This window comes from Sarcophilus harrisii, chromosome 1 (assembly GCF_902635505.1).
Source record: "Sarcophilus harrisii chromosome 1, mSarHar1.11, whole genome shotgun sequence".
NCBI classification, from domain to species: Eukaryota; Metazoa; Chordata; class Mammalia; order Dasyuromorphia; family Dasyuridae; genus Sarcophilus; species Sarcophilus harrisii.
The window spans coordinates 160,343,791-160,404,738 of record NC_045426.1 but is presented as its reverse complement, the minus strand read 5'-3'; the positions used below and the strand labels follow the sequence as shown (position 1 = coordinate 160,404,738).

Genomic DNA, 60,948 nt, shown 5'->3' with positions numbered 1-60,948 from the left:
GCCTGAAACGAAGAAAAGAGCTGCTGCTGAGATGATTTTATCTATCTTTATCTCTATGAGAGCAAATTGTTTTATGTGGATATGGATTGTTAGATTATAGAGAAATAAGCAGAACCTAATCTATTAGGCAGAGACATAGTATCAAACACAATAAAAGTGTCTATCTATGGTGTAAAACTTAAATAAAAATAGATCCCTGTAGGCTACAAGTTGACTTAGAAAACCACAAATTAACATCTATGTCATCTTATACTTTTATTTTGTGAAGCATTTCCCAATTACAATCTAATCTGAACAACACTCAAGAATTGTGCAGGCAAGTTTGGTACCTCGGGTTTATCTTTCATATCATGGCTGCCAAAGGCAACAAGATGCATTTATATCTTTGTGAAGTTTGTTAAGGGTGCAGCAGGGAAAAGGAGGAGACAGTCTGAGCAGGATCATGGAGGTAGGGGCAGGAATGTCATGATAATTTGGGTTTAAACAGGATTACGACAAGGATTATTATCAAATTACTCTGGAAAGATTGGATTGTAGGGGTCATGAAGGACTTTAAGATGACTCCTGAAATCTAAACCTAATAAATCTCGAATGCCATTTTCTTAACCAGGTCACCCTCTTTAGAAAAAACTGTAAGTCACTGGTCAAAGAAAGCATTGATCATCACTACCCACCCCTCCCCTCCAAATCTGACACCATCCCTACCCGACATTGTCATGCTGACAGAGACAGACACAGACACAAACTCCAATATCTACTGGTTAATGATCTATAGAATTCATATCCAGCTCTTTATATGCAATCATTGTCATTCAGGATGAAAGTCAAAATCAACAACAATCTGGGATCCATTTTTTTTCTCTTGACTGCTTAGGAGTATGAATCAGTACTGTAAAGGAAGGGAGGAGAAACAAACAATCAGTAAGTGAACCAACTGCAGGGTTAGGGCACCACTACTTTAAAATCTGAATTGGCATATCAAGACATAATCAGTTACAGAATAATTCATTTAAGGAACCAGATTTTTTTACAAAATTTTTTTATTTCACCAAGAGTTTTACATATCTTACATGTGTAAAATATTTACAAAGTCACTTTTTTATAGCATTCATTTAATGTTTTGTATTTTCCCATTATTGCTTTTTTTTTTTTTTTTTTTTTCCTATTTTCATCAGCACAATGCTGTCCAGTACTCACAGTAATTAAAAAATCAGCTTTTTCGGCAATCCTCCTAGGAAGAAATGGTAACAATTTTACTGGTTAATAAGTTCCAATTATCTCTCCCATATTAAGATTTTCTAAGATCACTTACTCAGCACTAATTATACTAAAAGAAATTTATCACAACCTCCACTAAAAAAAATATTAAGACCAGCCATTTTTTTTTGCCAGTTTACTGCATGAAATGCAGGCTGCTATCTTCTGAGTAAATGATGTGCACTTTTCAATAGAAGCATATAAAACTATAATAAATTCTGCTCAACTTGTATAATTTAAGTTTGTAAAAAAGTTAAATTGGAAGTGAAGAGTCATTGAGAGTGGAGGAGGGTATATATTTGGAAATGACTGATATAAAAACAAAAGGCATCAATAAACTATTAACTGAAAAAGTTAAATTGCATCTTTCAACTTTATTTCTGTCATATTTCATGTATGTGCTTTAATTAGCATAATAATAAACATCAGCAGAAAATCCAAATGTCTTTATAAACATCTGAGGCAGGGGGTGTAGTGGATAGAATGCTGGGCCTGAAGTCAAGAGGACTCATATATCTGGTCTCTGGCACTTACTGGCTAGGTAAAGATAGGCAAGTTATTGAGCCTGTCTATTTCAATTTCCCCAACTATAAAATGGGATTAATAAGAGTACTGATTTTATGGGGTTGTTGTGAGGATCAAATAAATATTTGAAACATGTCTAGAACATTAGATGGTGCTAAATAAATGCTTACTAACACATTTTCATATTTATAGTAAGAGATAAACATTAAGGGGGAAATTCAAATTAATGATAAATTTTTATTAAAGGTAAAACCTAAATAAAATATTCAACTAAAAATCCTACAGATTAACTCTATCTACTGATGATCTAAATCTTGTGTAAGATGCAGATCATGAAATTTTAGGATATTTGTGTTTCTTAAACCAAGTAATTAACATTAGTTAGCAGTCAGGTGATATAGTCAAAACACTGAATCAGAATCAGTGAGTGACAAATTTGGCCTCAGACACTTACTAACTGCATGACCCTAAGTAAGTCATTTCACCTCTGCTTGCCTCAGTTTCCTCATCTATTAAAAGGGGGTAATAAGAGCACCTACCTCCCAGGATGCTTGTAAGGATCAAAACAGATATTAGGTGCAAAGTTTTTAAACCTCAAAACACCCTACAAATGCTAGCCATTACTATTATTAAAAATATTTGTATATATAGTCTATAGAGTTCTGAATATTAAAAACCCAGTGTTTCTACCTTGTTCCAAGGCATCTGTCCGTTTCCGTTTAGCTGCCACAGCTAGAGTTGGTTGCTCCTTCAATGCTTCTGCAGGACAGTTTGGTCTCGGCAGATGGCATCCAGGAGTAGGCCCTGGTCGGTTACTAAAATACTTAGTTTTCAATGCCTTAAAAAAACAAACAAACAAAAAAAAAACTCAAGTAGTTTTAAATAAGCAACCAAATTTCTCATTACATTTCCTCTTTTCTCTAGCCTGAACAAATTAAATGTTTAAGTAACATCACAAGAAACCTCATGTTTGTTTTTTCACTGAGGGAGGCCCAAGCGTATCTAATTGGGGTATAAACATTTCTTGGGTTATCAGTATCACTAAAAATGAAAATTGCATTAGAAAAATAAAAATTAAAAGCTTAGCTCAAATTTATCTAATGCTGGACTGGGAATGTCTTTTCTTTTTTTTTTTTTTAATTTAATAGCCTTTTATTTACAGGATATATACATGGGTAACTTTACAGCATTAACAATTGCCAAACCTCTTGTTCCAATTTTTCACCTCTTACCCCCCCACCCCCTCCCCTAAATGGCAGGATGACCAGTAGATGTTAAATATATTAAAATATAACTTAGATACATAATAAGTATACATGACCAAAACATTATTTTGCTGTACAAAAAGAATCAGACTCTGAATTATTGTACAATTAGCTTGTGAAGGAAATCAAAACTGCAGGTGTGCATAAATATAGGGATTGGGAATTCAATGTAATGGTTTTTAGTCATCCCCCAGAGTTCTTTTTCTGGGTATAGCTGGTTCAGTTCATTACTGCTCCATTAGAAATGATTTGGTTGATATCTTGTTGCTGAGGATGGCCTGATCCATCAGAACTGGTCATCATCTAGTATTGTTGTTGAAGTATATAATGATCTCCTGGTCCTGCTCATTTCACTCAGCATCAGTTCGTGTAAGTCTCTCCAGGCCTTTCTGAAATCATCCTGTTGGTCATTTCTTACAGAACAGTAATATTCCATAATTTTCATATACCACAATTTATTCAGCCATTCTCCAACTGATGGACATCCATTCAGTTTCCAGTTTCTAGCCACTACAAAAAGGGCTGCCACAAACATTCGTGCACATACAGGTCCCTTTCCCTTCTTTATAATCTCTTTGGGATATAATCCCAGTAGTAACACTGCTGGATCAAAGGGTATGCACAGTTTGATAACTTTTTGAGCATAGTTCCAAACTACTCTCCAAAATGGTTGGATTCGTTCACAACTCCACCAACAATGAATCAATGTGGGAATGTCTTTTCATATCTCTTTTTTCAAATTATGTCTGTTCTATATAATTTTGCAATAGTCACTTTTGATTTTGTATATGTTGTTTTCCTGACTCTATTTACTTTGCTTTGTATTTGGTATTGGCTTTTAAAGGATTATTTATGCACCAAAATGGCCTCGCCATCACGATGCCTTTATTTCTATTTTTAATGAGTCTTAAATATTTCCAAAAAATAAATTTGCAAAATAGGTTTTCAAACATATTAAAAACTGGACAGATATATATTACCACGCAGAAAACTGCAAATAATGGTCACTTTAATGAGAATAGGACCACAAGATTCAAAGAAGCCTTTAAGGTTAAATAATCTAAGTTCATTTCACAAGAGGATTTCTCTAAGAATCTCTTAGCTAAATTTTGACAGGGCTCAGAGTAGAAACCAGATCTACTGCTTTTTATCTTCTTCTCCACAGAATTTGTACTTTTCATACAAATACACAAACTTGAAAGAATAACTTCCAACTTAACTTAATTTTCCCATTATAAATTCAACAAACTCTTGGCAACTGTGGTCTAAAAATTCTAGTATCCAACAGAGAGGTTCTGGATTTCAATAAAAACAACTGAGTCTGTAAAATAGATTGTTTTCCAAGCCATGGCTATACTATAGAAAAATGAAACTTCTTCTATACTATGTAGCAATCTCAGTGAAGAAAGCAAGTTCCTCCCTGCCTCCATCATAAAAATACACTGTTGAAAACTGTTTCAAGTTTCTTTCCTAATTCAGGTCACAAAAGATATAAATGAAATCCAGTTTCTTATTTTTCTACAGTTCCAAAATAGAAACTTAAAAATATTAATGGGGATACTGCAAATGGCAACTTTATTTTCAAGGTGTGATAGCAATTATCATTACATTAAAGAAAATGTTTCCCCAACATTTTTATAAGATTATCTTAACACATTTTTTAAAGGACATGTTAAAATACCTGAGTAGCTGTGAGTCGTGTACAAGGATTAAACGTGAATAAACCTTGTATGAGGTCTAGTAAGTCATCTCCTGCAGCACTGAAGATATGTTGTAAAGGAATTCCAGGGAAACTTTTAAATGTCACATAATCTGGAAGACTACACATTCCCTATAGAGATTGTAAAAATTATCAGACTTAAGGATAGGAAAAACAATGTATTAAAAAAAACCACCAATATGACACAAAAGATACTTCCTAATACATATACAATCAATCTACCTACAAAGTACATTCCCCCTAGAAACAGTGTGTAAGTTATCAAAACAAAGCAATATGCTCTTCCCCTTTAATGGCGCAGGGTCAACATTGATTTGGTGTGTTACCAGAGCTTTCTGCTGCTGCTTCTCATGCTGACTTTTTTCTACATTGGCAGAAACAGATATGACTGTGTTAACCTGCTCTTTCTTTGTCCTGAAATATCTCACTATGTTTCTATGTTTCCCTAAATTTTCTATACTCCTCATTCCTTATGTTGCAATGATATTCCATTACATAATATAAGCCATTTCCCAATCCCTGGGTAAATAATTTGCTCACAGTGGTTTTTTTTTAAACTATGCGCTCTAAATAATTATTAAAGACACGGAGAGGCAGTCTGGTTCAATATGGAGGAACCTGTCCCTGAAGTTAAGAAAATTTGTATTCAAAACCTATCTCTGACACATAGTGTCTTTGTAAATCTGGAGAAGTCAACATTATCTCTCCGTGTTCCAGGCAAGATTCTAAGGTGCCAAGTTGTAAAGTAGCTACTGATTCTAGATCGTAGAAGCAGCTGCATAAATATAGAATCCTCTACACTAATAAAATCACAGATGTGGACCAAAAATAAAGAAACTAGAGGTATACAAGAAAGGAATGGGAAAAGAACAAAGAACCAAAAATACTTAAGAACTTATCTATTTGCAGCAATGTTAAATATTTAAATCAAACATATAGTTTCTGTACTTCAAACCTTCTAATTTTCAACAAAAAGAAATGACATTTATTAAGTGAGGGAACACTTGATTATAGGCAAAATTTACATTTTATAACCCCCAAAAATCCCTATTTTGATATGGAGAAAAGGGAAGCTAAATATTTAAGCAGGGTGAGATTTAGAAGAAGCCCCTACCTTACTCCTATTGTCAGGTAAAGCTTTAAAAAATGAATGCAATGTATTAAATCATAAAATATTTAATAGCACTTAACCTCCCCTAGGACCTGGCACTCAACATATATGTTGTTCAACACACATATATGTGTGTTGAATTTCTTATTCAATTATTTTGTTATTATAACACTGATAAATTTAAGGTGAAGAACATAATCTACATCATCATGTTGTTGATGACTATTTAGAGCAAAAGCATACTCTCAACTCAATTACATTTTTAGTGAGTTTCCTTTAATAGTAAGGATCATAGTGGGGACTAGGAAATAAACATTTATTCTGAAGACATAGACCTTTCCCTCTACTATACATTTCCTGAAATATTCAGTCAATGTAAACATTCCTTGCAAGGAAAGAAAATGAAGGAGATTGGCTTACTTACAGAATGGCCCAGTACACTGAGAGGTAAAATAATTTGCCCAGGATCACAAGGCATTATAGGGAAGAAGCAGGGCTTGAATGAACCCAGGTCTTCTGAATCCACCTGGTTCTCTAATATCCCACAATGATTTTTAAGAGAATGAAGTATGCTACTAAAAGGCACTCTGAAGACTGTGACATTCAGTGAGTTATTGAGGCAACAAGAAGAAAAATACAAAAACAGAACCAAAATAGGAGCAGAAATCTAGAGAAAAGAGATTTCTACAGGGCCTCGATATTCTGGGAATGCAACAATTTTAACTTGTTAATGATGGTTTAAAAAGGACAAAAATTATTTTTATTTTTATTTTTTTACTTTTTTTTTTATTTTTTTTTATTTTTATTTAATAGCCTAAAAAGGACAAAAATTAAAGGAATTATCCTTTAATCTTGGATCCGAGTAAAGTCTATTTGAACCACTACAGAAGGATTATTTCTTAAATATGATACACTTTAAATCCCTTGAGTTATATAGCTTCATAAGAAAAATGCACAGGTAATCCAATAGGGCATGTTTATTATTTTTTTTCCAGATGCTTATTAATGATTTTATTGTACTTTATTAAGATATCTAAATGATTCCACTTAAAAAATCCTTATATAATTTGCAATAGTCTTGTCATTCCCACAACTACAAGGAATATGATCTATTAAAATGTTTTAACATTGCCATACTTATTTGTTCTACTAAAAAAACTAGATACCTGCAGTGAAATTCATCTGATGCCAGCATTTAAGCACATGACAACATCAACAAAGAGAGCAAAGTCAAAGAGAATGTAGGAAGGCTTACAGGCCACTGCTCTTCTGTTGGTGTTCCTAAAGTTTCAAATATTCGTGTTAGTTGATCAAGGTCAGAATCTCCTGGCAAAAAAGGAACCTGGAAGAAATTTAAAAAAAAAAAAAAAAGAAAGAAAAACAATAACTTCCTATAAAAAGAATTCATAAAATACCCTACCCCTAAAAGTATCTAACTCCATTAAGATTCTAAAATATTTGAAACTTTTCCCTGAAAATGATTACCTAGGGCTAAACTGTTACTTTGATAAGCATCAATAATGGGTTATTCCAGTCTAATCAAGTGTAGTCTGGTAAACAAGTCCTGAATTTACGATCAAATGTCCTGTGTTAAAAATCCAGCTCATTGTACTTATTAGCAGCCACTGGCTAAGCAAGTGGTTCCTGTAAGCCTCAGTTTCCTCCTTTATAAAACAAGGAAGGGGAGGAATAGGAGACCGGATGATCCCTTGTCCTAAATGTTATTACACAGATGAATCCTAGTATTGTCCTGAGAACATTTCATGTGTAAAGTTCATCAAAACCTCAAAGTTTTGTATTAGATGATAAGACGACTCAATGTACATCACAGAATGTCCTTTACATGGAAATGAAAGTAATGTAATAGCTTCTAGAGGGCAAAAAAGGTCAACTAAATGTGAAGCTGAAATAATGGCAAATGTGGCAATGTGATTGTTATTGACAGAGAAAAACCTAAGCAATTATTATAAATTAAGAATAGTGGGAGAGGCAATACAAGTATTATGTGTATATGTATACATACATACACACACACAAATAAATGAATATTCTATTCATATTTTGAACTTGAACTCCTACCTCTGACACTAATGCTAAGAATAACTTATAAACAGATTAAAATCACAAATTTTGATGTATCACAAATATAATTAAGAATGATACAGTGATCAAATACTGTGGGGGTTTAGGTTTAGGACAGGATATGAATCAGTATAGATTTGATAAGCTAAGGAAAATTCTATGGAAGTTATGGGACTTGAGCTTCCAAGGAGGAACAGTTTTGTGTGTGTTTGTGTCTAAAATATACACATTTAGTCAACACTGATTCAGATATACAACATATATTATGTTCGAGTATTCTGCAGAATAGCTGCATACAATAATAAAAATTAAATAATCTTAGGTGTTAAACTCAACACTACAAACTAAAAGCACTATCTAGCTTATCAATCCTTTCAGTTAGACATTTCATTTTTTTTTTAAGCGGAAAAATGTCTGCATTTCTAATCACAATTTTTAAAAACTGCTCATCAGGTTAACAGAAGGAAAGGCATACACAATACAAAAGCGTCTATATGTAAATTCAAGGCTTACCCTCAGAAGCAATTCTGCTAATATACAGCCAACAGCCCACATGTCGACCCCTACACCGTACATTCTGGCTCCAAAGAGGAGCTCAGGGGCTCGATACCATCTGAAGAAAGAATTAAAAATATTGCCTTCTTACAATAAAAGCACCAAAAAATTCAGCTAATTTTCCTGGTTACATCACAACAGCACAGGTCACATTTGCTTTACAGAATGGATTAATTTTTGAAAAGTAAGTCATAAAGGAAATTTCTGTACAATATATATAATTTTGTCCCTTATGGCTATTGCAAGATCAGCAATGGATTCCCAAAGATTATGAAAGCCTGCAGAGTGGGGATAAGAAAAAGTAAGGGACAACCTTGTAGCATGCTGGGCATTTTTGTCCAATAGGAGAGTGATGAAAACTAAAGTATTTCCCTGACTCTGGAGTCCTATTCTTATAAAACAAAACAAAACAAAAAAAACACCCCTTCCTGGAACCCTAGTAATGCTTCCCTTATTGGGGAAATGCCCTAACTCCATGCTTAGAGCTAATCATAATCTTAAGATTAAGGGTTTTAAGGTTTACAAAGTGCTTTACCAACATATTCTATTTAATAACACTGGGAAATAGGTACTATCGTTATTTTCATTTTAAAGATGAGGAAATTGAGACAAAGGTTAAGTTACTTACTTAAATTATATATCTAGGGTCTGAGAAGTCTGAACTCAGGTCTTGCTGATACCTTGCCCAATGCTCTTTGCTGGACCAGCTAGAATTTAGAACCCACTGGCAGAGCAAGAAGGCACTTTATCTTAATCCAATTTACACCCCCATGAATTGTCCAAGGTTCAGCAACTAACCAGTGACGGGATTAAAGCTAGAATCCAGAATTTGAGACATCTGGGTAAGCTCTCTTTCCACCTTACCATTTTGCTTCTCTCTTCCTTTTTGGAAGAGTATGATAATGTCCACGAGAACTGGAGTCACCCTGATCATCTAACGAACTGATTTTCTATTTCTTTTGACTGTGCAAATCAGAAATTTTACATATTGATTAAACTTAAGATAAGGAAGATATACTAACTGTAAATTGCAAGGACATAAAGACAAAGAAGTTAACAAGAAAATCAGTAATCAATACTATCAAAAAGATATATATATATATCCTCATTAGCTTTCTTTGAAAAGAGATTGTCTAATAGGTCATCTTAACAATATTCTTAGCTCTTCAAGAAATGAAATCACAATCCTCCTTTCTTAATTCCATTTTTTTTAAATAGGTGAAGCTTACTCAGGTACTGAGATCAACAACTCAATATCCTCAGACAAATTTAGAAGAAAAAGACTTGAGAATGCAAATGAACACTAAATTAGAATCTTGCCAACAGACACTATGAAAAATAATAATCAGCATTCAGTAGATTAAGAATAATTTACCAACAATTAGGCATTTATCTAAAAGAAAACAAGAATAGAAAAGAGATGGTTCTATGTACACAGAAATATTTATGGCAGTATTTTTTGTAGTAGCAAAAAACTGGAAACAAAGTAGATGGCTATTGAGTAGAGAATAGCTAAACAAAGTGTGATTTGTGCATGTAATGGAACTTAACTGTGCTAAAAAAAATGACTGATTAAAACAGAAAAGTATGGAAAGACATGTGAACTTATACTTCATGAAACAAATACAATCAGAAATACAATATACACAATAACCACAACTTTGTAAATGGAGAGTACAACAAAATGATAGAAATGGAATGCTAAAAAATTCTAATGACCAACCTAAGTCCCAAAGAAGAGATATGAGAAGGCATTTCAGCCTGCTTTTTTGCAGAAGCTATGGGTGTGATATAATAATAAGTTAATATTTATTTATTTACCACATGCCAGGCAGGCAGCGTGTTAAGCACTTTACAATTACTATCTCATTTGATCTTCACAACAACTCTGGAAGATAGCGCTATTATTATCCTCATTTTACAGCAGAGGAAACTGAGGTAAACAGGGGTGAACTGACTTGCCCAGGGTCAAATGGCTAATAAGCGTAAGTGGCCAAATTTAAACTCAGGTCTGCCTGACTGCAGGCTCAGAACTATTTACTGTGCCATCTAGTATGCTACATGTTCTTTAATATGATGGTTAGTTTTGCTGAACTTGCATTTGCTTTTTTTTTTTTTTTCTTTTTAATTCTTTGTTAAAAAAGGAAGGCTCTCTAGGAGGGATGTCTTGGGAAATGTAGGTGACATAATGGAATCAATGAAAAAATAAAAAAAAAATAGAAATACAAAAATGTTTTGCTCATCTATTTTGTCATTTGGGATTTTGACATTAAAAAAGAGAAACAAAAAGTAATAGAAAAGATTTATTCATTCAATTTTTGTTTTTTCCTCTCACAATTGCTATCAAAAACCTCATTTTCCATTGCTTACATGTCTAGGTATATTCAAGACTACCTTTACATTAGACAACTAGGTGGCACAGTGAATAGATCACTGGAGAGAAACTCATCTTTCTGAGCTCAAATTTGCCCTTAGATACTTACAAGCTGGATGACCCTAGGCAAGTCACTTCACCTTGTTGGCTTCAGTGTTCTCATCTGTAAAATGGGATGAGAGAAGGAAATAGCAAACCATTCCAGCATCTTTGCCAAGAAAACCCCAAATGGGATCTTGGAGAGTCGGACATGACTGAAAAGGACAGAATAACAACAAAAACCTTTCAGCTCCTCTTACATGATTATATGATGAATACATCACCAGCTCTGGAAAAATTATTAATGGAGGACATTTAATTTCAAAGTAATAGTTAGATTATATGGGAGACTGAGTAGATCTGCAAAGGAGTATAAATAGACTTAAGATAGGAAAATTAAGAGAAAGAATTTTAAAAGTTACATAAGATATTGGACAGGCAGAGAAATTATCATTACAAACTAAATGGTCTTCAATACTCTTAACAGCAAGGTTCATTTACATGAAAGATTTACAATAAGGTTTTGAACTATGTCTATAAAGCAAGGCAGATACACAGCAAGGACAATCAAACATCATTTTAAAGAAAAAGCTGAAGCACTAGCCCAATCCTCTATATCAAGGTCAAATATGTCACCTGAAAGCCACATACAAATCCCTAACACTTCAGCACACAGTCCAAATCAGATTAAAATGTAACTTGGAAGTCATTAACAAGATAAATAAAAATACAATAAAAGATAGATGGTATTACAGTTTAAGTTTAGAGTCTTTGTGTCTCAATCAGTGACTCCTGTTCCATGAACTTGCCATCATTCTCTTAAAAGAGTGTTTTTAAGCTCAGGATATATCACCAGGCTGTGGGCAGACATTCTGAAGGTGACTTGTGTTTTTTGACAATACCCATTAACAGCAATGCCCGAGACAACCCCCCCAAGATACTTGAGAGAAAACGAACAGCTAAGTGCCGTTCACATAGTGGTCGTTCCAAATGGTAAGAGCTGGGTTAGTCTTCATTCTAGTCCAGTTATGGGTTTTCTCCTTCTGTGCTACAGACAGCCATCAGTGTGTGTAGACTGATTCTTTAAAACATTTTGTATATTTGTCTCACAAGACCTGGTTCAGTCATTTGTCAGATACAATTTTTATCCAAAACTAAGTTGCCAGTGGCCACATAGAAGTTTTCTACCTACCCCATACCATGTGCAAGCATCATTATATACAGCCTGTCCCTATGCCTCTTCTGTCCCCCCTCTAAGATCCATATCATAAGTAAGGGGACAATCCCCCTTACCACAGCCTTAGACTAAGCTTGAATGTTACTATTACCATATATTGGGTGGTTAACACCCATTTCTGATATTCCAGACTTCCTTTTATCTCTTAGCAGCAGCTCTAAGTATCAGTATCACTTTTTTTCCTTTTCTCTTCTCTGGTGTACCTCATTTCCAGATAACCAGAAAAGAATGATTACTCTTTAAGATTCTTCCAAGTCCAACATTAACAAGAGGTGGGTAAGGAATAGAAAAATAATTCTCATAACTGTCCTTAAATCACCAGGAATATTATCAGTCACTGTATCCTCCACAATGAACCAGGAATCAATTTTGAATCCCACAGCCACTTACTTTAGCTTACCTAGTTACAACTTGATGTGTATATGCTCTATTGGGACTTCCAAATGACTTAGCTAGACCAAAATCAGCCAATTTTAAAACTCCATTTTCATCCAACAGCAAGTTGTTTGGTTTTAGATCCTATAAAGAAAAGAAGAGAAAATTAAATTTTATAACAATAAATTTAGCTGGCTTAATTTGATTTTTAAAAGAGCCAAAACATTATAATGATATACTGCCATGTTAAGTACATTTATCACTAAAAGTAAGATTTATATAGAGTGTGCAAATTTCAATATTTGAAGAGATACTTTGGAAAAGAAGCATGCTAACACTCTGGGAACCATGCTAAAATTACTAAGTAAATCAGCACTGTTAAAACATGGCAAGGAATAGTTTTAAGATGTATAATACCAAAAATTGCTGCTTACAAGTACTTGAGGAGCAGTTTTACACACCATTAGTTGGCTAGTTGAAAATCTTTATTAATATTCATTCAAAACAAAAACCCAAAGGACTTCTACTAGAGTGATAATACCGTTTGTCTAAGTCTGATGTCCCTGAAAATAATAGAATGATTTCTTCAAAAATATTTTTGAATTTGCACGAATCTGGCCTGGTCTTTCCACTTGCAGTGAGATTTGTCTGTCATTTTCTTTAGTTGAAATCTGAAAAGTCATAGTATTCCTTAATTATAATCCCATGATGTTTGTTGTGGTGGTACAGCTATTTCAGTCATGTCTAATTCTTTGTGACCCCATTTGCAGTTTTCTTGACGAAAGAGAATGGAGCGGTTTATCATCTTCTATTCCAACTCATTTTACAGACAAGGAAACTAAAGCAAGCAGAATTAAGTGACTTGCCCAGGGTCAAATAACTAGTAAATATCTAATGTCATATTTGAATTCAGATCTTCCCAACTCTCAGACAATGCTCTATTGTATCACCTAGCTGCCCCATGTTGTTGAGCTAACCAACATACCAGTGTTTTGTGATTACCATGAGAACTCTGACATAATGAAGTATATCACCAAATGCTTTCAACAAAAACTTACACTGACTTAAGAATACCTGAAATAGGAGGCAATTCAGTATAACAAAATTTGGCAAAGTCCAGAAGACTTGGGTTCTGTTACTTACTAGCTATAAGAACTAAGGCGAACAACCATTTCCTATATCTATAAAATGGAATATATTTGTACTCCTTAACTTAGAGGGTAGTTGTGAGGATCAAACAAGGTAAAACATATAAAGTGCTTTGTGAACTTTAAAATACCACGTAAATGTCAGCTTTGATCATAATTGATCAGCATTAAGTCTAATGTAAGACTCTCTAGTATATTACTATTTTAAAGAATATAGAGTATAAAACACAAATCTTCTGGAGAAAAAAAATTGTAACTGGATGAAATTCCTCACAATAGAGTTAAGCTTTAGGATACCCATCTGAGATAATGGTAAAGTGAGAATGAATTATTGTTTTATAACTAAAGCATTTATATTAAATTATGTATCTGTGCCACCTGAATTCCCATAGTATATTCTAATGAGACTAAGCCCCATAAAGACAGGGGCCATCTTAATCTAAGCTTTTATCTCTCCCAGCACCTGGTACAGTGCTCTTATCTTCCAGACTCATTCCCACTAACTTTTGTCTACCAAGCCATGGCAAGTAATCTCTTCATCCTGGATGCTCACTCCACCCCTGGATTACTTTTTCCACCTCAAGTACCCTCCACTCCTGGGCCTCCCAAAAACTCCAATTTGGAGGCAGTTCAAGTCAACCCTGTCTTCATTCCTTTCCAGGCTGCATTACTTTCTACTAGACTTTCTCTACCACGCCGCCTCTTCAAAGATAAACTTCACCTCTGCTCTTCCCCTCAAATTTTTTAGCTCCCTTTTATTGGTTGTCTTCCCCATTAGAATATAAGCTCCTTCAGGGCACATCCAATCTTTTTCCAGTGCTTAGCAAAGTGTTCACACACAGAAAACACTTAATAAATGATTGTTGACTAAGCAGATGATTATTTACACACATATTATTAAGGTAGCATAGAATGGTGAGTGAAAAGCAGCCTCAAAGTCAGGAAGGCCACCCATGATGTAAATTGTATGACTAGGAAAATAACAGCTTCTCAAGGTTCTAGGCAATTTTTTAAGACTCTATGTTGTACTGATGCTGAGCAGGACCAGGAGATCATTATATACTTCAACAACAATACTATATGATGACCAGTTCTGATGGACCTGGCCATCCTCAGCAACGAGATCAACCAAATCATTTCCAATGGAGCAGTAATGAACTGAACCAGCTATGCCCAGAAAAAGAACTCTGGGAGATGACTAAAAACCATTACATTGAATTCCCAATCCCTATATTTATGCACACCTGCATTTTTGATTTCCTTCACAAGCTAATTGTACAATATTTCAGAGTCTGATTCTTTTTGTACAGCAAAATAACGTTTTGGTCATGTATACTTATTGTGTATCTAATTTATATTTTAATATATTTAACATCTACTGGTCATCCTGCCATCTAGGGGAGGGGGTGGGGGGGGTAAAAGGTAAAAAATTGGAACAAGAGGTTTGGCAATTGTTAATGCTGTAAAGTTACCCAAGCATATATCCTGTAAATAAAAGGCTATTAAAAAAAAATAATAAAGTTATTCTTCTGATGATAAAAAAAAAAAGACTCTATGTTGTAAAGAAGGTGCTAACTTACACTGTTAGTGGGAGTGTCCTAAGAACACTGCTAAAGAGTTAAGAGACTTTTGTAATTTGTAACCTCTTTGAAATTCAAATATGAACTAACAGAAAGCACCTAGTAATAAGGATGACTAGGAATGTCTGGGCCTTGAAAATTTATCTAATACAGCAACACAGGGATAGTATTCAAATGACAAAGTTGGTCCCTAATTATTGATCCCCTAAATTTGTCATGACCATCACATATAGAAGCAATCATACTGACCATGATAGCTAATATCTTACCCGATGTAGAATCCAGTGTTGATGCAAATATTCTAATCCTTGAAGAGTCATCAGCATGTAGGCTTTGATATGTGAAGGTGTCAGCACAAGACTATTATCCTTTATTATTACCTGTGAAACAATTTCATAGTATATACTTAAACTTCAGGAACAGAAATTATTTTTCTTCCAATAAAACACTATATAAATGTCATGAGGTTTCTGATACTATTTCTTACATGGATTATTTAAGGAAAAGATGTTTTTGTGTTTTTAATGAAAGGTCAGATTTGTACCCCACGTAAAATTAATTAATTAATTAAACTATATCAACAGGGCAAAATGAAAATTTTCTGTGTAATTTGTGTGGCTTACATAAAGATGGCATTGATAAATCAAGTAAGGGGTAAAATGTGGAGAACTTGGGTTTATTACAGATTTAGAGCATGTAAAGCTATGATTACAAAAACTGACATTCCTCTGACTAGCAGTGTATTCATAAACACAAAGGCAATTTTTATATCCTTTTGATATCAGACAAATAAGTTTCCTCCAGAAGTCTTGAACTACTCTTACCTCTAAATCAGTTTCCATAAAGTCAAAGACAAGACTAATATTGGACTTGTGCCCAAAAGCATCAAGGAGCTGTTTGAAAACAACAAAAAAATTTTTTACTCCTCTATGTTCTTATGGATTTGTCACACACATTAACACTGAGACCTATTTTTAAAATAAAACACTGAACAGATTATGAGCCATTTCATGTATGTTTTGTTAATCACTAAGTACTCAAAACTCATTATATAAGTTCTTGTTATTGAATTATCTACTTATGTGGTCTCAAATGTTGTAATTTAATTAGCTTTTCTATAAACAAACTCTAGTTCTTATGCTTTCTATTTCCCTCCCACATATGGAAGTTATGAACTGACTTTTTCCTAGATTCCCAATTTAAAGAATACTTTAGAACAAAGTGTAAAATTACTATGAAGGTAGTTACTGGCATTAAAATGAATATTGTCCACCCTACTCTTCTCTTTGTCCTTTCCTCCAAAGCAAAAAAAAAAGTCATAAGAATTAACAGTTAGTCACTGGCCCAGGGCCAATGAAATGTTATTTCATTAACCATAAAGTTAAAGAAATGAAATCTATAGCAAGGTGGACAACATTTTATGGGTTACTAAACTTTTAATGTTTTTTATTAAGGCAGCAACTTATCATCCAAAAAAAGTCTATTAATCTTCTCATATTCAATAAAAGATCAGATACCCAAATTCCAAATTTCGATGAGGTTATACTCACACCAATAATATTTGGATGGCTTAATTCCTGAAGTAATTTTATTTCCCTCAAAGCTGTTCTGTTGATACCTGCAAAAGAGTAAAGTGAGAATCAACAGTTCTGAGATATACTTTCCTCTAAGTGAAGAAACACAAGCATCTTTTCTGACATCTAAGAAAGACATTCTAAAAAAGTTCCTGCATCTAATAATACACACAACATTCTGCCTTAGTAGTTTTTTTTGCTTCTGTGAGACAAGAGAAGTTAAGCATACATTTATTTGAAATACACCATTTGTATGGAATAGGATTTTAGATTCTAAAGTCCTTGAGGGCACACATTCTAATATACCAGTGTAAATTTTTTTATAGTACTCATTATAATATAGTACTCAGTATAGATATATGTTCTACTCATGATATCTCTGGAAATATTAAGTTAAAAAAAGAATAAAAAAGAAAACTTAAAGAAAAAAAAAGAAATCAAGAAAAGAATAAGTTTCTTATCCTTTGCTACACTACGGGGTTAACATCTAGCAAATGCATTCCTAGTAGAGACTCTGCAAACAAAGAGCCCACAGAACCATGCTATGGTATATGAGGGATGAGCATGCTCCAGGATTGGCCTCAAGTCATAATCTTTTCTCCATGAGTCAACATTCACCCCTAGAAAGTCAAGTCAAGTGGAATCACAATACAGGGAGAAAGCAAATACAAGGCTCTAAGAGCCCCTTCAAAGGTTCTTCCTGGGGGTGACCTGTTTCTGGTGTCCATTTCACCTCCTTTCCTCCCACCTCAAGGGTATATTCAGTTTTAAAGTAGTCCTTAAAGTTGACCATTCCCTTTATTTCAATCGTTGGCTAAATTAAGTTTGCTCACCACTCAAACTGCTCCATGTTAAAAAATCAATCTGGTAAAAGTATACTGACTCTTTCTCGCTAAAACAAAGCTTCATTAAATAAACTCAAATGAATTATTAGTTATTCTTTTGTTTCTTACTTAAAAGAAACAAAAAATCACATCCCACGTTCAATGGAAACATGCTCTTGGAAAGGGCAAGTAAATAAAAGGGTTCAGATTGTAGGAGGGATGATTTTGGAAAGCTCAAAGGTTCCATATGGTAAGGAGCTTTGTGGGCTTTTTCTCTGTCACATTGGGGATGCAAGGACTCATTACATCATGTCTATACTTCACTGACCCCTTCAAGCCTTCCCTTTATGCAAGAACAGAGGCTTTTCCCATCATGTCAAAGGGCTTCATTTATTTATTCAGTAAATATTTTTATATGTTGATTACCATCTTTGGCTTCTGATCTATGTCCAAGTTTGATCTAGAGGGGAAAAAAAAATACATTAAAATTTAGTACCATGATTAATTATCCTGTAAACATGTACCACTTCTAGAGATCACCAGAACTAGACCTGAGTTCAGAGTCTTAGAGATGGAAACTTTAAAAATTAACTGTCCAATCTCTACACTTAAGATATTCATATTTAGATAAATTGTATCCCCGAGTACTTATAAAAATTATCACAAAATCATCATTAGTAATCTAAGAAATCATGGGAAGCAGGCAAAGGGCCAGAAGACTGAAGAATGGCAAGTACTGCTCCACTCTCAAAAAGGGAAAAAATGTAGATTCTGCAAAGTTCGAGACAGAGACCTAAATGTCTATATTTGGAGCAAAGATTGCTAAACTTTTAATCAATCACTACCTCTATGGATGAGAAAGAGAATCCAAGACTAAACAAGGAATAGAGAGGATCAAAGAAGAAAAAATGGACAATTCTGATTATATAAAATAAAAAGCTTCTGCACTAATTCAATGAAGTTAAGATTAGAAGGGAGTTAATTGAGGAAAAATCTATACAGCAAGTTTCTCTTATTTCTAAAATGTTTTTGGAATTAATTCCCTGAAAGATAAATGGCCAAAAGATAGGGACACACAGTTTTCAAAGAAATCCAAGCTATCAAAAGCCACATGAAATCAAATCTCTAAATCATGAATTACATAAATTAAAATTAAGCCAACTCTCATGTTCCATTGCATACCTATTAGATTGGAAAATATAATTAAAAATGAAAATTGCTGTAGCAGCTGAGGAAAAAAGGGACTATTAATGCATTGTTAGCGGATATGTAAATTGGCCCAGCCATTTTGGCAAGTATTTGGAACTTGGCCTCAAAATTACTTAATTGCATTTTTGAGCCAATGATATCACTTAAAGGGCCTCTATTCCAAAGAGATCAAAGAAAGAAGGAAAGAGCCCTTGTGTTCAAAAAAATTTACAGAGCTCTTTTTATAAAGATAAAGAACTTGAAACTAAAGTAGTGTCCATAAAATGGAAAATGGTTAAACAATGTCATATGAATGTAATGGAACACTATTGTGCTATAATAAAAATAGTAAAAAGATAATATTAACTGATGTAGAGTGAAATAAGCCAAACCAAGAGAACAATTTATAGTATAACAACATTGCAAAAATAACTTTGGAAGACATAAAAATTCTGAACAATGGATGCCCATCATTTGGAGAATGGCTGAATATATTGTGATATATGAATGTTATGGAATATCATTGTTCTGTAAAAAATGACCAACAGGATGATTTCAGAAAGGCCTGGAGAGACTTACATGAACTGATGCTGAGTGAAATGAGCAGGACCAGGAGATCATTATATACTTCAACAATAATACTATATGATGATCAATTCTGATGGATGTGGCTCTCTTCAACAATGAGATGAACCAAATCAGTTCCAATAGAGCAGTAATGAATTGAACCAGCTACACCCAGTGAAAGATCTCTAGGAAATGAGTATGTACCACTACACAGAATTCCCAATCCTTCTATTTTTGTCCGCCTGCATTTTTTATTTCCTTCACAGGCTAATTGTATACTATTTCAAAGTCCAATTCTTTTTGTACAGCAAAATAACTGTATGGACATGTATACATATATTGTATTTAATATATACTTTAATATATAAAACATGTATTGGTCAACTTGCCATTTGGGGGAGGGGGTGGAGGGAAGGAGGGGAAAATTGTAATAAAAGGTTTTCCAATTGTCAGTGCTGAAAAATTACCCATGCATATATCTTGTAAATAAAAAGCTGTATTAAAAAAAAAAAAAAAAAAAAAAAAAAAAAAAAAACCTCTGAACAATGTAATGATCCATCATCATTCCAGAAAACAAATCTGGGCATGCTACCCACATCTTGACAGAAAAGTGATAGACTAAATATAGAGTAAGACACTTTTTTTTGGACATGATCAGTATGTGAATTTGTTTTGACTATATTTATACTTGTTCCAAGTGTCTTGATTTGTCTTTTCAAAGGGAGTGGCAGATAGGAAAAATAAATTCTTGTTAAGTGAAAATATTTTAAAAAGTTAAATAACATTAAATATCTTTTCTCCTCAAAAAAATCCCATAGGTCATACTCAATTAGTTTCACTAGTTGTTCTGATAGGGTTACTAAATTGGTAAATCAGATGAGTGCCACAGATATTGTATACTTTGATTTCATTAAGTCAAATATATCATAGTCGCTCATTATATTTTGCACATTAATTTGCACTTTAATGGGCAGATACAGGACAGGTGATTATACAAATAATGAAATCTAAGATTTCTAAATGACCATACCCAAATTTTAGTGATTATTAATATATAAATTTCAATACTGACAAAAAGATCTGATGACATACTATATGATTCTACTTGGTTCTTTTACTCAAACATTAATGTGCTAGGCATTGTGACAGATAAGTAAAGACATTCTCTTCCTTTAAGGATATTACATTCTAAAATGTAGACAAATAATTAAATTACAAGCTACAGGTAGAATATGAGTGTGATATCACATGACATTAATTCTAAAGGAAGTAATAGGAGAACTTGTAAGTAGAGATAAAATTTAAAAAAAAACAAACCTTCATGGAAAAAAGGACTTGAAGGACGGTTATAGGGGAAATAACAGTAAATCCTCGATTTAAAACTGAAAGGGACCTTAAGAAATCATCTAATCCAGGGATTCTTAAACTGCTCTGTGTTATGGAGCCCTTTGAATGTGGTAAAGTGTATGAACTTCTTAGAATAATGTGTTTAACTGCACTGAACACACAGGACTATTAAAAAAAAAAAGAATTATATTGAAAGTTATCAAAATTGAAAAAAAAGGCTAAGATCCCAATTTACTTCAATACCTCATTTAACAGATGAAGAAACTGAGGTCCAGACAGACTATACAAAACTTGCTCAAGTACCTAAAGCTATTAAATGACTAAGCACATTTAACCCAGCATTCTATGGACTAGGCCAATTTACCTCCACCTCCCTTTTACAAAAGGGGGCAATAAAGATCACTCAGAAAGGATATATGACTTTTATGACACAGCTGATATGAGTCTGGATTTGAACCTACATGTTTTGACTCCACATCTAGTGCTTTTTTCACTATACCACACTGCAAAGTCAAATGAAATCTGCAATAAATCTTTCCATTACTAAGCATCAGAGGTTAGAAAGTAGAACTTGTATTTAGAGAACCAGAAATCTAGTTTAGCTGACACATCTGTGAACCTGCAGAAGACATGCTTATGGAATCTGCAGGTGATACAAAGTTGAGGTAGAGAATTATTGCGATAAACAATGAAGCTGAGCTTCACCAAAAAAAAAAAAACCCTGCTAGGCTGAATAAAGTGAAAATAACAAGATGAAATTTTGGGAAGGGGCTGGTTGGTATCTGGCTGGGATCTGCGAATAACTGGTGAACTGTTTTCAACAACTCTTCAATCAAGTGTCTTGTCTGAGGGCTAGAAAGCTTACATGACTTAAACCAGCAAGTCAAAGGCAAGACTCTTAAAAAACTCCAAAATCTCAAGTTATACATGGACTAATTTGACATAAATTAATAGTTTGTTCTTTGTCCTTTGTTTTTAAATAGAACCAAGACATCAGGAAGGTGACACCATGACATGCAAGTGAATTGAGAGGGAGAGCTGTGCAAAGTAACCTTATTTTCCTCAGAAATCAACTGGCTACATAATAAATGCAGAATTTTTAGAAGCACTATTTAGCTCAGAGCTGAAACTAGTTATTCTGGGTCCAGGATAACCACTACAAACAGTAATTCAAACAATGGGATGTGCCTTTAGTTGGGTTAGGGAAGACAGGGTAATTTCTCCTTCAAGATAAGAGGAGGAAGCCTGGAGTTAATCTTGACTTCTAACTTTTTTTCTATTAGGTGAGTTTCTTGTTTACCTAATTATTCTGCCTAAAGAGTTACTAGATTCAGTTGCTTATCCTATTTAAGTACTGAAAGTTTACTTTGTAAATTTAAATTGTCTTCTCTGGGACAAAGCCTAGGTTGTTTTAATCCTAGAAAAGACTGATGTAAATAAAGTTTCATCATAATCTGTGTTGGTCAGATATTTCATGGAATAAAATATGCAATTTTACATGTATCATATTTTAAGGACATAAAGTGCAATCAGGATGGTAAAACATCTGGAAATAATACTTTAAGAGATCACAGATTTGGAACTGGAAGGAACCTCGAGGCAATAATGAATTCAACATCCTCATAAAGAAGATGAGGAAACTGAGACTAAGAGAAGTGAATTAGGTGCCCAGGATGGTGCTACTAATAAATGAAGGAACAGGACTCAAAGATCTTTAAGATTTGTACTATCCACTGGACCAGGATTCCTTTGTAGGTAAACAAGGAAATAGAAATGATTTGACAAAAATCCTGTTGTCAAATAAGCTTTCTTTTACTAGAAGCATTCAAGTAGATTAGGAAAATGCCTAAGATTTTGTAGAAAAGAGATTTCTGCATTGGGTAGAAAAATGTCAGATGATGGCCTAAACAAAGTTCATTTCAACTTTAGGTCCTATGTTAGGGATGTGTTGATAAATGTTTAACAACTTGATTTCTGGGAAAACACACACACACACACAACCAACCAGCTTGTATGCATGACACATTTTAATTTTAATCTGCATTATTAACATTTAATTGGACACTTTTTATGTACAATCTACAAAATAAAGTACCAAGCCCCTTGTAGCACTTACTGACTTTTTGAATTGTAAATGCTAACAATGACAATTTAACACTGTGTTCTATGGCTCCAGCACACCCTCTCATGAGATGAACTCCTGATTTTTTATATATGCAGAGAAGTAGAAGTAGACAGTTACAATTGCAAATCATCTAAACTCCAAAGTTAAATTAAATCATTCAGCTTGATGACCTATATTGGTGGCACCAATATAGGTACAAAACAAACACTCCCTACTCTCAAGGAACTTAACACTCTTCTGATTTATATAGAGTAAATAAATTTTTTTAAAAATCTGAGAAGGAAGAGCTCTTTGTGGGCAATTCAACCTACAAGGAAGTTAGGAATTCTAAGAGGAAAAGCGTTTAGAATGGAAAACAATCCAGTTATACAGGCCAGTCAGAAGCACTGAGATAGGACATAAAATATTAAGTTTGGGGAACTACAAACCTGTTGGGCTTAAAAAAAAAAAAAAAAAAAAAGACAAGAGACATGGCTGGCAGACTTTAAATGTCAAATTAAGAAATCTAAATTTTGTCCTAGAGATAAAAAAAAAAGAAGGACCAAAGTTCTTAAATAGAGTCAGGCTTCTATTTTAAGCTTGTTTGGGGAGGGAGTAGACCGAAGCAAAACACTTTTGAGGAGGGATAGGATGAAAAGAGAGAATAGAATAAACAAAAGGGAAATATAGTTACCAAGAGTAGTTGTGAAAAAAATTTGAAGGTTTTTTTTTTTGATGAAAGTCTCAATATACAAGCCTTCAAATGGAATTGAGTCAAATTTATAAAAAGACCCATTCCCCAATTAATAAATGTTCAAAAGACAGGAAGAGTTTTCAAATGAAGTAATTGTAGCAGTCTGTGGTCATATGAAGAAGTACTTTAACTCACTCTTGACTGGAGAGGTGCAAATTGAAACAATTCTGGGATGTTTTGGCACACCTATTAGGCTAATAGACAAAAGGGGAAAATGATAGATGTTGGAGGGGACAGAAAAGTTGAGACATTGATGCACTTTTGGTGGAGCTATGAAATGATTCAACCACTTTGTGGAGAAATTTAGAATTATGCCCAAAGGGCTAGAAAGCCATATATGCTCTTTGACTTAACAATACATTAGTCTATATCCAAGAGACAAATAAAAAGACACACACACACACACACACACACACACACATATGGCAATTCTTCTGAGGGCAAAGACATGGAAATTGAAGGAATACTCATCAATGGAGAATGGCTGAATAAAATATAGTCCATAATTATGATGGGATACTATCATGCTATAAGAAATGATGAACAGAATAATAATACTCTCAGAAAAACTTAGGCACTTCCATGAGCTGATGCAAAGTGAAATGTACTGTGTAAAAAGTAACATCAACATTGTAAGATCATTAACTATGAATAACAACATAACTATTCTCAGCAATACAATGGTGCAAGACTATTCTGAAGGACTGCTATCCAGAGAAAGAACATTAATGGTGTCTGAATGCAGATTGAAGCAAATTTTTAAATCTATATTTTCTTTTACAATATAACTATTATAAAAATATTTTCTTTCACAATGTGACTTATCATGGAAATATTCTGCACAACTTCACATATATAACCTATACTGAATTGCTTGCATTATGGGGGGAAAGGATAGTAAAGAATCTGGAACTCAAAGTTTTAAAAATGAATGTTTTAAGTTTTTTTATATAACTGAGGAAAAATACTAAATACATTTTTTATTTAAAAAATTGCTTTGAGAGCTATGAGGAAGATGATATGGAAAGAAAAACATCTGAAATGAGGAACCCCTCCAACCAGGAAGGCCTTTTGCCATTTTTATTAACAACTCAGGAAAAAGTTGATGAAGCAAGTCTAGAATTAGGGAATTGAAAAGAAGGCAAGAAATGCGAAAGACATTGTAGAGGCAAAGCTCCAGGCAACTGACTGGATTTGGGGGGATAGGGGAAAGAAATTGGGTTTGAAAAAAAGTGTGAACAGTCAATTATGATTCAAAGACTGCAAGCCTGAGTGACTAGACTTTGTGATAAGAGTTTTAGAAACCAGAATACACCTCAGCAATCACTCCACTCATCTTGGAGCTAAAAAATTCCATAAAGAAACTTTTCCAAGGTTTCCAGCTAGTTTAGGGAAGACTAAATTAGGTTTTCTGACTTCTAGTGTTTGGTGCTATTCTGCTTTTTTCCACATGAGACTTTTACAAAGGAGATAACAGCTTAAACTAGAATCTGAGGAATTTAGATTGGTGAAGAAGACAAAGTTTCAAACTACAAAGCAAATAATTCTAAGGAATATGTTATTGCTACTAACACAGGGTAGTTGATTTTAGATGTGGTCCTACCTCAAGACAAAAGGTAACTATGAGAACCTTGCAAGGTGCTTCCAAGCCTCAAATGGCCAGCCATTTCCCTTCAGTCCCAGAGTTAGCAGGGAATAAGTGCAAATGAGCAAAAAAGGTCACCAAGACAAAAGCAGCTGGAAAAATGAAGATTGAAAGGGGGCCCTAAAGATCATCAAAAGTCTAATTCCTTATCTTCACAGATAAAGAAACAGGAGCCTGAAAAAGTTAAATAATTTCCCATGGTCAAACAGGTACCCAGTAGCAGAACTATTATTCAAAGTTAGGTCTTCTGTGCCCTTTCCACTGTACCTGGAAAAAAAAAAAAAGCAAGGGACTAAAATAATTCAAATTATTTCTCTTCTGTTATGTTACAAAAACATCATTGCTCTAGGCCTACAAACTATTAAAAAGCTAAGGGATTCACCAGGGTGTTGTTTTAGTTAATGACCTAATTTCAAATGAATTTATAATTTTGTTACTGTTGGGAGCTCCTTTTGCAACTGTTCTGGAATTTATAGTTTTAGAGCTCTGCTCAGGCTAATGACACTAAATGATTTGATCCAGTCACAGGGGCAAATCAGAGATGATACCTGAAAATCAGTCTATCCTAATTCTGTTGACAATAATGATTCATATAGAAGAAAATAAAGAACCTAAAAGTACTCTCTCAATCAATAAGCATGAAAATAAAGATCTACTTTTGTGCCAGGCACTGCTGAATTAAAGATACAAAGAAAAGGAAACAACATTTTAAAAAAATGTATGTGTACACATATAGAACACATGTAACATGTGTCAATATATATGATAGGTGTAAGTGAAGATAGCTTTTGCTAAGTGTAGCTCCTCCCTAAGAGCTACCTTTATCAACACAGATTAGCACAAGTTACATGATCAAGAGTTACTTGAGACCCAGAGGAATTAAATAACTCATCCAGGGTCCCATGAGCAGCTTGTGTCCGAGGGAGAACTTGATTCCAGCACTTCTAGATTCCCAGGACAGCTCTCCAGCCGTTACACCAGGCTGCCTCTCAATAGGACCTGTGATTTCATCAGGATGAGGAAGCCTTCCCTATAAACACCTTCCCTGCAAATTAACCCCAATCCACATTCATCTTGTATTTACTGGAGCATATTTTGTACAGTGGAGCAGATAACTCTTTAACTATATACAAAAGAGATACAAATTAAATACTTTGTTTTGGAAAAGAAAGGAAAAAGCAAAGGCTGGGAAGGGATCAGACCAAAGCAGGCTGCGTGCATCGGAAAAAGATACTTGGGCTGATCAACGCCTTGAAGGAAGTTAGAAACTTGAAGAGGAGGCGGTAAGGATGGAAGACTGGGGGTATCTGAGGAGGAGCAATAAGATCACTTGGCTGGTACAAATAGCGCTTTTATAAAAAGTTAGCTGCCCAGTAAAGGCGAGCTGGGGCTCGCTTGAGAAGGGCTTTAAATGAACATCCGCGGATTCTATAGATGATGCCCGAGGCCCTGGGGAGCCACGGCAGCTTGAGCAGCGAGGGAGTGTTGCGTAACACCCGCGCTCGTCCCTCTCCCTTAAACTCCTCGTGGTGGTTTGTTTCGAGGCCCTAAGACAAGAGAGCAAAACTCACCTTTTTAATAGCGACAATCTGGCCGGTGTTCTTGTCCCTGGCTTTGTATACTGTGGCGAACTAGAAGGGAAGAGCACACAAAGTTATTTTCTCCACGCGTGGCTGATGGGAATCGGGAGGGGGAAGGGAGGGCAGAGCGAATGGCCGGGCCGGAGGCCCCGACCCCGGGGCCTAGCCCTCGGCCCGACTGGGGCAGCGTCCGACGTCCGCGGTCCACCTGCTCCGGGCCCGGGACTCCCGCGCTGCTCCCCCCGCCCCCGACCCCAGGCACCCAGAGCGCGGGTACCTGTCCCTCCCCGAGGAAGTCTAGCTTCTCGTAGCGCTTCGCTCGCGACTTCACGTCTAACGCCATTGACGCCCGCGCAGAGCCCGGGAAGGGGAAGGGGGAAGGGAATTTAAAGCGACCTCAGCCGGCCCAACAGTCACTTCCGTCCTCCAGTTCCCCACAGATTCTTAAAGCATTCGGCCCCAGACTTCCGCGATAGGCGGGACGATTATGGATACCGTCATTTCATTGGGCGTCAGCAACTCCCGCCCCCGCCAGGAAGTGACAAAGAGACTACTTCCGGGTGTATATCTAGCGAATCCCCGCCTCCCCCGGCCCTAGCAACCGCTGTGGCTTCTCTAGTGACTCAGCTTTGCCGCCCCGCCCATCACCGAAAATGAACATAGAAGAAGAGCTTGCCTAAGGCAGTCTGTATGGCGGGCTCCTGTCATTTTATTCTGGGCTCGAGAGAATTGGACATTTTCTGCAGAAAACGGGTAGGAGTAGCGGAAGGCTCCAGGGTCCCATAGTGAGTTTCAAATCTTCCTTGGCCTTGAAACCCTTGCTCCCCTCGGGCCTGGCACGGAGGAGTCGTTTTCATAAAGTCTCGGGGTATTCATTCCTATTGTCATGGTAACAAGGGACGCCACGGTTTGATCCGAGGCTGTTTGGACCGAGCGTCTTTCCAGGTCTCATTCCCCGAAATTGTAAAGGGAGACGTTGGTTGAGCCGAAAACTGTCCTTATCAATAACTCGGGTTTAAAAAAAAAAGTTTTAAGGTTTACGGAGTAGTTTCCTCACAAGAGATAAGCAGGGCGAGTATCATTATTCCTAGTTTACATGCGGCGAAAATGAGACTCCGGAGTTGCCTAGGGCCAGATATCAAATTCAGAATCCACACCCTTGACGTCTCGAGTCCCGAAAAAACAAACAGAAAACAAACAAAAACAAAACAAAACAAAAAACTAGGCATGTGAGGGAAGAGAAAAAAAGGAATAGAGTCCTGAATTTGAAGAGACATGTCTGAATGCTGCCCAGTGGGATTTTGAGGAAGTGATTTGACTGAACCTCAGTTCTTTATGAGTAAAGAGGGGGTTTAAGGGTTTTGCTAGTTGACTGATCTTTACAGTTCCTTATCCTAAATCTAGAATCCTATTACTTAAGGTGATAGAAATATATATATATATATATATATATATATATATATATATATATATATAGCGAACTTTTAAAACAAAGCTTGTTTCATTAGGTTTCACCCTGGGAATGGTGAACTTAGAACTGTGGGGGGTGCATGTAGTAGAACCGTTAAAAAGTAGTGGAGGGGTGGAGGGAAGAAAGTTGAATTAATGAGGAAGCACAAAGTGGGGTGGGGGGCAACAACCATTAGAATAGGCGATTTAGTAAGGGCAGAAACTAGGAAGAATGGCATGGAGGGAATAAGGAGCAAAAATGGGCTTGAGTGGCTAGGACAAGGAGAATAGGATGAGGTGAAAATTGAAGATTGTTTCCCTAAATAGAAAATGAGGAAGGTAGTAAAGCAAATTATTGAGAATGAGGATATTGGAGAAATTCACAAAGTGATGTACTAAAGCAACGTTACATCCATTTCATAGATGGAATAGCTCAGAAAGGTAGTGATTTGCTCAGGGCCATACAACAATAGTATTAAGATAAGATTTGAATTCAAGTCTTAGTGATTTTAAGTCCAGCATCAAGGGGGCAGAGCCAAGATGGTGGAGTAGACAGGACTTTGCTTGAGCTCTTCCTAGCTTCCCTCAGAAACCAAATCAAGCCTCTGAGTCAATTTTGGAGTGAAGAACCCACAAATATTGGGAGTATAACAAATTTCCAGCAGATACCTTGGAAGGACTTCAGGAAAGGTTTGTCTCAATTGGGCAGGTGGGGAAGGAGAGGATATAACCCAGGGCAGAGAAGTCACCCTTTGGCCAAAATACTGCAACACTGATTTCTGTCCTGGTTCAGAAGCCAGTGGATCAGCAGACTAGCTGTGAGACCTCCACTGCAACTACAAAAGGCATATAGTGAGCCCCTTAACCCCAGCATAACAGGATGATCTTGGCCAGGCCACCTATTCTGGGTAGGTGAAGCAACACCAGCCCCAGGGCAATATAAAGCAACTGTCATCTTCTAAAAGAAGCTCTGGAAAACCTCCCCTGTGCCTTAGGAACAGACCTCAACCTTTAAAAGAGAGCAAAAAAGCAAAGAGCTCTGACCATAGCTATTATAGAGACAGGAAAGGATAGACCTCAGAACCCAAGGACACCAAAGGCAAACTGTCTCCTCAAAGGGGGATATGAATTGATCTCCCAGCTCTCCAAAAGACTCTCTTGAAGGAATTCAAAAAGGATCTTGAGAAGAAAATGGGAAAGGAAATGAGTTTCACTGGATAGTTTGAAAAAGGAAACAAAAATTGTCTGAAGAAAACAAATCCTTAAAAAATACATTTGATGAAATGGAAAAAAATTCCAGTGAACAAAAAACTCAAGTTTAATTGGCCATATTCAAAAGAATGAAAAAAAGCTAATCAAGTCCAGCATTCCATCTACTAAGCCCACTCTTGGTAAAGGCATTGCATCCTCCTCCATTCTTATTAGAGAAAGGCAAGGAGTGGAGAGGAATTAATGTTGATAAGACCTAGGCGTGGTTTTGGTAGAGAATACTCTATATACATAACCAATAGATACACTGGCATAACTTGTATTTGAATTTATTATGTGTACCAATCATTTCTAAAAATGAAACATAGTTTGGAAACTGCAGGATAGCTACTGTGTGTTTTCACCATGTTCTAAGCAGGGTTAAAGTAACAGCTGGTGGGAGGCAGCTTAGTGTCCTTACTTGGGATTTCAAGAAAGTTTGTTTTTAAACAAGACTTAGAAGTCTTGTAAGACTGCATGATGTAGTGGGGAAGAGTGATATATTGGAAATCAAGACTGGAGTTCAAATTCTGTCTCTAACCTAGCTATACAATAAGCCAGTATTGCACTTACCTCCTCCAGTCCTGTTTCCTCCATAAAATAGAATTAGGGAATGGATGAATAAGTTGTGGTATGTGATTGATGGAATATGGGAAATGATATGCAGGATGCTCTCAGAAAAACCTCTATGAACAAGTAAAGTGAAATGTACTGTGTACAAAGTAATGACAATATTCTGGGATGATTGGTTGTAAATGACTGCTATTCTCAGTAGTACAGTGATATATGAATACTCTGAAGGACTTAGGAACAATCTTGTCTATCCCCAGAGAAGGAACTGATTTTGGCTGAATACAGATTGAAGCATACTTCAATCTGTGGGCCATCTGTTTTCTTTGACAACATGACTTTTATGGAAATGTTTTGCATAACTTCACATATGGTCTAGGAACTCAAAATATCTTAAAAACAAGAAGTGAAGGAAAGACAGCCATTATATGTACAGGTGATTTCCGCCCCCTTTTTTTCCTTCCTGGGCTGGAAGCCATTTACCAACAAATATTAAATACTTAAGAGGGGAAGGGTCATAAGAAAAATGTGTCTATTTGAAAAGTGTACCACAGCCCTACGCCAATGGTGCTATATACTGTGATAAATCTAGAAACAAACTGGAAAACTTGACTGCCTTTGGGAAAATGTGCAGTGACTTTAATAAATTCAGTATTCTTCCTGAAGCAAAAGACTCATGTTTTAGAAACCAATGTTCTTCCAGTGATCTTATATGGCTCAACTCATAAAACATTACAATCATTGAACAACTGAGGAAGCTGGGGATTAGGAAGGGGAAAATGAAGATAACAGGGTGGGCTTAAAGAGCACATTATACTATTTAATACATATTAATGCAGCATATTGTGAAGAATGCCACAACAGCATAAAAGAGAGCATCAGAGAAATATATGCCCATTTGAAAAAATAAATGGGCTAGTCACAAAGTCGGTGGAAAGCAAAGATAACTAATGGACAACTGAGTATTCCCTTCAGTGTCCTTGCAATATCAATAAATCTACAGGAAGGTCCCCAAAATGTGTGTCCCCAGATTTATGGGGGATATGGACAGGAGTTGCATAAACAGCCATTCATGAATTACAATGGCATTAATAGGAAAAAAATAACCAAGTTAATGGCATCAGATCTATCTACAGGAGTACTGGACAGTAGTCATAAAACCAATTTACATTTATATAGTTTCTTATAGTTTATAAATATATTTACAAACAGCTCAATATTTACAACAATATTCTAACACATTGATCCAATGCTTTTAAGATTTACAGAACTTTCCCCACAGCTTTGTGAGGTAAGAAATACAGATATAGAAATTTGAAGGAACTGATTGATTTGCCCCATGGTTATAGAAGCTATTAAGTGTTGGAGCAGGAACTTGTGCTTTATTATCTTAACTCTGGATCCAAGGTGGTAGTCGTGGTAATTGTTACACCATCATGTTACATCATCACTCTCATTAAGTAGACCCAACCGATACCATTCTATTTTACAAATAGAGATATGCAGAGTCTGTGATTTGCCCAAATAGAGAGCACCCCAAATGTTGACTTCACCAGTCCATAAGACTAACAGGCATTTTAAAAAGAGCATGAAGCAATATGAAATGAGGTAATTTACTTCCCTTAGAAAAGTTCCAAATAGACAATGCTTGAAATGGCAACTTGGCATCCTGCTTTTTGTACTTCTCTAATGAGGCACTCACCTCACTCATACTGTGGCTCTAAGGCTTTCACTGTAACACAAACCCAAGCCTGTCCTATGCCCCCAAAGCACTTCATGCTCCAAATCATCCACCTCTTTTAAAAAGACCCATTTTGTTAGTATTACATGTTAAAAAGCAAGCATGCTGGCTGATTCACATTATATGAGTGACTTAAACATCAAAGAAACCCCTATTTTGAAAAGAGGATGCCTATTAACCAAAAGGAATTTCAAGACAACTTTCACCTAACAGGCAGATAAGTCCTCTTCAGACCTGTCCCTATGTTCAGTTTGTATTCCTGCTTTTCACAACTTCATTATCTGAACAAGTTTTTGTACCCTTGAAGAGAGGGTAGCCATCTGGACTTGAGACTTTTGCCTTGTAAGTTGGACAGTGACTATATAGTTTCTACTGCTGTTCCATAGCTTTATTTCAACTCAGTCGAATACAGAATAGTAAAAAGTGATTCTTTATCCTTTTCCTCAATATATTTTACACAAAAATAGATGATCAAAAGGTAGAAGCTTACTCTGAAAGCCAGTTTTCCACAGTATAACAAAAGTATATAGAAAAGAGTATTGAACTGTTTTTTAAGTTATCAAGTAAACTCCAAATATGTTCAGATGTCTTCAATTGTGCCCAGCTCTTTATAACTGCATTTAGTGTTTTTCTTGGCAGAGATATAGAGTGGTTTGTCCTTTTTATCTCCAGCTCATTTTACAAATGAGGAAACTGAGGTAAACTGTTAAATGTCTTCTTCAGAGTCACACAGATAGTGAGTATCTGAGGCCAGATTTGAGACTTAAAAGGAAGAGTCTTCCTGACTCCAGTCTTGGCACTAAGCCACCTAGCTGACCAAAACTAAATTGCTCTCAGCAGTGATATACTATTCATTGCTCACAAATTATATGGAAATCAATACTTCAAAACGTTTACCAATACAAAACAGCTTTATCATTTTGGTTTACCAAAGATAGACTATCGGAATGGAATTTAGTTTTATGAGCCAAGATCCCCAACAATAAGATATTTGTCATACTTTAACCTTTGTGGAAAAAATCCTTATTGTTACCAAATATAAAACTTTGTTATATTAGAAATGTTATATCAATACTTTTAGACACTAACCAATATCTGACAAGGACAAGTGGGAAAATAAATATTTAATTTGATTTGTGCTCACAATACATAATCAAAACATAAACTCAAAAGGGCAGGAACTTTCTCTTTTCTTAAAACACACACAAAAAACCTTTTAAAACATATCCCCCCTACTTCCACTTCATTTTTTGTTTGTCATTTCACGGTTTTTGACAAACAGAAGTTTGATAACTGTGATTATTTTATCATTCATTATTCATCATCATTTTTCATTATTATCCCAATCTCACCAACAGTGACCTATCCTATCTCAATTTTATCCTTCAGAATAGCATAACACCGATTCTCATCTGATCTCAAGACTTCTGGTATCTTCTCCTAAAACAATGATTCTACCTAACTAGTACTTTCCATTTCTTACAATGAAAAATTATGGGAAATTAAGGTCACCGGAAATTAAACCTGAGCAACATTAAATATTAGAAATAATTGAAAATCAAAAGTTAATATGCTATCTAAATTACAAAAAATCCTATACTTTTAAGAAATAACTCAAACCTTCAGCTTAATTTATAGACAAGCTGATTTAAACAAATTAGGAAATATAAATGTCTATCTAAATTTGTAACTCTTCATTTTATACAGCATCTTATATTAAATTGGTTTCATATACAGTTTAACATGTCATTTTTGAAGGCCTTTATTGTGAAGATAACCACTCTCTTGTCTGACAATCATAATATGCTTGTCAGTGATTACTCTGGACCTCCACGCTGCAAGAGAAAAAAAAAAAAAAGATTATATAATGTTTCAAAAAATACTATCATACTTTTATGAGGTAACAAATGAAAACACATACTTGAATAAATTCCATCTCTTCTGGAGACATGAATTTCCTCCTATATTTCTGAGGTAATGTTTTTACTATTTCAGCAGAATCTGGTGGACCACGATTCATTGGCAAACCTGATGATTTACCACCCAAAGAATGTTGTGACATTGTAGAAGAGTGAGATGGAAGCACAGATGATGTAAAAGATTCGGGTACTGAAATGAAGAATTTTAAAATCAGAGAAATTATCTAAGAATTTTATAGTATTTCTTGTACTACATAAATTAATCCATTCTTGCAACTACATTGCAGTTGTAGACACTAATGTTGCACAGAAGCAACATGAATAATATATTAAGGTTTGAGAAAATAAATTGTGCTGCCTTGCCTCTACCTCAAAACCCCTTTCCACCCTGCTGCCTCATGGAATCTCCTTCCCTTACTCAGTGTTGGCCAAGACCTTGCTAACTGGGAGGCTCTACAGTTTCAGCATTGCTGCCTTTTCTAGATTCCTACCACTTAGGATCCTCAAGGAACAGGGGAATGGAATCAGGAAATTGGGAGGCTGTAGGGCTTTTTTCCATTGTTTTGCTCAACAATAACTGCATGTCAACTGCTCTCTGGATAACCAGGCAAGATTATTTCATTACAATTGTGTTTTTAAACTAAAACAGTGTCACAGTCTAATTCAATTAAAGCAGCAAAATATAGCAAATAGAGCGCTAGGCTTGAAATCAAGAAAGATCTTGGCTCAAATCATGCTTCAGAACTAAGATGCAATTCATTCAAGCAATATTCCAACATATATTAAAAAGGTGTGTGATAATGTTTATTTGTGACTAATATAGTAACATATTATACACAAAACAGTTGATCTCATCCTTTGTGATCTCTGGGCAGCACTGAACAGTTTCAAGAAAACTGTAAAGTTTTCTCTTCCTTGGGTGTTCTTGAAACACTTCTTTTATAATACAACAGCTTCTCAGTCTCATTTACTCAACCATTCTTGTGCTGCTCCAAAATTGTGGGCATAACCAAAGCTGTCCTGAGTCCTCATCTCTCTAAGTGACCTCTGTTCTCATAGGATCATAGTAATTTCTATTCAGACAACTCCAAAATCTTAGCACATTGGGCTTGGAGTCAAGAAGACATGAGTTTAAATGCAATCTCAGACATTTACTAACCTGTGACTCTGAGCAAGTCATATAACCTCTATTTGTCCCCCTTCATCTGTAAAATGGGAACAAATAGTTGCTTTGAGGATCAAATGAAATAATAACTGTAAAACATTTAGCACAGTAAGTACTATATATATATTGGCTGCTATCATTACAACATCCGGCATCATAGATCATCAACTTCCTATTGGATATTTCCCTTTGGATAGCCCCATACTTCAAATATTTTCTCCCAAATTGTCCCCAGTTTTTCATTTCTGTTGACAGTGCCACCCATTGTTCTAGTTTTAACCTCAGGATCATCCTCAATTTTTCATCCTCATCTCTCACAAGCAGACCTTGTCATCTCTATATCAATGTGTCTCAAATCTACATATGTCTCCATTCACATGGCTACTATTCAAATTCAGCCTCGCCTTATCTCTCCCACTGTATTCTTTCTTTGAATCCTCAGAACTTAGCAGGGTGCAAAAGCAGCAGGTGATTAATATATGCTTTCTGACTGACTGAACTACTGCAAAATTTCTTAAATGGTCTTGCTGCTTCAAGTTTCTTTCCTTTTTAATTTATCTTCTATTTAATTACCAAGTGAAAGTCCTATGGTACATTTTGAACATATTAGTCCCCTACTCAAAGGGTCCCAGTGTCTTGCTCCTATTTCAGATAAAACACAAAAGACCTCTATTTGGCACTCAAAACCCTTCCCAATCTGGAATTAGCCTGCCTTATAACATATAACTTCCTTTGTATATAACTTCTATATAACTTTCTATATAACTTTCCTTTCCAGACAGACTTACTCATTCTTGTATAATAAAAAAATTACATTGTATTTGATTTGTATATACTATTCATTTACTTATGTGTGTACATGTCATTTCACAGGATAGGTCATAAAATACTTAAGAATAGGAACTGTTTCATCTGTTTTGCTTTTGTATCCTCAGTGTCTAAGCACATTGTAGACATAGGATATGCCTAAGTAAGTGCTTGTTTGATTGCTAGCTACTGTAACTCTTAACAAGCCATTTAATCTCTACTATATCAAGCAGAGAACTCTCAGATTTATTAACTACAATGTTTTCAGAGGGGAGTTCTCTCAGCTGAAAAGTTTTTTGTTAGCATAGTTAACAGATCCATTAATTACTTTCTTATAAAATAATTTGCAAAAAAAATAACAGTTGTTGTTAGGGATCAACTTTTGTTGCATAATTTGTCATACTATATTAGTCAAAAATCACCCATCATACATCCTTAACAAATAGGAATACTGCTTGAATGAAGGGTTTTTAACTGGAAATAAAGGAGATGGTAGAGAAAACAAGAGGAAGAGGAAAAGGTAAAAAGGGCAGAGAAACCTCCCAAGGCCTTTTTTCATTTAAAGATAGTTATTGCCAAGATTTCTTTCCACAGTCTAGAGATCTAAAGAAAAAAATGAGGGATAAAGTTAGGGGAAGCATCTAGAAGAAAGAGAGAAAAGGAAAGGGAAAATGGTAATGAAATATTAGATCCACGAGAAAAAAAAGAACTTTACCTAGAAGTAAATTATATTTTATGTTCCTTCTCCCATCCCCTGTATTTCTGACATAAGTTCAATATCAATGAAAAGGAAGAAACATTCTACTATGTCATCATTGCCTCTATGCCACCTCCCCATACTTTATGTGGCTTATCATCAGTTTTAACATTAAAGAATTATAAACTAGAAGAAAAAGATAAATAGAAAAATTGGTCCTAAATTTCCCTAGCATAGAGTAGCTGATTAATAATAGTTAAATCAAACTCACTCTATTCCACTAACATCCACTAACATGGCTAGCTTGAAAAAATAAAAAATAAAAAAGCCTCCCTGATTTATGAAGACATAACAATCTATGATAAGAAAGAATGCAATTTATCATATATATCTGATACTTACCATTCAGTTTGGGGTAGCCTTTTCTGTCAGGAAACCTTATTAATGGACTATGTGGCTTGACTACCTAAAAAAATAAATAAAATAAGAGAATTAAGATCATTTGTAAACTCAGAATGGTCATTACAAAGTATACTTTGATTAAAAAATTATAAATGATTCCCACCCTCCCCAAACTCCTAAAACAAAACTAATAGAATGGCATGGATGTATTTCCTTTGCAAAACCATTTCCATTTCCATGCTCATTTTCTTAACTGAAAAAATACTAAGTAAATATCAACATTTCAGTTATTTCAGGAAGGATATATCATACCTCTATAAATGTGTACTTATGTAATATTTTGTACTTTAAAAAAGCATTTTCATATTATTTCATCTTTGTTAAATTGTATTCTATTATTTATATGCAAATACTTTTTCAAGAGAAAAATGGGAAGGGAAAGGAGGGTGTGTGTCCAGATTCATTAAACTAGTTGGTAAAGAGAATTCTAGTCTGATGCTTCTCCCACCCCTCCCCACCAGTCTATACTTAAGTTTTTAGCACAAAAGAAAAATATACCCCCCCCCAAAAAAAAAGTGCTAAAAGATTTAGAAAAATCATCTTTAGAGAACATTATTTCCTTTGGGCACAACAGCATATAACTCAGTTTTAAAATAAAAGGTGGGGTGTGAAATCTTAGACGTGGCAATAACATTCTAATGACAAATTTTTTTAAAAAAACGTTTTAACAATGAGCATTTACAAAAATACTAAAATCATTAAGATAAATTTATAGGAAAAAGAGAGACCAGGTACTTCATGTCATCAATATGTTAATTTTACAGTTTACAGGTAGATTTGAGTGGTCTGATATGCTCTTCATTATTGTCTCAGAAACTTTGTTATCACTGACCAATAGACTATTAATTGGCAGCCAGCAATATTTGTCAAACTACAGCACTCCCAAGGCTAAGGGACCTAAGGTTATTACTACACCCCATCAATACCTTCCCCAATAGCAACAGAAATGGTTTAAGAAAACCTTCCAATAAGCAAATTTGCAGCATCCTTCACCAGTAGTTCATAATTTATTGAAAAGAAATGTTACACCTATCTAAAACCAATATTAGTTTACTGCATTTGAAATAATTATGTTGCTAATAGTTTCTGATTACATTATTATAATCACATTGTAGTGTTGTTCTGGTTGATTCTTCATTCTGTACCAGTTCATACAGGTTTTTCTCATATTTCTCATATTAATAATTTCTTGTGGACCAATAACATTCACATTCTTGTCTGATTACATTCACAGAAGTTTGTTCAGCCATCACCTAAAAAAAAAAAAAAAAGTACCTACTTTGTTTTTCTACTACTATGAAAAATGTTATCATGAATATTTGGAGCATATCAAACTGCCACTGACATCCTTGGGCTATAAATCCAGCAGTGGGTTCAATGGATCAAAGAGCATGAAAAGTTTAATATCTCCTACATGATCCCAAATTGATTTCCTGAATTGTTTGTCCATTCAACTACTTTGGATGCCTGTCTTCCTTTAAACCTCTGACACTGACTCTTTTTATCATCTTTGTCTGATGGCTGATTCCTCAGTTTTCATTTGCATTCTCTTACTGTTGTCCCCTGTTTGGGAGTATTTTTCCCTCTAATGGTTGTTGATAGCTTCCATTTTTTCTTTTGAAAACTTTCTTCATATCCTTTAAGCCAGTAAAAAATCTACAGGGGAATGATGGCTATCTTAGATTTGAATTAATTCCTCTAGAGATGTCAGAGAAAATTTTATGTTTTATTAGAAGCAAGGAATTTTTTTTTAGGTTTATAGTTTCTCCTATTTTCATTGACTAGATCACTAAATCCATTTAGAGATTCTTTTGGTATGTAAGATGTTTATCTGTCAAATAACTGGCAAGCTGCCAAGAAGGTCTTGTCCCATAACAGGATGGAATTTGTGTTTTTGGTTGTAACAAACATTGGGCCACCATGTTCCTTTACTTCCAAGTCCTCCTTATCTAATCTGTTTCACTGACATACCTTTTTTTTTTTTTTTTAAAGCAATGCCTCATCATCTACAGGAGATCCTTCTACCTACTGGACTGCACATTATCACTTCATGATAACATGTTTTCTTTTTTCTTCTTCAGTTGACATCAATAAGCATATACTGCAGTCATTTCCCACTTGATTAATTAGTGGTCTAAGGATAAGAAAGTTTTCAAAAGAAAAAAACAGAACCTATTATCATGAGCAAAAAATTCCCTAAATTCCTAAGAAATGCAAATTAAAACAACTGAGGAATCACTCATCAAATTGGCAAAGATGATAAAAGTTAAAAGATCCAATATTGAAGGATTGTGAGAAGGCAGATATATCCATACACTGTTGGTAGAACTCTAAATGGTTGACCAAACTATTTAGGAAATCAATTTGGAATTATTAGGCTGGGTAAGGGGAGCAATAGAGTATAGAGCCTGGCATCAGGACGATCTAAATTAAAATATGGCATCAGATGTTTATTAGTTGTGTGATTCTGGGTAAGTCACTTAACTTGTTTGCCTTAGTTTTTCTCTCATTTATAAAATGGGGACTATGACAGTACTTATCTCCTTAGAATTACTTATATAATTTTACATAAGAATTGTAAAGTGGTTAGCACACAGCAAGTGCTATGTGAATGTTGTCTATTAAATTCTAAAACAAAATAGAAAGTTATCCATTCTAGAGGATGGCAGAACAAATTTCTATGAATATAATGGAATGTTACAGTTTCTTAAGGAATGATAAATATGATAAACATGAGAAAACCCATATGAATTCTTATAGCATGAAGAAAGAAGAGCTAAAAGAATACATATAACAAAAGGGCAACATAATCATCTCATGACTTTTTAGAAGAGAGTACATTAAAGAATTAATGTGGAATATGATTCTGGCTTACATCTAGCAGGTGAGTAAGAATTTAGTGTCCTGGAGGCATTGCTACATTCAATGTATACCGGTGGTATAAAACTCAAAATAGAAAAGGGACAACTTATCGATACAAAAAGATTCTTGCAGACTATGATTAATTTAAGTTTTAAAATGCAATATTCTGATCCAAACATTTTGGAGAACAATTTGGTACTATGCCCAAAGGGCCATAAAACTTTGCAAACCCTTTGACTCAGAAATACCACTTCCTAGGTCAGTATCCCAAAGAGATTTCTGAAAAGATATATATTTGTACAAAGATATTTATACAGTTCTTTTTGTGATGGCAAAGAATTAGAAACTGAGGGGATGCCATCAATTGGGAATGGCTGAACAAACTATGGTATGAGAATATAATGGAATATTATTATTAAAAATGAGAAAGGGAGGGGGGGACACTTTCAGAAAATCCTAGGAAGAGACCTGATACAAAGTGAACTATAAAGAATCAAGAGAACACTGTATATAGAAATAGGAGTATTATATGATGATTAAGTAGGAAAAACTTTGCTACTTTGATTAATATAATGATCTAAGATAATTCCAAAGGGCTCATGATGAAAAATGTTATCTTCTTCCAAAGAAAGAACTAATAAAATTCTGAATATAGATTGAACATACTTTTTTCACTTTTTTTTGGGGGGGGAGGGCCCCAACATGGCTAAAATGGAAACTTGTTTTACATGATTTCACATATATAACTGATACATTGCTTGCCTCCTCTGTAGATGGGGGAGGGGTAGAAGAAATTTGGAACTCAACAAATGTTTAAAAAAAAAAAAAGTTAAACCAAAAAAAGATGTTTCAAAATCTGAAAGAAAAAAAAGGTAATGTTATCTATTTTCTATTGTATTATTAATTTTTGTTAAACATTTCCCAATAACATTTTAATCTAGTTGGGCCCACTTGGAAATATTGCTATCACCTGTTTGATGACCTAGACCATCACTAGAAATCCATTATTTCTAAGATTCAAAGGAACAACAAATCTCTAATTTTATGTATGTGTGTATGTGTATCTCAATCATCAATGGAAAAACATTCAAATAACACTAACTTCTTTTTATCCCTCCCAGCCTATTCACTCACATAATCTTTAAAATGAGATTTTCTTTACTTTTTTTAAGTATTTAAGAAAATTCCAAAAGTAATCAGTTAAGGAAAAATTGAGGAGGAAGAGAAGGGGAAAAGCAAAGAAATGGTCACTAATCAAATAACCTTAAACATCTAATTATACTATATTTAGCTACAGTTTCATTAGCTTAGGCTAATGAAGCATACTTCATCGGTAGAAGTACTTTCTACCAACTCAGTACTTTCCCCCCCCCCACCTCTTTATTGTGGTCATACACATCCCACCCCAAACCCTATAATAAAATCACTTGCTGGCTAATTTCCTTGTGATTAGCCCCCTTTGGAACTCAATAAAGCTGGTCCTCAGGAAACAAATAATCAGTCCAAAATTGGATCCCCACTCAAAGGCTTGTTAGAACAAGAGCTTTTCTTCTGCTGTCAAGTCTTTGGGGAACCATGAGTCTTCTTAAGTTTCTTGAGAGAGGTATTCCCAGTACCTAAGGTACTGTTTAGAACAAATTAATTGTTTAATAAATAGATGAAAATAATTAATTTTGGAAGGACAGCTGAAAAAACACCACTATACTGATGATGGGGCTATGAATTGGTGTGTTCTAGAAAACAATTTTAAATTAAGTCAGAGTGACTCAATTGTTCACACCCATTTACAAAGCAAGCTACAAGGAAAGATCCGCCTGTATATTAAAAATATTTATAATAGTACTAATAATAAATTGAAGCAAACTAGATATACACTGATTAGAAAATGCTGAACAGATTGTGATGCAAATATAATAAACTGAAAAATATGAATTCAAAGTTTAGAAGAATTAAATGAACTGAAAAAGGCTGAAGTAAAAATAATCACAATATAAAGGAACATGAAAAATAGCAAGACTTGGATCAATGCATTAACCAATTTTGACTCTTAAAAAAAAAACCTGTTTACCAGTTATGTCTTTCCTCCCCACTCTTTGTATAAATTTGATAGATTATAGAGAGAATAAAGATTACGTTAATCAGATAATAAATAATCAACACATTGGTTTGTTTGCTTAACTTCTTGCAGCAAGAGAGTTTTATTGAGGGGTTTTACTGAGAAATCAATAAAACTTTTTAAAGAAAAATTATGGTAGTAGTGCTAAAGGCCTGAAAAAGAGCTAATGTCCTTTAAAAAGGGAAGGAAGGAGGAATAGATAAGTCTTGAAATTATAGGGCTAGTGAATTACAGTTCCTGCCAAAGTTTTTTTTAACATTTCACAGAGAAGATTTATGAGCTTTAAAGGTCATGCATTTAGATTTTGAGACCTGAGTTTATTTAGCTCAATCATTCATTTTATAGCTAAGGAAAATGAGGCTCAGGATATACCAGAGAAGAGGGGTAGAATATAATAGGAAATTATGTCCTGATTTTAAACCTGGAACATTTCCCAATATACAGCACTACTTAATGCCAATCATGCCAAAGGAGTGCAGCAGGGCACTCAGTGCCCCATATCCTTGGCCTCGTGCTATTAAATATTTTTTCAATGACTTGGATCAAAGTAGGCATGTTTTGCTATGTTTGTTTATGTCAAATGACATAAAATTCAGAGAGAACTAAAACAAGTTAGATGAGAGATTCAGGATCCAAAAAGATTTTAAGAGGCTAAAAAAAATAGTCTAATGTGAATTTCATGGTCGTTTTGCAGTCATTTCATTACTGTCTGACTCTTCATGACCCTATGAGGGGAGGGGGTTCTTGGATACTGGAGTAGTTTGTCATTTTGCATATGAAAAAACTAAGGCAAGCAGGGTTAAGTGACTTGCCCTGGGTCCCGCAAGGACTAATCTCTTAACACCAGGCCCAATGCTCATTCCTTGTATCATTTGTTTGCCTGAAAAATACAGTTCTATTTTGGAGTTAAAAGTAAAAGTCACAAGTAAAGGATGGAAGAGATGAACAAACCGTTTTTGTGATTCAAACTGCAAGCTCAAAATGGATTAACAGTGTGACCTGGCAGTCAAAAAAGCATTAGTTTCCAGAATGATCTCAGAAAAAAAGAACATCATTGAGGAAAAAATGTATAGAGCAGAAAAGAATTAGAACAAGAAAAAGTTTTGAAAATTACTTGTCTAATTTATTATATATATTTTTAAAAAAAAGCTCTACATATGAGATTCAGTTTGAGCTTTCTACTATACATATGGAAATGCTAATTTTATATTTTAAATTCAGAATGTAAAAACAAAAACCCAAAATAATTCAGTAGCATTAGTGACATTAAAGCTGGTAGTGTTTCTATAATGAGGGAAATTATAGTCCTGTCCTACTCTTCCCTAGTTCCTACAACAGCTAAAATGTATTTTGAACACATTTGAAGAAGGATATTGACAACTTGTAGTAGTAATACATACCAGTAATCATACCCAATGGAATTCAATTAAAATAAATGGTTAGATTTAGCCAAGAAAAGTCATGATACATATATATATGGAAATGACGACATGTACAAAAATATTTACAGTAGCTCTTTTTGTGATGGCAAAGAATTAGACAATGAAGGGATGCCCAACATCCTTTCAATGGCTGAACAAGTTCTATATAATGTAATGGTATACTATTGTGCTATAAGAAAGCAGGCAGATTTCAGAAAAACCTGGAAAAATATGACCTAATGCTAAGTGAAGTGGGAACAAGGGAATTAACAACCTTGTGTGACAATCCACTATGACTGATTTAGCTCTTCTCAGCAATGATCTAAGAAAATTTCAAAAGAATCATGAAAGAAAATATAATCCACATTTAGAGAAAGAACTATGAAGTCTGAATGAAGACCAAAGTATTTCACTTTTTTGTATGTGACTTTTCCCTTTTCTGTTTCTTCTTCCACAACATAATTAATGTGGAAAACAGGATTCCACAGACATAACCTATTATCAGATTACTTGCCATCTTGGAGAGGGAGAAAAAATTTGGAACTCAAAATCTTATAAAATACTATTTATAAAAAAAATGCCATGATACTTATCTTCAAATATTTAATGGTCTACTGTGTTAAAAAGATTAGATTTGTTCTCCACCTCAGTTAAAAGAATAAATGAAATAAATGGGGCAATAAATGAAAGTTTCGTAATAGTAGATTTTAACTTGATGTTAAAAAAAACTAAGAAGCTTCCTAATAGTTATAGGATCCCATATCATAGATTTAGAGCTAGTAGAAACTTCAAAAGCTATCTTAATTCAACCTCATTTTGCAGATGAGAAAGTTGAAGCCCAAAGAGATTAAGTGATTGCAAAGTCATACAGGTGGGTAGTATAGTAAAGGAATCTTTACTAGGTGGTGCCACAGTGTGCTAAGGACCATGTCTAAGTGAAGGGGCAGGTCAATTCTCTGAGAGCCTCCACAGTTGGAAATCATAACACTTGAAGGAGCTGCAAAGCAGCCTTTATAAGTAAAATAAACAGATGTTCCTTGTGGATTGGGAATGAAATAAATTGGAGGCAGAGGGAAGAGGAGAGAGGTCAGAGAACGCAATTGCTTCTCAGTCTCCTTGTATCATCCTCTCACATGTAGAGATCCATTCTACAGGTCTGAGACCTCCAGCAGCCACTGGAAGGTGGCTCCCATATAACAATAGTGCACAGAGAGTCAGGCCTGACATCAGACTCATCTTCATAAATTCAAATCTGCCCTCAGATATTTATGTAGTCCTGAGCAAGTCACGTAACCCTGTCTGCCTTAGTTTCCTCATCTGTCAAGTGACCTAGAAAAGGAAATGGCAAACCACAGCAGTATCTGTTATGATTCTTACAAGGTACTAAGACAGTGGAATTGAGAGAGACAATAATTATCTAATTTAGCATCAGTATGATTGATCTGATTCTACAAGGAGATGTTATGGGCCAGAACTTAAAACAAGGTCCTAAGTGGAATTGAGAAAATGGTTAAAACTAATTTAGCATTGATTTAATCCTACAACAAATAATGGCTTCCTAGTGATGTAATATTTGGAGTATACTCAGTGCACAGCATATAAAGCAAGAAGCTCTCAGGGCCAGAAACAGAAGCCCACAAGCCCACTCTCAGAGGCGGAATCAGATTCATTCCATCTTCCATCTTTATGCTGGCTGGAGGCTGAAGCTGGAGAGGCAAAGGACTAGCAGCAAGAGGTCTCGGAACCAAGGATAGAGATAGGCCTCTAAGAAAACTAACTGGGCTATTTTGAAGGAAACAATAAAGGATCTGGACTTTAACTACTGGCTGCATTTGGGATGATTATTACTTTGAACTGAAATGAAGGCTTTCTCCAGAAGCCCCCAAGAAACCTGCTCCCAGAGAACATTATATTTGAGAGAAGAAGATTACAAGTATCTCTATTAAGAAAACCACAAATGGGGTCATGAAGAAGGACACTGAAACAATTGAGTAACAAAAAATAGTAAAACCAATTTCTACTTGGGTCCTCTGACTCCAAATCCAGTACTCTTTCTATTGTGTGTGAAGCCTTGAAAGTGAAGGGTTTACTTGTCAGCAATGTTGAATAAAAGCCTTGGAGTCATATACATGTTGGGATTGGTTAATCACAAAGATAGCAGCTTATTTGGGACATGGACACACACACACACACACACACACACACACACACACACACACACACAAGAAAAATACTAAATCCACTGGGAGAACTCTTATTCCTTCTTCCATAAAAGTCCTTCCTTCTGTTTAACTTAGCCAGCTGAAATTTCAATCATCTTTGAAGGTTCAGCTCAAATACTACTTACCTTTTCCTTGTACCCTTCTCCAATTGCTCATAATACTTTTTTCCTCCTTTATGTACTTCTCATAGTCTACTCAGAATTATATCTGAATGCATGTTTTAGATCATAAACTATCTGAATATTATCAATTCATCAGACAGGATTTATTAATTGCTTGATATAAACCAGGTACAGTATAAGGTGCTAGAAATACAAAGCCAATAAATAACAAAATCCCTGTTTTTCAAGAAACTCACTGTTATTTTCAAGGAGAAAACAGGGAACTAGGGAAGATAGCTCAAAGAAGGTAGTACTTATACTCCACTCTAAATGAAGCTAGTTTTTAAAAGGCAGAATGGAGGAGGGCATTCCAGGCCTGGGGACAGCCTGTGCAATGTCATTAAAGTAAAGACCATAGGTTATTTAGATTGTCAATTTCCTGGTCCAATAAAAGATTCCAAATAGGAAGAAAGATATAAGATTTGAGCTTTGAGCTAACTTTCATTATCTTACCTGTTTATTGGCAAAGTAAATTGTTAGTTTGAAATCAATTTTGTAGGAAACTTCTACAAGTGACCTGAGAAGTGTTCTTCTCCAGAAGAACAGACCACAGTAAAGCCACAGGACTGCATCAGACGTTTCTAGAGGGAGGGAGACATCTACTTTTTTTCAGTTTTCTTCTTTTACCTGTAAGGCCTACTTATCAAAGGGGATTGTCCCCTTTGATTTCTCAATCATGCATTTGTCCATTTTTCCTTTCACGCATAAGTTCCAAGAAACCCCTAATAATGAGGTATGTATTTGGTCTAAAAGAGTTGGCCAAATAACCATCCTTTTTAATAAAGGGCTTGTTAACAAAATAATTTGCTCCTCCCCCGAAAAAAGAGAAAATAAAATGGAGATCAAAAGTCCTGTGTTAAGAATAGCAACTAGGCTATACTTTTTTGGCAAGAACATAGCAAGTGTGAAGAGCAATAATGCATAAGTCTATAAAGATACAGGAACCAGATTGTGAAAGGATTTAAATGCCAAATATAAAAGTATGCATTTTATCCATGAGGAAATAATATAGGGACCAAGAATCATGGTCGAATTTATGTTTTAGGAATAAATTTGGTAACTGTGGAGGCTGAATTAGAGAAACTCAAGAAGATCAATTGAAGAATTGATTGCTAATAACCTGGGTGAAAGAGCAGAGACAACTGAACTATACAATAGTTGACAGTATGAGTAGACTGAAGGGGTAGATTCAAGAAACTGCAGTGCATAACCTAGCTACCCTAAAAATTATCTCTACTAGGACTAATTCAATAGGTAACATAATTGAACCCAGAAGGAATGAGATCATACAGAAAGTGTAAATAGGAAAATAAGTGATCTAAAAAGAGAGCTTTTAGATATTTATAGTGGGGGGTGGAGGGGGTAGGAGAGAACTGAAGATCAGCAAAGTGGAAGAGAAACCAAAAGACAGTTAAATGTTACAAACACATAGGAACTTATTGGTTTATAATTCACTTTCCTCACAACTACTATGGGAAGATAAAGCAAGTATACCTATGCACTAAAGATGAGACTAAGGGGCAAAATGCATAATCAATATTCTAATAAAATAGGGGTTTAAGAGGATTCTACGCCAAGTCCTCCTAAAATCGAGCATTTTCCTTCTCTTATAGGTATTATCAAGCTGCCTTGAGGTCGGGAACAAAGGTCTTACATCACCTTTGGATTCTCTTCAGTACATAGCAAAGCTATGCTGACTAGTCAATACTGAAATATCACACCAGCTCAATGCAGTATATTCTCCATTTTACAGATGAGGACTTTGCCCAGGATCATACGGCTAGTAAGGATAGGGGTTGGGGATATACACGTGATTTTTTTTTAGCTCTAGCTCCAGCTAGCTGCCTCTAGCACAGCAGATGAAGTCTTAAGTCATCAGTCTTTCGTTCATCTCTTCCCTTTAAGGCTATCTAGAGCCACGTCTGGGATTTCATTTAGTGGTTTGCATGTTTCCATTACCAAATTTCCAGCTCCTCGAAAGCAGGGGCTGTCCTTTGCCTCAGAGTTTAGCGAGCGCCCGGCTATACTAGATGCTTAACGTTTCCTGAATGACATTCAGTTCTAGTGCGAGCGTGATGGTAGGGGTCCCTCCAGGTCACTCACTAGAGGAATTGCCCGAGTCCTTGACTGCACGCACCAAGTGTCCTCCCGGACCGGCCCTAGTTTCTTTCCCGCCCCTCCTTCCTCCCTATTGGCTGTAATGGAACATCACCTGCATTGTGATTGGCCGCGAAAGAATTGGAATGGCGGAGCCCCACCTCCCCCCGAAAACACCCGGGGGCAAAGCTCCCACACCGAGAGGGACCGGTGGGAGCCAGAGGAGCCCCGGCCGAGGAGGGGCGCCGTATCAGTCCGGGACCCATTAGCCCTTCGCTCGCCACGGCCTCACAGAGGCCGCTCGCCGGCTCATGCCCCGTCCCACCGCAAGGGCAACCGGGCAGAGTCCAACGCCCACCTCCACACACTCCACCAGCAAGGCTTCCTCACCCCTTTCCAAACAGTCCCAGAGCCGCCACCCGGTCCTTTCCCCACCGGAGGAGGTGGCCACTGACCAGAATCTACCCAGTCCCAGCTGGGGGCCAAGAAAAGTAACCCCTGACTGTTTTACCTGCACGACCCGGGTGGCCGCCGCCATCTTGCTGCCCATGGCGACCCAGGGGGATGTAATGTTTCCGGGGCAGGCCGACAAACTTTAAGAGTCGGCGGCGCCCGCGCCTGAACCCGAGGTCTTTCTGTGACGTTACTAGGCGTGACGACGCCCCGCCCATTCCGAAGACAGGGTCCCTTAGCCCCGCCCACTTCTCCTCCTTTAGATTCCTTTGGTCCAGATGATTGATGCCTTTGGTGCTTCCAGCCGGCACTTAGGGAAATCTATCTTAAGATTTATTTGTTTTGCCTTTTGCCTCCCCCTCATGCGTGAATTTCAATCAGTACCTTCCAAAATACATTTTCCAAAAGAAAGAGCCCACGTACAAAGATATAAAAACTTTCTGTAATAGCAAAGAACTCAAAGGGATCCTCAAAAATTAGAGAATGGTTTAAATTATGATACAAGGTTGATTTTTATTTTCTGCTTTTAAAATAGTATTTGTCACATGGGATGGCTTTGTGGCAAGGGGAGGAGGAAGGACACAAGGAATGCTATGATGAATGCTATTTTCTTACAATGAAAGAAAACATCGGTAAAACTTAGAGTTATGGCCCTTTTTTAATAAAAAGTTTTTTTTTTTCAATTTGCAAAAAATATAACATCCATTTTTTAAAATATTGGGTTCCAAGTTCTCTCCCCATCTCTGAGATGGAAAGAAATTAGGTATAGACCACATGTTTAGTCATGCAAAATATTTGCATAGTAGTTATGTTGCAAACACAAAACAAAAGAAAAAGTTTTTTAAAAGTATGTTTCTATTTGCATTCAGACAATCAGTTATTTGGAGGTGGATGACATTTTTCTTCATAAATCCTTTGTAATTGTCTTGGTTTATTGCATTAATGAGAATAATTAAATCATTCACAGTTGTTCATCATTTTTGCTCATACTGTGTACAATGTTCTTTCTCCTGGTTTTTCTCACTTCACTTTGTATTGTAATGCCAGAGAAACTGAGGGAAGATAGAAATTAGAAGTTTTTAATACTTTATTTGAAAGGAAGAGATTATACTAATAATGAATGTTGGTGGGGATGCAGGAAAACTGGGACACTGATGCATTGTTGGTGGAGTTGTGAATGAATCCAACCATTCTGGAGAACAATCTGGAATTATGCCCAAAAAGTTATCAAACTGTGCATACCCTTAGACCCAGCAGTGTTACTACTGGGCTTATACTCCAAAGAGATACTAAAGAAGGGAAAGGGACCTGTATGTGCCAAAATGTTTGTGGCAGCCCTCTTTGTAGTGGCTAGAACCTGGAAAATGAATGGATGCCCATCAATTGGAGAATGGTTGGGTAAATTTTGGTATATGAAAGTTATGGAATATTATTGTTCTGTAAGAAATGATCAGCAGGATGAATACAGAGAGGCTTGGGGAGACTTACATGAACTGATGCTGAGTGAAATGAACAGAAGCAAGAGATTATTATATACATCAACAACAATACTGTATGAAGATGTATTCTGATAGAAGTAGATTTCTTTGACAAAGAGACCTAACTCAGTTTCAATTGGTCAATGATGGACACCCAGCTACACCCAAAGAAAGAACACTAGGAAATGAATGTAAACTGCTTGCATTTTTGTTTTTCTTTCCGGGTTATTTATACCTTCTGAATCCAATTCTTCTTGTGCAACAAGAGAACTGTTTGGTTCTGCACACATATATTGTATCTAGGATATACTGCAACATATTCAACATCTATAGGACTGCTTGCCATCTGGGGGAGGGGGTGGAGGGAGGGAGGAGAAAGATCAGAACATAAGTGAGTGCAAGGGATAATGTTGTAAAAAATTATCCTGGCATGGGTTCTGTCAATAAAAAGTTATAATAATAATAATAAAGGTAGAGATTATGCTGGGGGCATGATGCCCCCAAGGCTGATGTCCAAAAGCATCCAGCAGAGAATGTGAGTTCTCCATGACATATTTATACACAGTAGCTAAACAAAGGTGGGGGGGGTGGGGGGGTGGAGTCCAAACTCTGGTGAGGGAGAATCTCCAGGCAGGAACCATCAATCCTGGTTCTGACAGGTTGGGGGATAGGACCATAAATTCTTGATGACAGAAGTTAGGAGCCAGGAAGTCTGACTCCTCATCTTGAGTTTGCACATTGACAATCTATACTTTTAGAGCAAGTAGCCCTGAGTTATTATAAAGGGCTGAAACCCTGAAAAAGGTGTGCTTGAATCAGATAACCCAGCACTTAAAGCTCATTACCTGTACTATGTGAGACAATGACTCTCTTAGCATATGTTTTGGATACATGGCTCTTCTCACCTTATGTTTGGTTCTTACTGAATGTTTGTTAAGATACTCATAGACAAGGATTTGAGGGCAAGGTGAGAGACAAGAAAGTGACTTTTGCAGCAGGACAAAGAGGACAGAGGTTGATGACTTTGGACTTGAGAATCCAGGATACATCATTGTCGAGCCTCATGGCAGTTTGCCTGCTTCTTTCACTTCTCCCCCTAAAGACCAAGGACTTCTGACTCTGGCTGATCCCGAGGCCCTCCAGGGAGCTAGCCCATACTCCACAAGTTATATCAGTCTAAATGAACTAGAAGAGGGTAGGGGGGGTTGCAACTAAGGCTATTGAGGCAGAACAATTAAGGAAACTGAGGAAGGACCAATTAAGGAAAATGAATCAGGACAATAAAAGGGAACTGTGGCACAACAGTATCACTTCATGTTTTTCCAGATTTTTCTAAAAGCATTCTGCTTGTTATTTCTTATAACACAATAGAATTCCATCACAATATCACAACTTGCTCAGCCATTCCCCAATTGACGAGCATCCCCTCAATGTCCAATTCTTTGCCAACACATTATTTTTAATTTAATCACTAATCAAGTGATTTGCAGCATTTTCCCCCACACACAACTATAGGTAGTTTTTATTTCTTCTGAAACTTACCATTTCATATCCTTTTACCATTTATCAATTAGGAAATAACTTGTATTATTATGAATTTGACTCAGTTCTCTATATATTTGAGAAATTAGACCATTATCAGAGACACTTGCTTGTAAAAATTCCTTCTCCTCCCCAGTTTTCTCCTTTCCTTCTAATCTTGGCTGCATGGGTTTTGCAATTGAGCAAAATCTCTTAAATGTAGTCAAAATTATCCATTTTATATCCTTTTATCTATTTTTTCTCTATTTCATTGATCATAAATTCTTCCCTTAGTCCTAGATCTGACAGGTAAATTATTCTATGCTCTTAATTCATAATTGTTAAATATATATATATATATATATATATATATATATATATGAGTGTGTGTGTGCATATTTACATTTATATGGTTCAGTAATAATATAATACTATACTGCATCTAAATACAGCAGTGACGTGAGCAATGGGTATAGTCAGTTCAGATTTGGCCTCAGACATTCATTAGTGGGCAAGTTATTTAACCTTTCCAAACCTGTTTTCTTCATTGTAAAATAGGGATAATAATAGCACCTCTATCCCTGGGTTTGACATAAGGATAAAATTAGACAATATTTATTTGTAAAGCACTTAGTAGGTAATAAGATCCAGAATATGATGGCAGGTAGAATCTGAAGCACTGATGGAATTATAATTCTCCCTGGGGCAAGCAGGAAGGACTTTTGTTCAAGTGGGAAGGTTCCACAAACTTCATCTTTACTTATCCAATAAGAAAGCCAAGTTATGATGTCAAATCTGAGGTTGTAGTTCCCCTATAATATATCTGCCTAAAGTATAGATCTTTGCTAAATCCCTTTAGGGTTAGTTCACTGATCAATGGCATAATCCCTTTCTTTTACTAATCTGTCTGCTAAATTTCCCCATGGATTTAGCCTCCCAATCAATGGTATACTAGAATTTCCTGGCATATTCCTTTTAATGACATTGATGAGGTCCTAGGTAACTAGGTGAAGTTGGCAGAGAAAGCCTTAAGTACTGATATTACTTTCTGAGACAAGCAGGGGAGTCAATTTAATCTCACAGTCCCACCTTCTGTGGAGGTAGTGAGTAGCTCCACTTTGCTATGTCCAGTCAGACAATTTGCTGAACCCCTTTGGGTTAAATTCCACCCCCCCTCTGGTTGCTCCATGTCATGAACTAGATCTCTATTATGCTATTTTTACATAATATTCTTTACAATTTATTGCTCTCCTGAATCTATTTCATATTTACCAACTTCTGGTGCCTATTTTACTCATCAGTGGGTACTTAACAAATGTTTGTTCTCTTCCCTGTAAGAAATGATGGTGATGAAGTCTAGATTTGGGGTACCTAAATGAAATTAGAGTTTAATTGAGGTCTAGTGGCAGGTTCGGGGTACAGGGAGTCAAATAAAGCTCCCCTGCAAACCCATTGGATTCAGCGCAAGGATATGGCGTTATATGAGCACTACGAGCTCTTTGAATGGAGATCCGGCTATCAGTAGAGGTAATTTGTCTTAGAAATGCCCAGCCTACCAAACTGAAAAGTTTTTGTACAAACAAAACTAATGCAGACAAGATTAGAAGGGAAGCAATAAACTGGGAAAATATTTTTACAGTCAAAGGTTCTGATAAAGGCCTCATTTCCAAAATATATAGAGAATTAACTCTAATTTATAAAAAATCAAGCCATTCTCCAATTGAAAAATGGTCAAAGGATATGAACAGACAATTCTCAGATGAAGAAATTGAAACTATTTCTAGTCATATGAAAAGATGCTCCAAGTCATTATTAATCAGAGAAATGCAAATTAAGACAACTCTAAGATACCACTACACACCTGTCAGATTGGCTAAGATGACAGGAAAAATAATGATGATTGTTGGAGGGATGTGGAAAACTGGGACATTGATTCATTGTTGGTGGAGTTGTGAACGAATCCAACCATTTTGGAGAGTAGTTTGGAACTATGCTCAAAAAGTTATCAAACTGTGCATACCCTTTGATCCAGCAGTGTTACTACTGGGATTATATCCCAAAGAGATTATAAAGAAGGGAAAGGGACCTGTATGTGCACGAATGTTTGTGGCAGCCCTTTTTGTAGTGGCTAGAAACTGGAAACTGAATGGATGTCCATCAGTTGGAGAATGGCTGAATAAATTGTGGTATATGAAAATTATGGAATATTACTGTTCTGTAAGAAATGACCAACAGGATGATTTCAGAAAGGCCTGGAGAGACTTACACGAACTGATGCTGAGTGAAATGAGCAGGACCAGGAAATCATTATATACTTCAACAACAATACTAGATGATGACCAGTTCTGATGGATCAGGCCATCCTCAGCAACAAGATCAACCAAATCATTTCTAATGGAGCAGTAATGAACTGAACCAGCTATACCCAGAAAAAGAACTCTGGGAGATGACTAAAACCATTACATTGAATTCCCAATCCCTATATTTATGCACACCTGCATTTTTGATTTCCTTCACAAGCTAATTGTACAATAATTCAGAGTCTGATTCTTTTTGTACAGCAAAATAATGTTTTGGTCATGTATACTTATTGTGTATCTAAGTTATATTTTAATATATTTAACATCTACTGGTCATCCTGCCATTTAGGGGAGGGGGGGGGGTAAGAGGTGAAAAATTGGAACAAGAGGTTTGGCAATTGTCAATGCTGTAAAGTTACCCATGTATATATCCTGTAAATAAAAGGCTATTAAATTTAAAAAAAAAAAAAAAAAAAAAGAAATGCCCAGCCTGAGAAGCTCTCTCATAGAATTCATGGAGCCAGAGAGACCAGGAATCAAATGGGGACAGAATTTCAGCGTGCTAATTTTACAGATCAAAAGGGAACACAGTTTCACATCTCCATCAAGAAGATAGGAAAGAAGCACAGATTAACATGGTTTGAAAATTGAATGTTGATGATGAACGAGATGAAGTGAGATCTTTCAAGACAGTTGTGAAAATCAAGGAAGGCTTCATCTATTTCAAAGTTTGAGTAGGCCTGAAGGACTTTAAGCATCAAGTCAAGGGCATACTTAAGTTCCCTCCTTGCTATCCCCTAAGGGCATACTTAAGTCCCCTGGTTATCCTCCTATGACATCAGTGTCTTTCTGTTAGGTCAAATATGGGCAACTATGTACTTATTAGTCAAGTTCAATTTCTTGGGTAGTTCCCGAGTTTAGAATGTAAGATCCTCAGCCAATAAGGATGAGGGTCAGTGGTGGGAGGGGGTATTTGTGTTATAGATAAAAAGTGTTGACCCTGCCCCCTACGGTGCTTCCTCCCTTCCATTGTCTCGATGAGTGGGACCCCCGATTCTTGGGAGATCGTATAATAAACTTTGCTTTGCTTCTAGAGATCTCTCCAGCTTTTTTATTAAATGCTGTCTGAACCACACAATGATTAATAGGAAAATGTCTTATATGATTGCACATGTATTATCAGATTGCTTACCATCTTACTAGGAGGAGGAAGAAGAGGGAGGGAGGGAAGAAATTTTGGAACTAAAAATCTTTCAAAAAATGAATTTTGAAAATTGTCTTCAACATGTAATTAGAAAAAAATAAAATTATATTAAATAAAAAAATAAGTTGGATGTTGAATTTATTACATAATTAAAAACTGAAGCAAGATATGCATAGGAGACTTGCAATTTCACATGCAATCCTATGTTATCTGGTATGAACATAGAAATAAATGCTCACTTTTAAGCTCACTTTTTTGTTAAACTTAAAATAATTTTTTAAAGTACTTTTCAATTTTTAAGTTCAGTCCACAATTTAATGGCCCTACTAAATCTCCGTGTATCATTTAATAGATAAAAATAAGACTGTCCCTTAATAGGACTTGTGATTTTAATAATACATGGAACTCTCAAATGAATAAATTCCCTCAATCAAAATATCAGCACTTTTTTCTGTAACTTAAATAATCATAAGAGTTGCCTACATGTAAAAAACAAAAATGTCTTAACAAGAATTCACTGACTCACTGATAATGTAGGAAAGATTTTACTTTACAGTCTTGCAAGAACAGGTGTCTAAGCTAATGAACACATTCTTGAAACACCAAGGCACCTTATTTATTTCCTTGTTCCATATCCAAGACTCTCAGTTCTTAGGATTCAATTTTCTAATTTAAGTTCAATTTCAATTTTCATAACTGTAAATAAACTCCCATTCAATTCCTACACTTGAGCAGAGGTTAAGTGATTTATCCAGAATCACATAGTCTGTAAGATAAAGAATAAGGTTTGAACCCAGGTTTCCCTGTCTTGGAAGCCAGTTTCTATTCAAGACAAATGATATTATGCATTTTAATTGTGGAAAACTCTCACTATCAATTAGATTTGTGATCTCATCAATTTGATGTGATATAGTTCCTGAGGAGGATGTAGCAATAATAAGCTAACCTGGCCTTGGGAGTGCCACAAAGCTGGCTGTCAGATAAGGAATGGTTGGTCAGTTAATCACAAAATTTCTGAGAATTCAATAGTGAGATGAAGCCCTAGAATTTAATACTCCTCAATTTTGCCCTTAAGCCATAAAATTAGCATATCAGTGACTTGAAGAACCTAATATTTGTTTCTTTTTCCTATATAATTAGTTCCTTAAAGTGCTCTACTACTATTGATCAGAGAAATGCAAATTAAAACAACACTGAGATACCACTATACAGCTCTCACACTAGCTAGAATGACAGGAAAAGATAATGTTGTATGTTGGAGGGGATGTGGGAAAACTGAGACACTAATACATTGTTGATGGAGTTGTGAACTGATCCAGCCATTCTGGAGAGCAATTTGGAACTATGCTCAAAAAGTTATCAAAAACTGTCCATATTCTTGGACCCAGCAGTGTTACTACTGGACTTAAATCCCAAAGAGATACTAAAGAAGAGAAAGGGACCTGTATGTGCCAAAATGTTTGTGGCAGCCCTGTTTGTAGTGGCCAGAAACTGGAAACTGAGTGGATACCCATCAGTTGGAGAATGGCTGAATAAATTATGATATATGAATATTAAGGAATATTATTGTTCTGTAAGAAATGACCAATAGGATGATTTCAGAGAGTCCTGGAGAGACTCACATGAACTGAAGGCAAGTGAAATTGATGCCCTTTGGGTGGTCTCAATTCTGGTGGTTAAGAGGTTAGTGGCAATAACAGAGTTGTTAAGAATCTCCTTTAAATCGACCCCAGGTTTAGGAGTGAAAGAATTCACTCATTCCCAAATTATTAACTGCAAAAATGAAAGTCTATTGTTGGATAGAAATCAGTTTCTAGTGGGAAATGGAGTTTTGGCACTGAGAATGCTTTCTTAGTGGGCAGAATGGTCCTGGCAAATTGTTTAGGCCAAATGCAAAGACCTTAGTTGAAGGAGAAGTTATTATATTGGGTATCTTAGTGGGGGCTGGTGATGAGGTTTAGATTTAGGGAACCAAAATGAGATTACGGTTTCTTGTGATTAGGAAGTTAAATGATGAGGTTAGTGGCAGGTTTAGGGTTCAGGGAACCAAATGGAGAGGTTTGGCTCCCCTGCACTTCCTTGGGATTCGGTGCAAGGGTAGGGAGTTTTGGGGACTCCTTCTGGAGGCTCAGAGGTTCTCCTTAAAGGAATTTACAGATCTGAAAACCTAGATTGATAAAAGAGTTTATTATAGGGGTTGGAAGCATAAAGTCTGGTTAGGGAAATAGGTGAAGGTAAAGAAAGGATGACACTGGAAAAGAATATTATTCCAGCAGGCAGATCTATGGAAAATGGAGTTTTGCACTGAGAATGCTGTTCTCAGTGGGCAGAAAGACCTGGTAGTAAAGGGCACTGCCAAGGTCCATGTGCAAAGATCTTAGTTGAAGGAAGCTCATTATATTGGTTGTCTTGGTGGGGTTTGGGAAACCTGAGCAGATCATCAGAATGGGGGCTGGGACAACTGGAGCAGATCAGAACCAGCAGGGGCTGGGAGAGCCCAAGTTGGTTCAGAACCAGTAGGGAGGGGCTGGGACAAGCCTGGATCTCTTATTGCAATTCAAAGGGATGCTTTTGACCAGGATTTGTGAATCAAAGGCTCTGGCTTCCTGGACTGATATGCCTCAGTCAGGAGGGCCTGGGAATCTGACAGGAATCACAGATCAATCTGAAAGGAATCACAAATACAGTTTCTTAAAGGGACCACAACCCACTTAAGTTTGACCCCACTTAAAGCTATCCTCAGCTTCCAGCAGCTGCCTCCAGATCAAGACCATCAAGAGGTATTAAATGGTGAGGGCTAGTGAATGGTGAGGGTGAATTAATATTTATATGTTGTTAATAATTTTTGACTATGGCCTGGAGTCTAATGAGTCTATTCAGCACACAAATTAGGGTTCTGTACTTTAACTCCCCCATCTGGGGTCATGTATCACCCCAATCATTTGTGTCTCCACTAATAAAGATGCCTATCAGAAAAGTCAGCAAAAAGAGAACTGCTAAAAGGAACAGACAGATATAAGCATCTAGCAACAGAGAGATGACTAGACCAAATTCTTATCTACTTATTTGGAATATAATGACCACACATTTTCAGTTAGGAAACTACAAGATCTTATATATTTGAATTGTGCTCATAGTTTCTATTGGACACTTGCCCTGATTATAGAAATTTGCTATAAGAGTAAAAAGCAAGGACATGATTATAATAGCATTAAAACTGTTCCTTCAGACCTCAGCCTGAGAGCACACACATGACCAGATAAAACATCCTCAGCTAATTGTATGCAATAAAAATACCACCTTAGAGCAGATGTAGGAATAATCAGCTGGGCTCATATTCAAAGGAACACCACTGGAAACTGAGTCAGAAGGATTCCCACCTTATGAGGAGGCCAAGGTTGTCCCCCCTCTTGCCCAGATTCTGATCTCCATATGTAACAATTCAGGATCATATTCCTCTGAGTAGCTTGTGGCATATTCCTTTAAGTGGATTACTGGTTCCACAATTCATCAATTATACCTGAATTCAAAACTCCAAATAATGTGGCAGTTAAAAAACTTTTCCTATCTCAGAACTAATCCTTCTTTCTAGCTAAAAGCTATTTGCATAAATCCAATTATGCACAAAGCATAAGCAGTTTTTAAATTCCAAATAGCCAGATCTTTTCCTTTGTAGTTGGGCTAAGAGAAACAGAAAATACAGGCTCAAATACACAAACACAAACTGCTTTTCTAAATCAATCAAGCTTCTGTTCTCAGCCCCACTTTGGGGTGGAAACAAAGAGGGAAGTTCTGGAGCAGAAGCCTTAGGAGTATTGAAGGCTCCTTTGAATTTACACCCAGTCCTTGGGAATGTTCCTCCAAGTACACCTGCCCAAACAAAACAAGAATATTTACTCCCTATACATTTCTAAAGGGCTATCTTCCTAGGACACTAGATAGGTTTTTAGAGCCAGCTACCTTAGACTGTTCCTTTCCCAAGGTTCACAGCATCTTATTGTCTTTGATGTAAGGCTCCCCTGGATCTTACCAAAGGAAAATGGGAGAATCTTTATGGAATTGAACTGTTTATACCTTCCCAATATCAAGGGGAAATGGGACCCTTTATAGACTTCAACTGCTTAAAGTCTCCCAGTCCCAATTACCAGATAGCTCACCAGTTCTTGGCAAAGGAATAGTCCTCTTAATAGTTAAGAGTCTCTCTTCCCCCTACCAGTCACTTACTTACCCTACCTGGGTTGTGTACAAAATACCTGATTTCAAAATTTTCTCAACCGGCTTATCTCTTGATTGAATTAATCCTCTATCTTTGATAGTCCACTTCTGTTTTTGCTGTCTCTCTTTGGGAATTTACCCTGTCTTAGCAGGAGTTCCCAAGGACCACAGGAGAACTCTCTGGAGGATGCCTGCCTAAGGATTTGGTACAGGAAAGACCCCTCACACAGGAAATATCCGGGAATGAGCCCCCAGATGTGTGTGGGACAGCAATCCTTACCCCAATTAAAATCAGAGATTCTCTCTCAAGGGAATTAATGAAAAAAAAAATCAAATGAAGGTGGCCTAGTTGTACCTGATCTAAAACTATATTATAAAGCAGCAGTCACCAAAACCATTTGGTATTGGCTAAGAAATAGATTATTTGATCAGTGGAACAGGTTAGGTTCACAAGACAGAATAGTCAACTATATAGCGATCTAGTGTTTGACAAACCCAAAGATCCTAACTTTTGGGATAAGAATTCATTATTTGACAAAAATTGCTGGGATAACTGGAAATTAGTATGGCAGAAATTAGGCATGGACCCACACTTAACACCGTATGTCAAGATAAGATCAAAATGGGTCCATGATTTAGGCATAAAGAATGAGATTATAAATAAATTAGAGGAACATAGGATAGTTTATCTCTCAGACCTGTGGAGGAGGAAGAAATTTGTGACCAAAGATGAACTAGAGATCATTATTGATCACAAAATAGAAAATTTTGATTACATCAAATTAAAAAGCCTTTGTACAAACAAAACTAATGCAAACAACATTAGAAGGGAAGCAACAAACTGAGAAAGCATCTTCACAGTTAAAGGTTCTGATAAAGACCTCATTTCCAAATGCAAATTAAGAAAACTCTGAGCTACCACTACACACCTGTCAAATTGGCTAAAATGAAAGGAAAAAATAATGATGAATGTTGGAGGGGATCCGGGAAAATTGGGACACCGATGCGTTGTTGCTGGAGTTGTGAACGAATCCAATCATTCTGGAGAGCAATCTGGAATTATGCCCAAAAAGATATCAAACTGTGCATACCCTTTGATCCAGCAGTGCTACTACTGGGCTTATACCCCAAAGAGATACTAAAGAAGGGAAAGGGAACTGTACATGCCAAAATGTTTGTGGCAGCCCTCTTTGTAGTGGCTAGAAACTGGAAAATGAATGGATGCCCATCAACTGGAGAATGGTTGGGTAAATTGTGGTATATGAAAATTATGGAATATTACTGTTCTGTAAGAAATGACCAACAGGATGATTTCAGAAAGGCCTGGAGAGACTTACACGAACTGATGCTGAGTGAAATGAGCAGGACCAGGAGATCATTATATACTTCAACAACAATACTATATGATGACCAGTTCTGATGGACCAGGCCATCCTCAGCAACGAGATCAACCAAATCATTTCTAATGGAGCAGTAATGAACTGAACTAGCTATGCCCAGAAAAAGAACTCTGGGAGATGACTAAAAACCATTACATTGAATTCCCAATCCCTATATTTATGCACACCTGCATTTTTGATTTCCTTCACAAGCTAATTGTACAATATTTCAGAGTCTGATTCTTTTTGTACAGCAAAATAACGTTTTGGTCATGTATACTTATTGTGTATCTAATTTATATTTTAATATATTTAACATCTACTGGTCATCCTGCCATCTAGGGGAGGGGGTGGGGGGGGGGTAAGAGGTGAAAAATTGGAACAAGAAGTTTGGCAATTGTTAATGCTGTAAAGTTACCCATGTATATATCCTGTAAATAAAAGGCTATTAAATTAAAAAAAAAAAAAAAAGAAATGACCAGCAGAATGAATACAGAGAGGCTTGGCGAGACTTACATGAACTGATGCTGAGAGAAATGAGCAGAACCAGGAGATCATTATATACTTCAACAACAATACTGTATGAAGATGTATTCTGATGGAAGTGGAT

General features: G+C 35.9%; 2 protein-coding genes and 1 long non-coding RNA gene across 6 annotated transcripts; 1 reads left to right on the top strand and 2 right to left on the bottom strand.

The window, feature by feature from the left end:
• Nucleotides 1-746: 746 nt before the first annotated feature.
• CDK7 (cyclin dependent kinase 7) lies at nt 747-27,314 on the bottom strand. 3 transcript variants are annotated; one of them, XM_031965920.1, is made up of 13 exons: nt 27,129-27,314; nt 26,843-26,902; nt 18,093-18,126; nt 16,819-16,886; nt 16,093-16,161; nt 15,538-15,648; nt 12,566-12,684; nt 8,474-8,573; nt 7,134-7,220; nt 4,729-4,878; nt 2,473-2,620; nt 1,198-1,231; nt 747-889 (listed from the first exon to the last, which is right to left on the bottom strand). In XM_031965920.1, the coding sequence occupies exons 1-12, from the start codon at nt 27,192-27,194 to the stop codon at nt 1,203-1,205; spliced, it is 1,041 nt and encodes a 346-aa protein (XP_031821780.1). In that variant the 5' UTR covers nt 27,195-27,314; the 3' UTR covers nt 747-889; nt 1,198-1,202. The 3 variants fall into 3 exon arrangements, with proteins under 3 accessions (XP_031821780.1, XP_031821770.1, XP_031821787.1); XM_031965910.1 differs by lacking the exon at nt 747-889 and having other exon boundaries at nt 1,141-1,231; nt 27,129-27,313; XM_031965927.1 differs by lacking the exon at nt 747-889 and having other exon boundaries at nt 1,141-1,231; nt 27,248-27,311.
• A 100-nt stretch (nt 27,315-27,414) lies between these two features.
• Nucleotides 27,415-33,946, top strand: LOC116423285. Its single transcript, XR_004233837.1, has 2 exons — nt 27,415-27,604; nt 33,855-33,946. It is a non-coding gene; the product is annotated as an uncharacterized LOC116423285 (long non-coding RNA).
• MRPS36 (mitochondrial ribosomal protein S36) lies at nt 32,423-48,445 on the bottom strand. 2 transcript variants are annotated; one of them, XM_023495791.2, is made up of 5 exons: nt 48,300-48,400; nt 38,018-38,162; nt 36,850-36,913; nt 33,781-33,968; nt 32,423-33,694 (listed from the first exon to the last, which is right to left on the bottom strand). In XM_023495791.2, the coding sequence occupies exons 2-5, from the start codon at nt 38,084-38,086 to the stop codon at nt 33,677-33,679; spliced, it is 339 nt and encodes a 112-aa protein (XP_023351559.1). In that variant the 5' UTR covers nt 38,087-38,162; nt 48,300-48,400; the 3' UTR covers nt 32,423-33,676. The 2 variants fall into 2 exon arrangements, with proteins under 2 accessions (XP_023351559.1, XP_003759462.1); XM_003759414.3 differs by lacking the exon at nt 38,018-38,162 and having other exon boundaries at nt 48,300-48,445.
• Nucleotides 48,446-60,948: the final 12,503 nt, after the last annotated feature.

Bases quoted from the DNA above. Each gene is read 5' to 3' on its own strand.
- MRPS36 (XM_023495791.2), bottom strand. From the start codon at position 38,086: ATGAGAAATATGAGAAAAACCTGTATGAACTGGTACAGAATGAAGAAT. The intron at 36,914-38,017 runs GTGATTATAATA...TTATTTTTTTAG, and splicing joins AACCAGAACAACACTACAAT to GTAGTCAAGCCACATAGTCC. The intron at 33,969-36,849 runs GTAAGTATCAGA...TCTTCATTTCAG, and splicing joins AGGCTACCCCAAACTGAATG to TACCCGAATCTTTTACATCA.
- CDK7 (XM_031965920.1), bottom strand. From the start codon at position 27,194: ATGGCGTTAGACGTGAAGTCGCGAGCGAAGCGCTACGAGAAGCTAGAC. The intron at 15,649-16,092 runs GTAAGAGTAGTT...ATTGTTTCACAG, and splicing joins TTATGGAAACTGATTTAGAG to GTAATAATAAAGGATAATAG. The intron at 4,879-7,133 runs GTAAGCCTTCCT...CAATCTCTATAG, and splicing joins CAACAGAAGAGCAGTGGCCT to GGAATGTGTAGTCTTCCAGA.